Here is a 65,607-nt window from a genome sequence, read left to right on the forward strand (position 1 = left end):
TCCATGACTTTTTTAGAGCTACACAAATGCTCAGCTTCGAAAAATCCACATATATGTTTCTGCCAATCGGGGTCTGATTTATTTGAGCATGGAAATAAAATGGACGTTTGCTCTCCGGTACGACCTGAAGAAACCCGTGGCCCATGCCCCAAAATCACGCACATCTCGCCATTCGCCAACTAGTCAGCGTCTGGGTGGACGTCGCACTTGGGGACGTGGTTCCAAAGCGTCAAGGTCTAATCCTCGCCCTGTCACCGTTTCGCTTAGTAGGACAGAGAGAACGCCCGCCGGCCACAACGTGACGAGGAAATTTGTAAAGTTCGCTTTCTCGGTGTATCACCTAATGAACTGCTCCCCTCTTGTTTTTAATTTTTCTCCAAATTATCTACCAGCTGCTCCTCTCTTGTCTTGTTTTTAATTTTCTCCAAATTATCTACCAGTTAGCTGGTTCGTAATTTGACATGGGGCCGGGCGATGGTTATGTCACATGCTAATCACTACTACACTTTTATTACTACTGTATGTAGTATAGAAACAGGTTAGATAGATAGAATCAAGGATTAATCTGACACTTCAAACTCACTGCAGGAAATTGTTCATGGACGTGGTAACAAGGACACCTGTCCGGGTGATATGGTGGCTCAGGGACAAGACGTGACTGGAAACAATTTCTACCAGCAATTATTGATGGCATCTTGCACAAAATTCTTTTTCCCTTCGTAGAAATGTGCAATGCTTTGACTATATACTGGCGATCGGTCCCAATATTTTCAACGTTGGATGTTGCAAGATCTTTTTTTTGTCATGTTATAGGTGTTCTATTGGATATATTCCTGATTGTGGTATGTTATGATTTTTTATGATGACTCAGAGTTGTATGCAAAAGTTGGGAACTATATATGCACGGTGGTGGTTGAGAGAGGCGAAGCATTTTGTTCTCTCTCAATAAAAGAATGCCACTCCATTTGTTAGAAGGAATGGCTACATAAAGGACGTGATTAAAGTATCCTTTTGACACTAAACATAATAATAAAACTAAAGAAAAAACTCCAAATTACTATCTAAGTTTGGCATCTATATTTAGACAGTCCCATGAACTAATGTTTTGTTCAGTTTACCACACTCAACGATTTCAGTGCATCCAAACTATCTCTTAACAATATTTGTTTTTTTTATTTCTCTACATTCAAGTTCATTTTAATTTCAAATTTTGTGAGGTGGTAGCTGACATCGTAATTTATGTTAAAAAGTACTCATAACTTCTAATCATTATTTTGACAGGTTACACATCCAGTAATAAATTCATACTAGAAATATAAAATTATATGAAACATTATGATGGAAACATTCATAATGTAGTTTTTGAAAAAATGCTATGATGTTCGCTATCATCTTATATAAAAAACAGAAATTAAAGCTTAACATAGAAACACTTAGGCATTTTTCGCATCTCTTATAATTCGTACTTTTCGGCTTCTTTTTTTTCAGCCGAAACAGTATTTTTCTCTCACAACAAATCAGCCGGAACAGTGTTTCAGTTTATTTTTTCAGCGAAGTGAACGGGGCCTTAATATTCCAATTCATTTTGGAATCGAACTCCACATCGTTCTTTTTACACGCTACTCTAACTTTATACAGGGCATGAGAAAGATTGAGTTCGTCATATCTCAATCACGCTACTCTAACACAACGTTCTTTGGAAAATAAAAAAAACACACGGAAGAATCATTTCAATTTTTTTAATATTAAGTATAGATATAGTCATATAGGTAGAAATAGATACATATAAATATAGATATAATATATTAATATATATAGATATAGATAGAGATAGAGATAAACAGTCAAGTAGCTAGGTTTATTAGTTATATGGTCAACAAATTACTGTTGCACTATTTTAATAGTATTTTTCAACGAATTAATAGTGTTTTTTTTATAATATTTCAACATAATCATCAGCATAAGCTAAATTTTAGCGAAACCAAAGGGGCCATAAGCACCCAAAGATACAGCGTTCTAAGCTGCTTTGGTGGAGGTTCAGGCCCATTTTCGATGTCAGCTAAAATCTCTCGCAGAGTTCATACAAACCGTGTTGAATTCATATATCACCATTGAAAAATACTCCGTCCAATGGTGCATGTAACAAAGTTTATCTGATTTCCTTGATGTACTATTGTGCAGTGCAAGAAAAACAGAGAAATATTGTGAGCCACCAATAGTTTTTTCATTGATTAGGGCGCCGTGCTCGGCGGTTTCAGAATTAAAGACTCCCCAGTCTTTTCCCCACGCCCGTTTCTCAAAAAGGGAGGGCATGGCCGCCCCGGCATCGCCGCACTGTTCCCAGTAAAGACGCCCACTCCTTCCCTTCCCTCGACCTCTCCCCTCCGTCTTCCCCCCAGGAGCATCCGTGTCTTTACCTTTTGCTCCACCACGTTGATCCTTGATCCTCGTGCTCCCTTTCTTGATTCTTTCTCCGTAGGATCTCTTGCTAGGAGTAGCCTGCCCCGTGTGCACGCTCGCACGGACATGCTTCTTGCCGCGTCTTGAAAGGGGAGAAAAGTGGAGATGGGTGCTTGCGCTTCGGTTCACAAGGACCCGGAGTACCCCAAGAAGCAATTTCTTGACTCGCCCACAAAGGCGAAGGCAGCCAACGGGAAGGGCGGCGGCGGCGGCGGCGGCGTTGCTCCGGTTGGTGATGGCTTTGGTGACCTCAAGGCCAAGGTCGACGCTGAGCAGCAGCGGGCAGAGTTTAACTCCAAGAGCCCGGATTCTGGTATGCGTGATGGATGTTTGTTTGTTTGTTTGGTCTTTTTCCGAAGTGATGTTTCGATCTTTGTCTTCTTAGAATCAGTTATTACCGTAGTTTATTGAAGATCTTTGGAGGTAAAAAAGAGCAGATGAGCAGTCAGTTCTTTATGTGAAAAGGGTACTTTTGAATTTGTTTATTCATCTATTGGGCTCTTGATTTCAGGATTTGACAGCGAAGTGTGGTGTTATCATTGCATTAACTGCTTCTGGAGATCAGTTAGCTTTGTTGGGGCGGGTGATCTTGAACGGAAAACGATTACTGAAGCTGACTGATTTTGAGTACTGAGTTTTGTTCTTGAAAATCGAACATTTTATAAATGAGGATTCTGTTCTACGCAAAGTGATTGCTCTATTGACTGTAGTAGGCCTTTTACTTCGATGTTTGGTCAAGTTCCTCCGGAATTGGGATGCAGTTTTTTCCCCTGTGAGATTGCTGAATAAATTCTAAATTGAAATAACACATGATCTTTGTTGCCAAAAATCAAAAGCCTACTTCATAGCCTCTTGAATAGCTTAGCTGGAATCGGTGTGCTTTAATGTTTGTTTGTCCAAAAGTCAATTGCTACCTCTTGAATTACCAGCCTACCAAGAAATAAAGATTGTTCAGTGGTTCTTTTTTCCCCCTTCGCTTATTTGATTGATCTCTTGGCTGAAATTCATCAAACATGCATACAAAGATTATTATTTTCATGAATAACTTATGGAACTTAATTTGCAGGTAGCAAGGATGAAGTGTTCTTCGAGTCTCGAGCTTGGTTAGATTCTGACTGCGAGGATGACTTTTACAGCGTGAATGGAGGTAATCGAACCTTTACACATGTTTGTTTACTATAAATGTTTAAAGAAGTTTCAATCTAGTTTTAGAGATAGCTTCTTATATCCTGGTCCTGCATACTGAGATTACTTTGGCACCAGTTTATCGTGCCATTCCCTTTTTTAGGTTCTCCTATTATTATACCAGCAGCATGTGAAATGTGGATTGTTCCACTTGTTACGCGCAAAATGCATGTGCTCTGCTAGGTTCCTTGATGATACAGCTTTTATTTGTCTCTAGAATCTAAGGGACCTAATTTATACTTGATTGCCTATTGAACCAAAAAGTCGATGCCTTTGATTTTGTCTTTGGGCGCTATCATATTCCTCGGTGTCTAACAGTTGTGGACATGGACCCCCACCTTTAGCTTCATAACCTATCCCATGTGTGGTCCTCTATCAATCACTCTAGCTGGCTGGTTTGTATCGTTGCTGGTTCGTATTCCTTGGTTGGCTGGTTCATATCGTTGCTGGTTCGTGAAGAAGTACTGCTGGTTGGTTTGTGTGAGAGAAAAATACTGTTCCGGCTGGAAATTTACGATCGTTTACGACAAGCCACAGCCAAACGAACAGGCTGATGTCCTGGAAACATAACACATTCATTTATGGACTTTGACATTCTAAGGGGAGTTCTGATGCACCCAAGTTTAATAGTTGAACAATTAGATATCTCTATCAACACGTGATTTGCTTCAGTTGCTGCATAATCATAAGTCGTGCTCTTATGCAGATTTCACTCCATCTCGTGGCAGCACACCCATCTATCAGCCCAGAGCGCAGACGGTGATGAGCAACATCTTTCAACCAGACATGCACAGCTCCAAATCACCGGAGCCTTCTCCAACTGGACGTAGGAAGCTAGCTGAGCTCCTGCAGGAGGCAATGCAAGACGGCCCTGAAGAAAGCACTGACGAGGAGCAGCAGTTGCAATCTGTTGCTGCAGATGGGAAGCCGGTGTCTGAATCCACATCCAGCTCCGCTTGCAGCACAGTACTGGACGCCGACCGCAGTCGCCAAGAGCCGGAAGCAGAAGGCGTGGTATACCGGACGCTGTTGCCTGCCGAGCTTTGTTCATAGCCTGACCGTAGATGAGAGTGGGAGGGGGCAGAAGATGAGCTCTAGGCCATGTGCTGTTTGACAGTGGGGCTCAAGTGCCCTCCTGCCCTGAGCTGTATTTAGCGCGATATATTACCCGATTGGGACGCTGAAGCTACTGTAAAGAAGGGGAGAGTATTAAGAGTACTATATATATATCTTTAGTAATCAAGTGGATAATATAGCAGTACTCGTTAAATGCTGTGCACACCATGTTATCAAATGCGAGGGCATCGAATTGTCCTTACCTGTGCATATATCTTATCGAATCTTTATGGATATATAAATATATATAACTTTTCAGATGTCAACAGCCAGCTGAGCTAGGGCATGTGGCATGTAGGATACAATACCTTTCTACAGCTCCTACAATGTTATTGGTCTGAGATGTCCTCTTGGCACTTGCTTGATTGACGCCAGACAAATGTGTTCATTGCTCTATTCTATTCCAAGTGGACCTTTTTGTTTCCTCCTAAAAAAATTGAAATATCTTTTTTTATGTGGCAACTGTGTCATGAATCATGCAGCATGCAGGGTTCGTGGTTTTTGTAGCTGATCGAGCTTATGACAAGAACAGGCTAACTGCTAGAATGCGCTGTGATCACCATTTCAGTTCTGTCCCAACTCCCAAACAGTGTTTCAGGGACAACCACAAGGATGGCCAAGAGCCTAAATCCTTTTGTTTCTGAACATGCAAGGCTGACCCGAAGTGGTGCTCGTTAGTGGCTCGGCTCGGCTCGACTCATTTGAATTTTTTAACAAGCCAAGCTAGCTGTTTAGCTCAATTAGTTAATGAGCCGGTTCGAGCCAGCTCACGAGCTGCTCGTGAGCCAAAACAAGCCAAAGATAAATAACAAGCCAACAACTTTAATCAGCCCATATATCACTTTGCCTATGACCTAACACATGGATAATAGCATACTTATAGTTTTCTATTGTAGAATTCATATGATTTTGTTTTATTTCATTTTAAATATACATGCAATGTGTTTGTTGCTGACTTGAGGTTATAATCTCTATGTAATATGCTTGTGCTTTGGCTCGCGAGCCAAACGAATTAGTTCGAGCTCGCTAACGAGCCGAGCTGAGCTAGACATCTAGCTCGTTTGTATAACGAGCCGAGCCCTAACGGGCCGAGCTGGCTCGATATCCAGTCCTACTCACACGATGGAGGCAGAACAGTGAATCTTAGCGGTGGCCATGAGCCTTTTGTTTCTGAACATGCAAGCCTGACCGGAAGTGGTGTTAGACAGATTCACATGATGGAGGCAGAACAGTGAATCTTAGCAGTGGCCATGAACCCATCAGATCAAGCATGGCAACGCAGACAACCGAACCAACCAACAAATGCGAATTTTTTTTTTATTATAGCATCCACGGGTATCACAACACAATGACAAAGTGGAATCTGTTCACGTTGGGCCCCATTGGAGATGACCCAGTCAGAGGTTTCAGGTTTCACATGATGCACATGAGTGTTATCGTTTATATCAAGATTGCGTTTCTGTTTTCTAATTGTGAAATCAAGCATCAGTTGAGCAATTATAACACAATGCAGCATTACAAGGTGGAAGGTTCCTTAACAATACAGTATTCAAGGATTACAACTCTGTCTTGGTGCACCTGAAATCATGCCAACCGCCTGTCTGACGAGGAACATGTTGACAGCGTCATGAAGATCACACTGATTCTTTTCATGCTCACAATTTTGCCCTATGCATTGTTTTCCAGCACCCTTGGTCCCCAACAAGATCGACTTCCTAATGTTCGTACAATGGTACATGTAGCTCCAACCGTCGCGATAAATGACTACCTAAGTGTGGTAGACATAAGGAAGGACCGGATTCGTTGCAGGAGTTCTGCCTTCACCGAATCAGGCACTGAGGCTGTTTCACATGCGAAATAAGTTGAGAGCAGTGTAAGAAGGACCAGTACAAAGATGAGCAAATTTTCTCGGCCAGGAAAGTAGAAGTGTAAAACAGAGCGGGAGCTCTCTGCAGCGGGTACGCCCTTTTTTTAATGAGCATTTCATGGGGCAAAAGGAAAAAAAATGAGAAACTTTCAATCATAATATCTCATGGATTGTCTATTTGTTTAGCTCCAGGTTTAGTCATAGTACAAAAGACGAATCATGCAAAGACACATAGTGAATTATTTTTTTGGGCATAGAGTGAAATTTGTGAAAAGAATTCTAGTTGCAATCAGAAAAAGAAATCAAGGGGCAGAAAAGACCACTTACCTCTTCCTTTCGGAGTAATAACATGAATGAGGTCATCTACCGTCACATTATTTCTTCCTTTCTTCCTTGCATAGGCCCTACACAGTACACACAAGGACAAAAGAGAGATGCATCGAAAAAAGAATGATGAGCATTGGGAAAGATACATATTATCCAGTTAAAACCACACCATCTTTATTCTCATCCTATGGAGTGTGTAATGTAGCACAAATTTCAAAATGCTCTAGCGAGGCAACTTGAGGTAGCTACAGTTAAAGTGACAAACTGCAAAATGATCTCCAATGCCTAGGGTTTTGAAGACTTCAGAATTAGATCAAATTTGATTGGATGCGATGAACATTTAGCGCAGAATTTGGACAAAGCAAAAGAACCTGCTTTCAGCTGAATCCTATCAGTAAAAAAAATTTAACGTGCAAGTGCTTAGTGGGTTACTCAGAACCTGTTTTTGCAAACACAGGTTCATTCGGAAAGAATATAATTGCAGGAAAAAGAAAGAGCAAAATTTAAACAAACTGCATATGTTGCACACTTGCATCGGTTGCAATAACTGCAGTAGCCATCTAGTAAAATCATTGCAATTATTTATTTACTAGAAAATTTGAGAGAACCAGCCATAAGTAGTTTCCATGAGAAACCAACTTGAGCTGCATAAGATTTTACAAAATTCCCAATTTATCAGGAAGCAACAGAATCCCTTCAGGTTATCTTCACGAGGAATTGAGAAAACTACTTCTGCTTCAGAATTTAGCTACACATTTGAGCAAGATAGAACAATGGTTTGGGGTTTTGACAGATTAATGTGTGCCTTTCACATACATTCAATTGTAATCATCAAAGGCAGTTGAATTGAGAAGACCATTGAGAAGTTGGGCAAAAGCATCATGCGTTCTCAAGGACTGCAAACAATTCCTACGCTAAAATGCAAATATCAGAACCTTAGGAATGTGAAGCACTTGCTCAGCATCATTGGATGCAAATGTTAAGATGCATGTGTTTATTACTATGAATCAATAAACGTAATTTGTTAATAGCAAGCATACACTCAGCATGAATAATATTTGAGTTTGATACAAGAGAAGTCAAACCTGCAGAGTGCCTTCATCTCATCCTTCCAGCTGCACTCGACGAGCCGCTCGCGGAGGAGCTCCATTAGCTTCTCCTTCTCCCCACTCTCTACCAACTTCAGAAACCAAAACCCACCTCATTGTTACCGCACCCAAGGAACAACAGCGGCAGTAGCCAATAGAATTAAACCACCAATATGTTTTACTCGCTTCAACTACCTCAAAACCTCTCCCCTCGTACAGCCAAACGCCCAAACCCTAACCAAATCTAACTGAGACTACACACTTGGAGCACCAACCATAAGCTGAAGAACTCTAGCTTGTGGGCACCAAGAACTCTAACCCCGGGCCAGGAGGTGGAAAACACCTACGATCGAGGGTTTCCTCGGTCGATTTCAGCGAGATGGGGAACAGTACTGGTCATTACCTTGATGTTAATGATTTCCCTGAGAGAAGGCTCCTTGTCCCGATCCTCCTCCGCGCTCGGCGTCGGCGGCCGATTAATCGACGCCCTCCTGAAACCGTCGCCCCACAGCATCAAAGTCAGAATTCTTTTTCTCAGATAAAAAAAAGGCCACGAGCAAAATTTTGAGCAAAGCATCAACAGAGCAATTTGGGGGTCAATAACAGACACAGATTGCGCATACGAGCAGCAGCGGATGGGATTGGCTCGCTTACATGCTTCAATTCGGCTGAGATGCGCCCTCCTTCAGCTTCCTCGCTGCTTCTCCGGTTCCTGAGCGTCGTGTTCCTCGGTTTGGTGGTGGAGTGCGTCCTGTCACCTCACGGCTCATGTTGGGACTTGGGAGCCGCCGACTCGAAGACTCCGGGTTGCTGGGCCGTATCCCGCCAAATAATACCGGGCCTGGGCCCCCAATGCAGGCTCAGCCCACTGAAAAATATCTGCGCTCCAATATCCAAGAGGAGGAGGAGGGTCTGCCTGCCCCCCGTTTCCCTCTCTTCGTTCACTTCCCGCCTGCCCACCCCCACCGCCGGCGAGCCATGCCTCCCCCGTCGGGTCTGCCTCCCTGGCCGACGCCGTCCACCACGCGCCTGGCGACCCCGACCCCGACGCGGCCTCCTCCTCGCACCACCCACGTCCGCCCGCCGCCTCCACCTTACACTCGCGTCCGCCTTCCTCCGCCTCCGCCTGCTACGACGCCACCACCGCGCCTGGAGCCCGCCACGCCAAAACCAGCGGCCGTATCCACACCCCTGCCTCCTGCAACTGTCTCCGTAGCGTCTTCGTCGTCCACCTGCCTCGATTGCGTCCATTTCGGCAAGTGCGTCTCGCGCTCCGCCGACACCCGCACACAGAGAGAGTTCTCCTGCTTGCGTGTGATCGAACTAATTTTCTGTTCGCCCAATTCGTAGGTGCTCAGGGTGCACGCACGAGTTGGACCTCGACAAGCCGCCGGTGCTTCAGGAGGTGGCGAATTTCTTCAAGGGGCACGGGGTCGGAGATTTCACCTTCAGCAGAGGCAGGCTGGTACGTGTACCCTATCTAACTGTGTAGCTTATAAAAATTCCAGCTGTATCTCGTCCTAGTTCCCTTAAAGTTATATATGCTGTTTGGGCGTTTTGTTATACTCTGTCTCATTTTCGTGGTTAGGTTAGTTGTGAAGTTTGTAGTTTACTAATTACTAAATAGAACCTCTAATTTTGAAGCTAACATCCGTCCAATCTTCCATGCTAATATTTATATATTATTTGACCAACTAGCTTGCTAAATGTGACAAATGTGTTTTCAGTCCCAATGGCGGTGCCGGGCAAAGTTAGCTGTTCGTGGAACACCAGAGAACCCATTGATTGGTTTATACCAGGAAGGGACGCATGTTGTTATAGATATTCGAGAGTGCAGAGGTTAGCTGTCATAATTTATTTTATCATGAATTCAAAGTATTTATGTAAAGAAGTTGTCAAAACTCGTGTCACTTCTGGTACGCTACAATGAATCCTTGTTCCAAACAGGGCCATAGTATGGTAACTGCAATTTATAATCCTTGTTTCTTCTTTCACCTTTTTTCAGCTCACCACCCAAGCATTAATGCTGCTGTTAAGTTGCTAAGGCAAGGTATGTTACTATTGTTGCTTCATGCTTTGCTTCAATGGATGTGCAGAAGTGTTGTCTTCAGTCTGACCAGTGAGGTTTAATATATTGGATTTGCAGGTATAACGGAGCTAAGTATTCAGCCAATTGATGAAGATGCTGGAACTGGTGAACTCAGATATGTTCAGGTAATTGTTAGTTTTCTTAAAATAACACATAACCATTTGAATGGAACTTTATATTTTTCTAGGCCCAGCATGTACACCTGACAGACTCAAGTGTGAATATGAATATTCTAATAGAGAGTGCAGATGCCTATCGTGTGTAGTTCTTCCCTGCTGCAATGGAATTTATTTGTGTTGCCATGTTTTTCAGGCTGTGTTTAGTTGCAGGAATTTGGATTTTGGGGCTACTGTAGCATGTTCGTTTTTATTTGGCAAATAGTGTTCAAACATAGACTAATTAGGCTCAAAACGTTCGTCTCACAATTTCCCACCAAACTGTGCAATTAGTTTTTCTTTTCGTCTACATTTAATGCTCCATGCACAGGCCGCAAACATTCGATGTGACAGGTATTGTAGCAACTAAACAAGGGCTCAGATGGCCGTGACAACATATAACACATCTATTCCAGTTGATAAAAGATACGAGCAAGGTTAGCCTAATTCTTCAACTGCTCATGTGCCGATCCCCATGATCAAAGTGATAGAAAATATCAGTGCCGTGCAGGGAAAATTCAAGTTTCATTGGTTTGGAATTCAAGAGACGAGCGCTCCCAGAACGCAGAGAAGCTGACTTCATTGATAGAAGTAAGTTGTTGAAACTGAGGTTCTGCAACAATGGAGTACTTTTCATATTTCTATTGGAACTTTGTCCCAACACATTCCACTGCTTTGCACGCTGTATCACTAAATCATTGTGAGTATACCTTTTGTGACAGTACTTGTGGAGAAATGGTGGGCCAAAAAGTATTGTTCATCTGATCCATTCTATATGGGCCAATTTTCAGACATCAACCAGCAACGTAAGATATCCATATCATAGTTCTTGTTGATGTAAACCATGTCTATACTTATATTGTTTCTTGTAAAAAAATATACAACTCATTTGGCATTATCATTATGGCTACTGTAGTTGTGGTTTTGTGCAAAGGAACTAAGGAAGACAATAAAACATACTGTGATGCTGAGATTCTGTTTTAGAACCACTGGCATAACGATTACCAGGTTGCAGAAGCTAGGACTTAGGAGTCGATAATCCATATGGACATGTGGTAACCACTGCATGTGTCAGCAGATGAACAGATTCAGGCATTGTTGCCCCACATATAAGCAGCAATGCTGCATCTAGTACTAAATTCCGCTGGAGTAGGTTCATGTCCTTGGGTGAAGGTGCAGTGGAGTGTGGGTGGTGTTGCAGGTGTACCAAGATCACTTTTCTTTGTCATATATAGGATAACTACATTCTACTTCACATGTATGCAAACTGTACTTCCTCCAATCTGAAATACAAGTCCATCTAGGTTTGTCCTAAGAGCATCTCCAGGAGCGTTTCTAAATCTCACCTTCTAAATCACCATTTGGAGAGCCATTTGCATAAAAATCGCTTTCTATATCTTTTCACTCTCCAACAGTTTTTCTATATCTCATGCGCACTCTAGAGAGCCACTCTCATCTTCTATTTTTGGCTAGCGAAAAATCTAGAATATAAGATGGGCTATATTTGGATGACCATTTAGAGAAGTTGTTGGAGGGTAGTTTTTCACCTAAATCTCTATTTCTAACATTTAGGAAGGATATGGAGAGTCTCTTGGAGATGCTCTAAGTCAAACAGTTTTAACTTTGACTAGCAATCTCTACACAAGATGTACTGTCTTAAATGAAAAGAGTTATATATGATGAAAGTACTTTTCATAATGAATTTAGTAATGCCAAACTTGTGTTGTCAATCTATATAAAAATTTAGATATTGATGATTAAAGTTATAATATTTTGACTTTGGACAAACCTAGATGGACTTATATTTCAGATAGGAGGAAGAATGTATGTGTACGACCATGTTGTTCTTCCTTCTCATTATTACTTTTAACTGTTTGCCTTGGTCAAAGATTAGCTACCAGATCTGCTGAGCAACCAACTCCACACTATCTTGTAAGGAACATGTTTTTATTTCTTTCCTTATAACAATGTGTCATTCTGCAGATAATTTTTGGGCATAAATGGAGACATCTTAAGGGGGAGAGGGACCTGTGGGAGCGTTATGGGGGAGTTGATATTTCTCTGGATCCTTGTAGCTTTGGCCAGGCTAATACTCTGGTATGTGCACTTAAATTGTCCTTACTCATGTACAATTTCACCAAGTATACCGTGCTAAATTTCATGACAAAATCTTCTCGGCAATTCAATTGGCTGCAAGCTACTTGATACCCCCGAGAACTCCATGTGCCACCTGTTTTGTTGCGTGCTTGAGCAAGGATCTCAAATGTGTTTGAAGCTATAGTGTATTAGTGTTTGCTATCTCATGTAAATTTTCTCATAAAGTTTTCTTGCTATCACACTGTGCTTTGTTTTCTTTGCAGTCATTTAACTCTTTGTTGCATAAGCTGAACAAGTATGTACCACGTGGTTCAACAGTTGTTGATTTGTACTCTGGGGCTGGCGTTATTGGCCTATCAGTTGCTGCTTCAAGGAAATGTAGGTGAGCAGATAAATGCATGCTAAGAGGAACATATGTTATTCACATATGCTGGTGAGGACAGATACAATGGATTTGCATACTAAAAGATCTACAACCTGATGCAGTGTCTTAATGCATGCATTAATTCTAAGAGCTTTTGCTTCCATATGGTCTCTTGGTTGAAATCTTTTGACAACATTTGACATGGTGTTATATTATTAGGTGTTATGTGTATTATTAGTTGTAGACTGCAAAGTAAGCAAATACCAGTACTGATATCGTAGGCCTTGCTAAGCCTTTCCCAGACTTGATTTGCAAAAGCCTGCGATGAAAAGGGCAAAGCCCAGAGCCCAAGTCTCGGTCCTGTCCTATGTGATTTGGCCCTAAGCCACCCTATTTTTTGGTTGAGCTGTAAGCACAAAACAAACTAATTTTAGTTTTCCGAAGAAATATTTGTGGGAAAAAAATCTGGTATTTATTAAAAAAAATTATGGACTTCATGCTGATAGATAAGCCTATTGCTAAAGCACCTGTATTTTACTTTTCCTGCACTTTTACTTTCCTTGACTTAGAAGCCTAGTATTATGAATATGCTTAGCATCCACTTTAGTGGTTAGAATATGCTGTAGCAAGTGCAAGTCCCCTTTGCCTATAAAGGGCAAGGGAGTGTTATTGTAAAAAAACAGGCCATTGCATTTCTCTTCAATCCAAGCGGCCAAGGGCCAAGCTGTCCTCTGGTAGTTCCTAAATTTGAATCTGAGATCTATTTTAGACCAACAACTGGTATCGGAGCCTTCAGGTTCTTGAGCGAGCAGAGAGCCATGTCCACCGCCAACCAGATCGCCAGAGCCCGTGCTGCTGCCGGCACCAAGGCCGAAGCAGGAGCCGACGACCGCGCGACGCACCTTGCTGCCGCAGAGGCAGCGGCTGCGGCGGCGGCTAAGACGGCTAGGCAGGCAGCGACTGCGGCCCAGGCCGCGGTGGCTGCAGCCGCAGCGCTGCGTGCTGAGATGGAGCGGGAGGAGCCGGAGCCAACGGGAGGAGAGTCGCGCAGCCCGGACGGGCGCCGCCGCCAGTCGCCGTCACTAGAGCGGCGGCGTGGTCGCCGCGGGTGCTCCCCGGTGCTGCAGACGGTCTACTGCGACTCCGGAGCGGGAACGCCATGGCCGATGCTCACCAAGTCGAACTACCACGAGTGGAGCCTGCAGATGAAGGCCAAGCTGCAGGCCCGACGGCTGTGGGAGGCGGTACATGTCGGCGGCGTCAGCTACGACGACGATCGCCGAGCGCTGGAGGCCCTGTGCGCCACCATCCTCACCGAGCTCGGCGCCTCCCTCGCCAACAAGGCCACGACGAAGTTGACGTGGGAATCGATCGCCGTGATGCGCGTCGGCGGAGATCGTGTGCGCCGAGTGACGCTGTAGCGCCTCCGAAGGGAGTGGGAAGGCCTCGCCTTTCAGCCAAGTGAGCAAGTCGAGGACTTTGCCCTTCGCCTGACCAACCTGATGCAGCAGATGGCGCGCAACAGCGACATCGACCTCACGGAGGAGCGCGCGGTGAAGAAATTCCTCAGCTGCATGTCGAAGAAGTACGCGTAGATCGTCATGTCGATCGAGACGCTCCTCGACTTCGAGCAGCTCACCGTCGAAGACGTGACCGGGAGGCTCAAGGCGGTGCAGGACCACGAAGAGGGGCCTCACGCTGAGCTGGGCGCTGCCGGAGGCAACCTGCTGTACACGATGGAGCAGTGGCATGCCTTCGAGAAGAACAAGAAGGAGGAAGGATCCTGACCATCCGGTTCCTCCAAGGAGCGTCGCCGGCCATGCGGCGGCAAGGAGCAGGTCGGGCCCCGGGCTCAGCAAGCGCTGATGGTGGCGCCGCCGGCGAGCGCAAGGCGACCGGATGACACCTGCAACAATTGCGGCAGGTCGGGCCACTGGGCCAAGGACTGCCGCCTTCCTCCACGCCGTGGTGGGCAGGCTCACGTCGCGCAAGCAGGGGAGGATGCTGCTGCTCTGTTCCTGGTACACGGGTGCGTCGAGCCGTAGCAAGAAGCAGGGGAGGGGGTGAAAGGTCCAAGCTTTCCCTTTCTGCGTCGCCTGGCTCCGCACATCTCCACCTCGACGAACCGCACACCCACGCCTTCCTCGGCAAAGGCGCCGACGATGACAAGATCGACGGCTGGTACCTCAACACCGGTGCCACGCACCACATGACTGGTCGGCGCGAGTTCTTCTTCGACCTGGACTCCGGCGTGAAGGGCTCCGTCAAGTTCGGTGACGCCTTCGCCGTCGAGATCAAGGGAGTCGGCTCGATCATCTTCAAGGCCAAGATGGGGGAGCACCGTCTCCTCACCGGTGTGTACTATATCCTGGCCTTGAGGAACTCCATCATCAGTGTCGGGCAGCTGGATGAGAACGGCTCGTGGGTGGCGATCGAGGACAGCGTGCTACGCATTTGGGATAGAAGCCGCCGCCTTCTCGCCAAGGTGAACCGGGGAAGCAACCGCCTTTACGTGCTTCATGTGCAGGTGGCGCACCCCATTTGCCTTGCCGCGCGTCGGGACGATGAGGCGTGGCGCTGGCATGAGCGTTTCGGGCATCTTCACTTCGAGGCCCTGAAACAGCTCGGCAAGGAGGAGATGGTCCGCGGCATGCCCTGCGTCGACCACGTTGAGCAGCTTTGCGACACCTGTGTGGTGACCAAGCTGAAGTGCCGGTCCTTCCCGCGTCAAGCCTCCTACCGCGCCACCGAGCAGGTCGAGTTGGTGCACGGTGACCTCTGCGGTCCAGTGTCACCGGCCACTCTTGGAGGTCGGCGCTACTTCCTACTGTTCGTCGACGACGCCACCCGCTACATGTGGGCCGTGCTGCTTGATTCCAAGGCGGCAGCTGCAGACGCCATCAAGCGCCATCAGGCAGCTGCGGAGGAGTGCGGCCGCAAGCGCCGCGTGATCCGCACGGACAACGGTGGCGAGTTCACGGCGGCCGAGTCCGCGTCGTACTACGGGCGTGTTTGGGAGAGCTTTTCTGAGTCTCGCTTATAAGCTGAGCAGGCTTATCTGATAAGTCACGATCTGGAGAATCTGCTATCTGAATAAACTGGGCGTTTGGCTTTCCTGATTATTTCTGGATGATTATCTGTTCTAGATGTAAATTGACCTATCTACCCCCCCCCCCCACACAGAGACCTTGCTGGCTCCCTCGTCCTCTTCCTCTTCCTCCTCCTGCTCCTTGCCTTCCAGCACGGCGTGGGCAGGCGGCAACCATCATCTTCCCCCCGGCAAGGAACCGGCGGTGCTTCAAGGGGTGGTGCCGGCCGAGGGGGAGGAGAGGGCCGCCGGCGCCCTTCCTTCAGATCCGGCGGAGGGGAGGGGAGGGGAGGCGAGGCGAGCCAGAGAAGAGGAGGTGAGGACCGTCGCCGGAGTCGAATCCGCCGCTCCCGTGCCGGATCTGCCGCGCCGGAGTCGGATCCGCCGCTCCCGTGCTGGATCCGCTGCACCGGAGCCGGATCTGCCGGAGGAGGGGGACGGGCCCCGCGCGCCACTGCCGGAGGAGGGGGACGGGCCCCGTGCGCTGCCGGAGGAGGGGGACGGGCCCCGCGCGCCCGCCAGGAGACCCGCCTCGGTCGCGGTCGCCGGGGTGCCGCGTGCCTGCCTCGGTCCCGCCGGGGTGCCGCGTGCCCGCCTCGATCCGCCGCTCCCGTGCTGGATCCGCTGCACCGGAGCCGGATCTGCCGGAGGAGGGGGACGGGCCCCGCGCGCCACTGCCGGAGGAGGGGGACGGGCCCCGTGCGCTGCCGGAGGAGGGGGACGGGCCCCGCGCGCCCGCCAGGAGACCCGCCTCGGTCGTGGTCGCCAGGGTGCCGCGTGCCCGCCTCGGTCCCGCCGGGGGGCACGTGCTGGGGAGAGGAGGGAGGGCCTCGGGTCTGAGGGGCAGGGAGAGGAAAATCCTGCGCGATTTGGAAAAGCGGGGTGGAGCTCGCGATTTGGGAAGCGTTGCGGGCGACGGTCAGTCGCGGAAGCGCGTTCGCTGGCAGGCTCGTAACGCAAGGCGTTTGTGCGGGCTTTTTGGCTTATCTTGCTCAGAAGCTGAGCGAACGCTCTCCCAAACACGCCCTACGCCGACGAGGGGATTCAGCGCCACTACTCCACGCCCTACTCACCGCAGCAAAACGCCGTGGTCGAGCGCCGCAATTAGACGGTGGTGGCAGCGGCAAGCCCCCTTCTCAAGCAGCGCGGCATGCCGGCGATCTACTGGGGCGAGGCCGTAATGACCGTTGTACACCTGCTCAACCGCTCGCTAACCAGTGCACTCGACGTCAAGACGTCGTATGAGGCCTGTCACGGGTGCAAGCCGGCGGTCAGCTATCTGCGCGTCTTCGGCTGCCTCGCCTTTATCAAGGAGCTGAACCACGTCGGCAAGCTCGACGATCTCGGCTCGCCGGGGGTCTTCATCGGCTACGCAGAGGGGGCTAAGGCCTATCGCGTGCTCGACCCGGCGACACGGTGCATGCGCGTGGCGCGAGACGTCGTGTTCGATGAAGGACGCGGCTGGGCATAGGACAAGGCGGTGGACGACGGGTCGGCAGCCGCGCTTCGCGACTTCACCGTCGAGTACGCGTGGCTGGGCGGTGCTGAGGGAGCACAAGGTGCATCCTTGTCGACGTCTGGGTCTTCATCGCCAGCGCCGACCTCTTCATCAGCTCCGCCGCGTTCGCCATCACTAAATCCGGGGTCGGCAGCCCATCGGCGGTGGTCGGCAGTCCATCGGCAGCAGCTCCGACCTCTCTAGCACCACAGCCGACCACTCCGGCGCACTAGCTGACCCCCTCGGTGTCTTGTACCTCGCCCGCTGCGACACCAGCGCATGCAGGGCAGTCGGGGGTCGAGTACGCGACGCCACTGGAAGATGATAAAGACCGCCTGGACGCCTACTACGACGATGAGCCCCTCCAGTACCGCACGGTGGCAAACATCCTCGGAGAGCAGTCTCCACCGGACCAGTCCGAGAGGCTCTTCGCTCAGCTACATCTGACGCACGCCGGTGAGCCGACCACTTATGCTGAGGCGTAGGGTGATCCGGCATGGCGGGCGGTGATGGAGCAGGAGCTCAAGTCCGTTGAGCAGAACCGCACCTGGAAGCTGGTGCCACTGTCGGACGGCCACCGCCCCATCACCTTGAAGTGAGTGTTCTAGCTCAAGAAGGACGAGCTGGGCGCGATGATCAAGCACAAGGCGCGGTTTCGTCCAGCAGGAGGGGATCGACTACGACGGCGCCTTCGCCCCCGTGGCGTGCATGGAATTAGTCCGTGTCCTCCTCGCGCTGGCGGCTCAAGAGGGGTGGCAAGTCCACCACATGGACGTGAAGTCCGCCTTCCTCAACGACGACCTCAAGGAGGAGGTCTACGTGCGCCAGACACCTGGCTACGCCGTCGCCGGAGAAGAGGGGAAGGTGTACCGCCTGCGCACGACACTCTATGGCCTGTGTTAGGCATCGTGCGCCTGGAACGCGAAGTTCGACGCCACACTCAAGAAGATGGGCTTCAAGCAGAGCGCCCATGAGGCGGCGGTGTACCAGCGGGGCCGGACGCAACGTTACGTCGACGACCTCATCATCACCGGCGCTGAAGAGCAGAAGATGGAGGTGTTCAAGGCACAGATGAAGAAGGCGTTCGACATGAGTGACCTCGGCCTCCTCTGCTTCTACCTCGGCGTTGAAGTGCGCCAGGACACCAGCGGGATCGCCCTCCGACAAACCCACTACGCCAAGCGCATCCTCGAGCTCGGCGGCATGACCGGCTGCAATCCAACCCACACCCCGATGGAGGAGAAGCTCAAGCTGAGTCGGGAGAGCACGATGGAGGAGGTCGATCCCACCCATTACCGGTGGCTGATCGGGAGCTTGCGCTACCTGGTCCATACCCGGCCGGACATTGCGTTCGTCGTCGGGTACATGAGCCGGTTCATGGAGCGGTTGACGATGGAGCATCTGCAGGTCGTCAAGCGAATCCTGCGCTACGTGGCGGGCACCCTCGACTGCGGTCTCCACTACGGAAGGGCCCCCGACACGGCGTGGTTTGTCGGCTACTACGACAGCGACCTCGCCGGCGATGCGGATACCAGCAAGAGCACAACCAGGACGATGTTCTTCCTCCATGATTGCTTGGTCTGCTGGCAGTCCCTCAAGCAGAAGGTGGTGGCCCTCTCAAGCTGTGAAGCGGAGTACATCGCCACCACCACTGCAACAACTCAGGCACTATGGCTGTCAAGGATGCTGGCAGAGCTCCTTGGTAGGAAGGTGGATGTGGTTGAGCTGAAGGTGGACAGCAAGTCTGCTCTAGCTCTGGCCAAGAACCCTGTCTTCCATGAGAGAAGCAAGCACATCCGCATCAAGTACCATTTCATCAGAAATTGCTTGGAGGACAGGAGCATCAAGGCCAGCCACATTGCCACTATTGATCAGCTGGCTGACATTCTCACCAAGTCGCTGGAGAACTCCAAGTTTCAGGAGACGAGGGAGAGGATTGGGCCTCCAGAGCTCGGCACAAGGCTTAGGGGGAGAATTGATAGATAAACTAGTGCTAAAGCACTTATATTTTACTTTTCCTGCACTTTTACTTTTCTTGGCTTCCAAGCCTAGTGTTAGGAATATACTCAGCATCCACTTTAGTGGTTAGAATATGCTGTAGTAAGTAAGAGTCCCCTTTGCCTATAAAGGATAAGGGAGTGTCATTGTAAAAAAAAACAAGCCATTGCATTTCTCTTCAATCCAAGCGGCCAAGGGCTAAGCTATCCTCTGGTAGTTCCCAAATCTGAATCTAAGATCTATTTTGGGGCAACACATGCTGCAGCTTGGTGCTGTCCATATCCAACTGGACATGCCCACTTTCAACATATTATCTTAAGGTTGCATGCTTGTCTATACAGCTATTTTCATGAAAAAAAGTCATTCTACTTTCAGGTCTGTGAAATGTGTTGAGATTAACAAACAGTCAAAGATGTCTTTCGAGACATCAGCAAGCCGACTTCCAGCAAACCTGGGTTGCACCATCACTTGGCACCATACTGACGCTTCAGTTGTAAGCAATCAATTTTGTATTTGTACTGTGGTTATATCTTATATATTTTGGCTTTCACTGGAATATGTAATTCTGTGTCATGGCACCAGGAACCTGTTCACTGGCTTGAAGGGTCTAGTGTCGTTATTGTGGATCCTCCCAGGAAAGGATTGCACCCATCTGTTATCAGCGCTTTACAGAAAGTTGCTTTGTCTGAGCGCAAGGCATACAAGGCTAAAAGGTGTAGCTAATAGTATTATATTGTTTCTGTACTTTCTTGCTTTTATTTCCAGCAATAAGATACAACATCTGTGCTGTTTTTTCCCCTCTCTTGGATTTTGAATTCCTTCTTGTGGTAACCTTACTAATAAGAGATTCATTTTCTGAACTCAGCTCGCTTGCAAAGGTTAAGGATGAGAAGAGACCATGGATCTTACGGGCAAGGGAGGCAGCAGTTCATGTTGATAATACAACAACTGAAGAGGGCAGCGAAACGTGGCCTGAAACTCTCATATACATTAGCTGTGGATGGGAAAGTTTTAAGAAGGTACAGAGTGCTTAAGTTTCACTAAGACCCAGAACCTCATTTGTTTATGCAACTTCAAAGCAGCTGCCAATCTTTATCCTTTGGAACTCAGTCATCTGACGGTTCTGATATCTGTAATCATTTCTTGTGCAGGACTGCAAAAGCTTGATATCCAGCAAGGCCTGGCAGTTGGAGAATGCTCATGCTTTTAACTTCTTCCCTGGCACAGATAGGTAACTGTTTCTGCTCCTTGACTAGATTGTACCAAGGCATATTTGACTAGAAAGTACCAAGGCATATTTGACTGCTTCAAATATCATTATACATTTCACCAAGTTTTGGTGTTGCAAGAACAAAAGTTAGCCTTTTCAACTTCAAAAGTACTACCATGAATCCTAATTGGTAGCTGTTTTGGGTCATTACAGACTTGAATTTTCTGTAGTGAAGTCGATGATTCCTTTGTGTTGTACTCTCTGAAGTTTTTGAAAGAACTTTTCTATCGGTTCATACTGAACCTATCTAGTTTATGATGTGTATACTGTCTACTTTGGCCGCACTAAATGAAATTTGCTAACACAGCATTGAAATCCTGGCGATCTTCAAACGAGAATCAGAAGCTGGTCAAAAGAAAAAGAAGAAAGCAAAAAAGAAGAAGGCCAAGTAGATTAACAAAGGCTGAACCAGCTGTAACTGAAGGCTGGAAGTGGCACAGGTGCTCACCTAGTGGATTTTGCAGATCTTCAATGCTGATCCAGAAGAAGTACAGAATGAGTGCTCATTGCTGCTCTGAGGAATTTTACACCCACCACAAACCAATCAAGTGAACAATATATGACTAGCACATGGTAACTTGACACAAGGTAATTACAGAAACTTTCTCAGCTAGACTCAAAGTTTTGCCTGAACAGGAAATTCTATATTGGATCAGCAACTTCCATTCTGTAGTATGAAATAAAAATAAACAGAAAAGCGGCATACTTCAATAGTCAGATGACTCTTCTGATATGTTGCAACCTTTTATTCTGATGAATCTTCAACTTTCCATCTGCTATTTCCACTCACTAAAAATGTAGCCGGCCAAAAGGGCCAGCTTAGAATGAAAGGGCCTTTTTTGCATGCAGGTTATCTTGAGGGTGCCTGTCTACAAGATGCACTATGTCAGCACTCAGCACCTCCCAAGCCCCCTTGCAGACAACTCCAGGTAGAAATAGTCAGTCAGCGAGGTCGTAAATATGTTATTTCTAGGTTGGTGATAGGGCGTTTACACGAATTCTGCAGTCCCTTTGATGTAATTTGTGCTTTACGTCATGTACTCACGTTTCACTGTACATTCTTCTGAGACAACTATACAAGAGCAATGTTCTGACACATCTCTTTGATGGAGAAATCTGAGCTGCCCTGATCGGTTAGAAAGGAGTGGGGGTAATGTTTCCATGAGAAGTGAATATTTTAGATCTTATTAATATGCTTGATCAAATATTCTTGGAGAAAGTTTATGGTTGATATCTTGCTTCAGGAAAACCCAAGATACAAAATGAGAAGAAATCACTGAGTGTATTTGCTTGTATCTCACGTTCAGGCTCAATAACATACAAAAGCGAGAGGTAAAGGAAGGTGATGGGGGTGAAGAAGAGAGAGAGGGGGAAAACGTTTAGCTCTGATTTGGGATAGCCTAAGGACTTAGGGAGTGTGCTGGTGCAGTGGAGGGCACTGGAGTGATGAGGGAAGCATCATAGATTAAAGGATTTGTTGTAGTGAATGGCAAAGGTTGGCAATTTTTAGAAATTAGAATAGATCCAATGGCTATTTGTGATGATGGATAGAACTTAGAATCCGCCAGATTAAAGGCTGGAGATGTTTCTAATTATTATGAGAAATTCTAGAATTTATCTTTTTTCTTAGCGTGTCTTGTGAAAATTAACATGGAGGGAAGATCTCTAATCAGTGTATAACTATATATAAGATAGAAACCCACCGTAGAGTATTTTAGCTAGTTCACAGTTCACTACCACAATATTTTCTTAGGCTAATCTGAATAAGTACTGTCACCAAACTGACACAAGGAAAAAAAAACTTCCAGGACAGCACGCATAGTTGTTCGTACAACCAACTGCAGAGTCTAGACTATTACAATGTACACAAGTAGGAAGTAGCTTTAAATAGAATTCAAACCATTTTTTTTTTGCGTAATACAAACCATGTTTTCTGAGTCAACACCTTGCTGCATCTACATATATATACGTGCTTTTTAGCATGATGACCCTCCGCAAGCTATTACCTTCACTTGCTTGAGCTGCTTCAACACTTGTGCCATAGTCGGTCTCTCATCCACGTCTTTAGACATTGCACCGCAAGCGCGCCGATCTTGTCGAGGCATTCCTGAGCATGATGAGCCATAAGAATCTCTCGGTCGTACATTGCCCTTCCGTTCCCTTCCTCCTTGCAGCACTTGACGAAGTCTATCGGGAGGCTGTTGCTCTCATCATACTTGACCGTCTTCCTCGTGGTGAGCTCCAAGAGAACCACCCCAAAGCTGTAGACGTCGCTCTTCTCTGTGAAGCGGCCAGTCTATATGTACGTGGGATCGATCGATGTACGTAGTTCATGTCCCCTGACACACACCACTTGGCATACCCATTGACGATGGACACGAGCTTGGCCGATCCGAAGTCAGAGACCTTGGGCGTGAGGTCGTTGTCGAGGAGAATGTTTGCGGACTTGACGTCCCCGTGGACGTAGTTGTGGTGACCGTGAGAGTGCATGTAGGAGAGAGCTTCGGCAGCGCCAATGGCGATGCGCAGACGCGCCGGCAGCGGGAGCTCCTGACGACGCCTCGCGCCATGGAGCAGGTCACAGAGGCTCCCGTTGGGGACGAACTCGAAGACAAGCTTGGGGACGTTCGTCTCGAGGCAGCACCCAATGAGGCGGACCACGTTTGCGTGGTCAATCTTAAACTGGAAGGTGATCCCGTTCCGGAACTATCATGGCGAATGTCGATGTTTTGGACCACCGATGAGTAAATTTATATTTACACGTCTGGCTTGGATGGTGTGCTCGGAGAACACAAGGGTTTATACTGGTTCGAGCGGAACGTCCCTACGTCCAGTTCGCTGCTGCTCGTGTTACCGGCACTTGGTTTACAGTAGGGGTTACAAACAAGTGAGAGAGTAAGATGATCTCAAGTTTCTGGTGGAAGGAGTGAACGGGTGTTGAGAGCTCGCTTGCCGCTCAGCCGTATGCTCGTGTCGTGCTCTCGTGTCAAGCTCTCCTGTGTCAAGCTCTCGTGTCAAGCTCCCTTTGTCATCGGGTCCCCTGCTTCCCCTTTTATAGACGAAGGGAAAGCATGGGTTACAGAGGAGAAAAATAAGAAGAACGAGAGAGAAGAAGGCTTTTATGGTTGTCGGGTCCTTCTTCTCCTTCATTCGGGTTCCGCCGATCCTATAGATGTCAACATGGACGGTTTCTTGTCGCGGCCCTGTTCATCACTGGGGCCATGCGCAGGCGTCATCTGCTGGTCATGGCGTTTCACTCCGTCCCGACGGACGTCATGGTGAACTGACGCGTCTGTCAGCGTCCGTACGAGGATTAGGCAGAACAGCAATGGCACGTCCGACCTTGTTCTTGATGTGAATCCCCAGGTATGGCCCATCATGGCCACATGTTACATCGAGGCATGCCAGCCTCTTCCCTGGCGTCAGAGTTTTGACCCAGGCCCATACACTTGGACCTAGAGTGGTTGGCGACGGTATGAGTCTCCGTCAGACGAGACGGAACCTATGTCCTCGAGGTCGGGCAAGACGAAGCCAGCGACCTTGGGCGAGGCGAAAACCGCGTCCTTGAGGTTGGGTGAGACGGAGCCTACGGCCTTAGGGTCGGGCGAGACTTTTTAATACGTCTCGAGCCACCCGGGGAAGTTAGTGTGGGCGCTAACTTCATTGCTTTGGGTATCCCTAATATCGATACATGATAGTAGCCTCCGAGCCAGCGGAGGAGTAGAATACTCCTTTGGAGGCTTTTCTAGACGGGAGGACTCTGAGGGCCGTGGCCTTCTTTTTATAGCCCCCGGCGTGTCCTGGTAGGACGGTGATTTCCTTTTGTCGCGATCGATCTTCTTGGGGCATATAACCGTAGGATTCGGGAGGTCGAAAAGATTTTTCTTGATTTCGGTCACCTAGGATCCGATTGGTCTGTCGTCGTACTATAACCGCGCGTTCGGTCTCCTTGCGAGTCCAACTTTCCTCGAGCCCCCGCGTGTAGCAGGGGTCGGGTCAAGGGTCGGCTCGTCTTTGTAATCGTCATCCCTCGAGCGTTTTTTTCGATAAAATGAAGGGGCTGAGCCATGCCACGTTGTTTCTCGATGGACGAAACATGGTGCTCGGTGAGCTGTTAACAGGCTAGTCCGAGTGGGGCCCCGGCTTCTCGTTAGCGGGGGTCTGGCATGGGTCAGCTAGTGACCGACTCCAGACTCTTGGCGGCCAATCCATATAGTTCTTGGGTCCGTTCGGCCGGTCCCAAGAGCTCGTTGCCTTTCTTCGAGGAAAACCATGGACTAGGAACCGACCAAGACTTGAACATGGGACGGGATGCCCACGGTGCTTGTGCGCCCAGGTACTGGCCGCTAGTGGGCCATCCCTTTCCACCCCTCGCTCTAAGGTTGCCCCGGAGCAGCTGTGAACCTGTTGGAGGGCTAGCCTTCGAACTCCTGGTCCTAAATGGGCCGTAGGAGCGTTTTTAGCTTCGTATCCCTCCTTACTTGTGATGGTTCTCGTGCCTGTTGTTGAGGACCAATACTAGGGTACCCGAAGAGGAGGGGCTAATGGTCATAATATTAATTCATCCGAACGGTCAAGAGCGCGACTACGGCTCCAACCGACCCCCAGGTGCGCGGGCTCTACCTCGACCGACCTCTAGGGAGCCTCTAGGGAAGGACTCTGCCTCGCCCAACCCCGAGGCCACGGGATCCGCCTTGCCTGACCCTTGGGTTTACGCTTCGCCTTGCCCGACCCTTGGGTTTGCGCTCTGCCTCGCTCGGCCTCTGGGGGAGGGCTTCGCCTCGTTCGACCCCAAGGTCGCGGGCTTCGCCTTGCCTGACCCTTGGGTTGACGCTCTGCCTCGCCCGACCCTTGGGTTTGCGTTCCACCTCACCCGGCCTCTGGGGGAGGGCTCTGCCTCATCCGACCCCAAGGCCGCGGGCTCCGTCTCGCCCAACCCTTGGGTTTGCGCTTCGCCTCGTTCGACCCTTGGGTTTGCACTCTGCCTCACCCGACCTCTGGGAGAGGGCTCCGCCTCGCCCGACCCCGAGGCCGCGGACTCCGTCTCGCCCGACGAAGACCCATGCCGCCGCCATCCACTCCAGGTCCAAGTGTATGGGCCTAGGTCAAAGCTTTGACACCAGAGAGGAGACCGGCACGCCCTGATGTAACCCACGGTTACGACGAGCCATACCCGATGATTCACATTAGGAACAACGTCGGGCGTAACGGTGTTGTTCTGTCTAACCCTCGTACGAACACTGACAGGCGTGTCAGTTCACCACGATGTCCGCCAGGACGGAGTGGAGCGCCATGACCGGCAGAGAACGCCTGTGCATGGCGCCAGTGACGGACAGGGCCACGACGTGGAGCCATTCCTATTGACATCTACAGGGTCAGTGGGACCCACATGAAGGATGAGAAGGACCTGGCGAACCTAAAGGCCTTCAGATCTCTCTCATTTTTCTCTTTCCCTCTGCTATAATCTGTGCTTTCCCTTGGTCTATAAAAAGGAAAGCAGGGCATCCCATGAAGGGGGGCATCCGATCGAATTATCCTGATCCGATTCAAGCCAGATAAACACACAAGAATACAACACAAGCAAATAGCTAAGCAGCAACCGAGCTCATGGCACCCATTCACTCTTTCCACCAGAGACTTGGGACCTGTCCCTCTCTCGCCCGTTTATAACCCCTACTATAAACTTTTGGTGCTAGTAACATGAGCAGCAGCGATGAAATGGACGTAGGGACACTCTGCCTGAACCAGTATAAACCTCGTATCCTCTAAGCACACCATCCGAGCCAGACACGCAATACTAGAAATTTACTCATTGGTGGTAACTCGAAACACTGACAGTTGGCGCTCCAAGTAGGGGCCTTTTGCGCGTCTCGACATCCACGCTAGGCTTTGGATGGCTAGTCACAACGTCGGTTGGGTCCCAGGCGCGCACGTGCGCTTTGGGGACCTGGCCTTCGTCGTCACGATGAAGGGAGACTTAGCGCAGGCTCCCGCCATCGTCCAACCTCTCCGCTCTGTCGACCACGACGTGATCGCTGAGGTGCTTGAGGAGTTGTAGCTACACGCACCAGAGGTCCGTGCCCCTAGGAGCGACCAGCTCCTCGGCTTCGACTATGGAAGGTTAGAGCGCCAGCTCGGCGCCTTCCTGGGACCCTGACCGTCCCGGGAGGACCTATGCCACCTCACCTTCTCGTTCGCCAACGTCATGGCACAGCTTGCCGGAGGAGAGCCGCTCTCTCTAGAATACCTCATCCGGAATGCCGCAGAGACCGTTGGCCACCTTGTGGCGCAATGCACTCCTCCATTCCCTGCGAACGACGAGTTCGTGGGGATGACCGAATATGTCACAGAGTCTTTCCATGACTTCCTCGGAGAAGAATCAGAGTCGCCCTCTAGCTCTAACTCCAGCAGGGGGAGCCACCACCCCTCTTGTGAATGTTTCATGGTAGGTGCCCCCAAGGGACAAGTCGAAAGCATCCACGAGGAAGAGGCTACCCCAACGAACGACCTCGACGATGAGGCCGAGGGGGATGCAGGGGCCCCACCTTGCCTACAGGTGGAGCAGCTGAAGGCCCGACACCAAGAGCTCGAGGAAGCGCGACTCCAGCTCGAGTAGGAACGCGCGGAGCTCGATCGAGAGATCGAGCACCACAAAGACGGTGGGCGTGCACGCGCCATGGCCCGCGACATAAACCGGAGGATCATCGAGGACGATGAAGCACTCCCACACTTCGCTCGGGCAAGCCAGAACATCGCTGCTGCGGCGGCCTTGCTCCGGGGGCTTCCGGGGCCCACGATACCCGAGGATCGTCTGGCCCATCGTGAGATTCGCATGCTACTCGAGCGTGCGGCGGCGCAACAGGCCGAGAGCTCGTTGTCTTGATGATGCGAGCTCGACGCCAGCCAGCGCACGCCCTTAGAGCGACCCGACAAGGATGCGTCAGTCCACCAGGCGTCGCAAGGCGGCAGGCCACGCACCGCAGTCCCGGTGCATGAGCGTCTCAGCCACCACTGTGACGCGTGCAACACCCTCGGCGCCCGCAAATGTGCCCGCGGCGATGCGAGGGAGGGGGCTTGCCACGGCTACCACCCTCGACGTGGTGGACGCTATGACAGCGGCGAGGACCGAAGCCCGAGCCTCGGCTTGCCAGGACCTAAGGCCTTCGGCCGATACATCCTCAACACCATCTTCCCACCACGGTACCGACCACCGACTAATATCCCGAAATACTCTGGGGAAACGAATCCCGGACTATGGCTGGAGGATTATCGGCTTGCTTGCCAAGCCGGTGGAGCGGATAATGACGATTTCATTATCCGCAACCTTCGTGCTGGTGCACATGGGTTAATTGTCCCTATACATGTCCGATGTTGGTGGTGTGGACACGTAATAGTCTGGAACCAGCTTGTGCATGCGCTGCTGGCCTGTGTGTGTGAACTTTCAGTGGCACTAGAGGAACAAGGAAATTTAACATGACATTCAAACATAAGGGCATTCTAGATTTTTTTAGCGTGGTTTGACACCGCTAGGGACAAAAGTGAACGGAATGGCGTAGAGGTCAGAAAAGTTCCGACCGATGGTACCTGTGACCGCTCAAACTTTTTAATGGCTTATGTGTAATTATAATCTTTTATAATGGCACCAAGGTAAAACCCTCAAAGCCCTAACCCGATTTTTGTTCCCTAGGGTGTTCATGTGCACAAGCTAGTTATTATTATGTCTTGTTATATTATTGAATTACTAGATCACACCATAGAATTGGCTTACATTGTTTTCTGAAACCACTACACAATTACAAGTAGCTTAATCATAGTTGCCGCTCAAACAAATGCTGGAAACAAATTTTGCAAGCATTTAGAGATCATCTTTGCATTGATATAAACTAGACATTAGTACCTCGATTCAGATTGAAGTATACTCATTACTCCACTGTCATCTAGGATGCTCTTGCACTAGTCATGCGATCAAAACAGGATAGCTATTGCAGTACTGCAATAAAAATGCAAAGAGAAAAATGGAAAACAAAATAATCACAGGTTCATAATGCTGATTTACATTGCACAATTATTAAGAAAAGCCTATCAAATCATAACAATCAAGAAAACGAAACCAATTTCATGCCACAGATTTTTGCCACCACCATACCAGCCATGTCTATTTTGCATGGCAAATCCGTGGTAACAAAGTCACTCGGACGCTGGGCACTATTACACCTAGCAGATTTTTTTCATTGCTTTCCCGGGGTCCGAACAAAACTATACCCATCACTTGATACCATTTCAAGACGAATGACTGGGCAAAGATATATACTGTACAAAAGGCGAAATGACAAAACTCGCACCATGTCAGGCTTCATCGGCGCAGCGCTACAAAGAATTTAACTAGAAATAGCATATATCTATGGGTGCCAACAAACTTGAAGCAGAATAAGGTGTGCTTGCTGCACATTTGGTTGGTTCCATAACCAATCTGGGTGGCCGTCGTGTAGGGTGGCATCAAAAACCATTGCCACTCATAGTGGGGTTGAAAGGGGGCTGCTCGCCAGAATGGTTTGACCTCCTTGACCTTGACTGCTTCGGGGTTGAATATGGTGAGCTTCCGTCATTGAATCCGTGGAGGGATGAAGAAAGCCCATGGGCCCTTGGTAGACCAATCGCATCAGAATCGAGGGAGGAGTATCCACCCCTCTCTACTGCCTCTGCGTCAAGTGGTATCTCGTCCAAAGTCTGCATGGTGCAGAAGAAACGTGAGGTGAAAAGCTAATGTTGGTGAGATCAAGAGGTGCCAAGACTTAAGAATGGAGGAATTAAAGTACTGCGAAAACATACTTTATAAGCTTGTTGAAGGACTTTAAGATTTTCACGTATCTGCTTCCTCTTTATGGTTATCTCATCAGGTTCTTTGAGCAAGTCTTCCAAAAGATCATCTCTGGATTGGGCAATATATTTAAGAGTTTGGAGCAAAGTTATAAAACAATAGTGCATAAATTATCTTTTGCTTACATGGAATAGGGTGTGTTCTAAACAAGAGTAAATAAGTATTCTCACCTATAAAGTTTTGTTATAAGGTAATTATGCAGCGCCCTTTTTGTGTGATTAACCTGCAACAGAATCAATGTCACAGATAAGTGGAATGAAAAAACGTAGATTTACAAGACAGTCTGCTCAGCTAACCCGCTGCAGACATATAAAGCTGAGTCAATAAAAGAGACGAGTGGTTGAGGCCAAAAGAATGCTAAATCCAATGTTCATTAGTAGTTTAGCACTGACATCTAAGCCTACCATGCCATTAAAAATAGCACAACGATTGCATACAGAAATCGAACCCGCACAGAAAGGACAATTGGATAAGAATCACATACCAGGAAATGCATAATTGCTTTTGGTATGAAGTCCTCCACATTTTTCCTGACAATATTGTAATATGACTTCAATAGTAACTTTGTGATCGCTATTTCAAGTGCCTCCTGCTCAGACTGGTGTTCTGAAGGCTTCAGGACAACTGGTGGCTGTTCAACATGGGTCTCCGTCAAACACTCACTGCATCTAAATCACATTAATGAGAAAATCGATAAGATACCTCACCTCTCTTAACTGTATCGTGGAGAGTGAATGTTCCAGATTTGGTGCAGGCACAGCATAAGATTTGTTTGCTGTGCTATCTCTTGCAGGAGCATGTGTTTTGTCCTCATTGGAAGTAAATATTTGATTCCAGAAAGATGTGCTTCCACTACCTAAAAATATCAGTTTATTGGACTGAGATGCATGGTTTCAGAAACACTAGGCCAAAAAAGACACAGGACAATTGGACTGAGATACATTGTTTGATAAATACTAAGCCGATAAAAGACACACCCTCCATTTTTAAGTTTGGGCAAGCTAATGAGTTTTGAACTTATTACCTTGTCCTAAACGTTGTATATTTAAAAACAGTAGTATCAGGTAATTGGACTTACACATGGTTTCAAAAACATCAGATGGGTAAAAATGCACAGGGATCATAAAAAAAAAAACTCAACGATGGAAAAAATCTTATAAATGAAATTCTCTAATGTTTAAGTATATACTGTTGCACTTGCATTTGCAGTAAAATTCCTTACCAGAAGATCCTGGTCTCTCTGCCTCAGCAGCAGGCCGTACCCCCTGGTAAACAATGTATGACAAAAAAGCAGAGGAAGGGTAAAGTCATGATAGAGTGCCCAAAAATTCCACCAAATGGGCATCCAATCACTAAAAGATGGTGATGAGAAAAACCTGGATGTGGTCAGTAACTACTCCATTTACACCACTTCTACCCAATATCGCGCGTGATTTTTGAGTTTTCTCAGAAGCCTGTGCATCCACTCCATCCTGCGATTCAATATAATATACTTCATACTTGTGTAAGATGTGGACTGAATTAACTTGTAAACTATGTGAGAAGAACTATTCTGCCCGCAAAATAAAATGCCAAACTTGTGAAATAAGTAATAGCAGACTAAGAGGATAAAAATGTTCATACAAGTAATACAACTTGCTGGAAGCATTCCAAAGATAAACAGAGGCCTACCCATTAAACAAGAAACTGCAAGTAGTCATAGTTCCAATTCCTCCTACTGTTCTAGCATCACAAGTTCTAGCATGGCCCTACTAATAGAGTTTGCTTAGCCATTGCCCAAACAAATCCCAAAGGTTAAAATCATAGACATCATTATATATATGTCCATTATGATTTCAAGCACAAGAGACTATCCTTGTCCTCATTTGCATGAACCATTCCAAAAATGTTTAAAAGAAAAGTCATAGACGCCAAAATGTGAGGTAAATAAATTCCAGCCAGGACGCATTCTACCATCAGGTCACATTCATTGCCATAAGAAATATTTGTTACAACAGTAGACATAACCATGCATACCTTTCTTACCACTGCTGCCGACATTTTGGCAGACCTAACTTGCTGCTGTGCTTGCTCAACAGCCTTGCTGCCACCAACAAAATTTGGGTGTGATGTATTTATGTAATCTTCCTGCACAATTAACATTGTTGCTAGTGAATGAATAAGGAAAACAAGAAAGGTCAATGCACGCAAACAATCATACAGATGACTCAATAAACTTATAGTCGATTTGAAAAGGAGGTTACAAAACTAAACTAAATCCCAAAAGTTCCCACACCCATCCCTCTCATTCAAACAGGACATTAGAATAGTTGAAATCACACAGATTTGCCCCTATTCTTAAATTAGTCACAAAATTTGATGTGTTCACGATTAGCTCGGTAGTGGAACTTCGGATCAGGGATCGGTAAGCAAGTTCAGATGTCAAACAGCTACCAGGAAAATAATAAGTTAAGAACCACAAAGAAAGAGTGGGTGTACCTCCATCTCAATAATGTGTGCTATCATACTTTCTGCTGGCTTAAGTCCATCCCGCAAAAACTTCCCAATGACTTCATCCATGCTTCTGCGGAGTATAGGAAACTGCTGCAACTCCGTTGCAAGGCAGCGATGGCTCATCTGCACAGCAAAAGAGTGAAGTCATGAGAAATAGCAATAGAAATAGTATGGCAATAAGTTAGATAATGTTGTAGATAAAGTGATCAAACAAGCACAGATTTCAGTTCCCAACAATTTACAGCTGGCATGGCCCATTATTGGGAATTTTCACACCATCTAGATACATTAAGTTAAGAAATGATAGTGTGCAGGTTCTGTACTCCAAGACAGACTGCTCGAGAAAGGCAAAAAATAATGGAGAGAGTATATACCATTACAAGTTCATCATATATGAACTGTGCACACTGAAGACTTGGATCAAGCAATCTGCTGATCTGCCTACGTACAAGGACTTCAAATGGAACCTTTAAGCGATTGTTAGCAAAGAACTGTCAGCTAAATGTTCCAACGATAATTGCTATGTGCCTCAATAATGCACGCAATAAGAGGCAGGCGCATCTTACTTCTGGTACAAACAGAGCACTTCTAGGACCAGTTGCATTTTGAATAGCCATGCGGATATCTTCATCTGTAACATCCTCGCAAGGATCAACCTCCTGTAAAGACATATATTTTATAGACTCATGATAACACTTATCAACATATAATGAAAACCACTGTGCAGTTACGCACCTCTAAACTTTTGACAAAGATAGACTGGAAAATGTAATGGATCCTCGCTCCACCAGAAAGTTCAATTGTCGATATATCTTCATTTTTTCCTTCCACCATTGAGGAGAAAGCTACAGTATACATAGGTTATTTAATTTAAAAATACAAAGGCACAACACAGGAAAGTAATAGGCAATTCTAGCTATTATAGGGGCATACATATAGTTTCCTTAGCCAAAGTGCCATGGTTCAGTATTTACCTTCACAGTATTTAGCTAGTATGTTCAAAAGCTTAGCACCTTGACCAGCCTGCAACCATGAAACATAGACCATCAGAAGGAAACAAAAAGAATTAGAATAATGATGAACCAGACTGGCTTTAACATGCATCAAACAGAAAGAGTCAGGTTATAAAGTTTATCGCTTTATTATCCAAAAGAAAACTAATGCAAGACAGACCTTTGAATCAACAGGATCACCATACACAGCAAGCTCCTTAGCAACAGCAGTCAATTGACTGCTTATGCGTGACTTAAGCCCTGGCAGAACTGTTTTAATATGTTGGACCAGAATCTGAAACCATATAAACGGATTAGTTTCAAATTATAACATCTATAACCTGAATTACAATGGACATCTCAGTCACAACCATACCTGGTTTAGCTTCTTTGCTAACTGTGGTATCCCACAGTACTGAGCAAGACCATGATATGCCTAAGCGGAGAAAAGAAATTCCATTATTGTGGAAAAGGAATACGGAAAAAAAAAAGAAACAAAAGTTTAGATCTACATACCGGCTGAGTACGGAAGAATTTTTCTTCACGAGCCAGAGCATCCTTGATACTGAGGTCGGAGTTGATATCCTGCATTATTAAAAAGGTATAGATTAGGTTAAATAAAAACCTTCTGCAAACCAAAGAAATGCACGTATTTTATTATTAAAGCAGGATTTGGATAATGATTGTTCATCTGATTTCACCAAATATACGGAGTTCTCTGATAGTTTAATAAAGCTATCACTAGTTTGCTCTACATCAGCAGACAAGAGGCAGCAATGCTACAAACTGTCACCTGAATGTTACAACTATACAAGTTATGAACCACTTGAACAATAAATTTATATGTTATACCACAAATGAATTATCTCAACAAGATGGAAACACTATAATTGTTAATGACAAACTTGTGCGAACCAATAACCTTAACCAAGATGTAGAGAAAAAAGTACCTGCTGGCTGCGGTTAACGACACCAACATAGCCAAGTTTTAAGGGGATCACATTTCCCAGCAGAAAGTTCCGGGCATCAGTGCCCCTGTCCATTATGTCCAACTGGAAGAAACAGAACATCAGACAAGACTGCAATGAGTGGCACAGGAGAGATAGGATGGCCAGAATGTAGCTTTGAAATTAAGGCATAGGAACAAACCTTTGTGATAACACCAATCGTTCGAGAACCTACAAGAATAATAAATCATCGTGATAAGATAACAATTCTGAACTGAAATGTTCTTGTGGACAGGACGTAGATTATGCAGGGCACACATACCATCAGGATCAGCAACCCGAGCCACCTGAAGAGCATCAGAGTTTGCTAAATCTGCATTTGCTGGCGAAACAGCTAAGATGATACATGTCTTGTGCCTGATGTATGACATTATCATAGTCCTTATTCTGGCTTCAATATCAGTTGGCTGGTCACCAACTGGCACCTTAGTGATTCCAGGCAAATCGACCAAAGTAATGTTAAGAACATTTGGAGAAAAAATCTTCAATCGTATCTGCCTATCCGATACACCTTTGTTACCACCTGCCTCTCGGTCTGTTTCTGCCTGCATAGATGCAGAGAATCGTTTAACAATGGTCTGTGGAGCACTAATCGCAACTCAAGCCCACACTAACTAAACAAAACATCATAATTGAAGTGAAACAAAATACCAAACACTGACACATAATATTGTTGTTCTCTCAAATACTGGGACACTGGGTAACTTATGTACACCTAACTTTTCCACTTCAAAATTCCGGTTCATAAATATCATCTTCCACAAATCGTCCTGACAACCACTAATAGCAACCAAATTGTTTTTTTTTAATGTATTGGGATAGCATCGAAACCACTGTATTCACAGGAAACTTCGTGATAGCCCATATAGAATTTCAACATCCAAGCAACCTGTTAACTCATCTAGCCAACAATAAACCTGCAAGAGCGAACCTGAAGACAACCAAGTAGTAGCCAAGCAGCACAAAATAACGTCAACACTAGCACTGAACACCAGAAACGACACCACCTGACCCAGCATTCACCATCGTTGCAATCTCAGAGCCCAACCTCACAATCCAAAAGCATATCATGAACTGAGATAGTTACAAACTGTGTTGAGTGTTAACCACCACGAAGAATGGCTCCTCAAAACCAACAGGAGTATTCCTAAACAGTCATCTCTAACACTAGCGAGCAGCCACAGCACCATATTACTACCAACACTAAAGTCCTAGCCAATAATAACTATCCATTGAATGTATTTGAACAGCCAAACCAACTGTTATTCCGGCCCAATCATCGCACGAGGGAATGAGGCAAAGGGATGGGGACCTGGATCTCGCGTCGAATTTCGCGGAAGTCGTAGAAGCGACGCCCCGAGAGGTGGAGGAACTCGCCCCACTCATCGGCCTCGGCGTCGGCGGGCCGGCGTGGCTGGTGCACGAGCTGGAGCACGAGGGGGCGGCGCGTGCAGATGTCGGAGCCCCGCGGGAGGAAGTCGCGGCCAACGAGCGCCTCGAGGACGCTGGACTTGCCGCTGCTCTGGCTCCCGACCACGGCCACCTGCGGCAGGTCGATCGTGGAGCTGCTCCCCAGCTGCGCGAAGATGTCCTGCAGCTTGTTGACGATCGGGATCACCGAGGACCCGACCGCCGCCGCGGCCGCGGCCGCCGCGGTCGCCGCCGCCGACGGGGCGGACGGCGCGGAGGAGAAGTGGTCTTCGGCCATGGTCCGGGGGGCGGGGGCGCGCGGGCTCCGCCGCTAGGCTGGCCTAGGGTTTTGCACGAGGAGGAGGAGGGGAACGAGAAGCGGGAAGGGGATCCCTAGATCGAGAGCTCTTCCTCTTTTTTTTCCTCTAATTTTTTTCCCCGATTTTGAGGTGGGGATTTCAAATCAAGAGGCCTCGAGGGGGGTTTCCGAACGCCCGGGAAGGAGATGCGCGGGCAAATTACCTTTATAGCCCCCACCTTCTTGGCTTAGGGAACAAGAAGAACGAGCTCCGCTTTGTAGGCATGGAGAGTGGATTCCGGTACAAAGACGCCCTGTCGTGTTTTAGGAGTACTGTTTAACTTGAGCAGGGGTGGCCGTGTTTCTTGGTGAAGAAGAATTATGCAATCTACCGTGCTTTACCAGGAGGAGTACAGAATCAAGATTCTTGAAGGGTAAAACGGGTAAGATAGCACTGGCGCACTGCAGCAGGGCGACATCGTGGACCTCCAGCTGAGAGAAAGGCGACGAGATGGGCCGGGCGGCGCTTGACTTGGGAGCAGGACCGCGACTCCCGCGGCGCGCACGACTACACGACGGCACGAGGCGGCACCGGCACCCGCTGCGCGTGGCCCTCCACGGCAGCGCAGCTCAACCGAAAGGGCCTTGCTGATGTGGACGGCCTGTGGGGCCCTTCTGCATTGAGACAGAGTCATCATTGGGGGAGAACTAGTGGTCAGTGGCACGGGGCGCCCGGATGATCTTGCACCACTTATTTCGATTTTGTCGCTTTTACCAGCTGTCCTAACGATATCAATTCTTGTCACAAAAAAAAAAAAACGATATCAATCCTTCTCCTTCCTTCTCGAGTGAATGTCCTTCATGGCTCACAATCTGACAATCATCCAATGAAGATCCTATAGAAGTGTTTTCAAATACAGGCCCCGTTCACTTTGCTGAAAAAACAAGCCGAAACACTGTTCCGGTGAATTTGTTGCGAGAGAAAAATACTATTTTAAGCTGAAAAGTATAGATTATAAGATAAAGCGAACAGGGTCACAGTGCTCAATCCAATTCCGAAACGAATCATAATATGAAGGGTTTTCATGGTCCACCCCTCTGCTATATCCGTACAGTTAAGTGTTGATGCATGATATAGAGACTCTATATCCCAAAACGAATTGAAACCATGAGATAATCATTGATAAATCTTTAAATCTTTCGTACCATACGAATTAGAGCACCATGTGTCTAGACGAAATACAGGACTACGGACTTTAAATCCCAGACGAATTAAAATGTATGACATGGTCGCATAAATAAATCTCCAAGCCATGGATAGTCTACATAACCACACAACAAAATGAATGAGTATATTCTTTTTTTTGTTATTAACAATAAATAAAAATAAAAAAGTAACTAGTGCCGCATGTGAAAGTTAAGGATTCACTGCTCTTCAGTTCTGCACGTAAGCAAGCAAAGTAAGCTTCTTGGTCAGTTATATAAAACCTATTAGGAATTGGAAAAGTCAAGCTTCACAAATTCGATCGAGGGTCTGTTTTTCTCTTGCTGCTCGTTGTGTCTTTGGAACCGCCTGTTGTAATCCTAGAATTACTTGCGAGTCCTTTGTATCTTTTTAAACTCTACTTGCTCTTAATGAAAAACGTGCCTCAGACCCTCAATGTACGGTCGCAAAAAAAAACAAAGTTTTTAGGACAGATGAAGTACATTATATTCTACAAATGATAAATAAACAGAACATAAGAGTGATAAGAAGAATATGGACCAACCAATTTCTCAAACTAAACACCCGGTTTGAAGCACATGTTTGCAGTAGTGGGCCGCGTGGTCCAGTTTAGGGGTGACAACAAAAGTAATCGCCCTCGGCCCTCGCACTTGTCATTCACCCGGCCGAAATCCTGGCCTTAGCACCCCTTCGTGGGCCGGGCCTTAGTTGGCTAGTAGATTTCAGTCAGGTTCAGGAAGGAGCCCGGTTCATCGGCAAAATCCCCCTCCCGACGGTCTTCGTTTTTTCACGAAATCAGAAGTTCAGAACCACTGAACCGAGGCGATGCCAGGTAAAATCGAGGCAAACCAAACCATACTGCCTTTTCACCCGTCGGGATCCGGGAGCAGTCAATCAAGACTTTGTCCCGCTACTTTCCATGTTCAGTGATCCGCGAGGCGGAAAAAAGAGATCGCCATCGCCCTCGAAGGTTAGTATAGTTCACCAACATTTCGGTCAACACACGGCGCCATCTCAGTTTGACAGAATCAAGCAATAATTTATACTCCTATTGACACAACGACACAGGGAAGAAGGAAGTAGCTCGATCGCCCCCGGTATATGCAGACTCCTATTTTGAGATATAGATAACAGGGCTTCGCTCAGCATGGGATGTGCCACGTGAAATCTGTACGACCAAGGAGTTGTTAGCGAACGCCACTGAAAATACTAGTAATGAATCACCAGCGGATCGATATCGACATCATACACACGCATGGTGCCGTGAAGCGTTGAACAAGATTGCATTAGAGGAGGCAATAGTTTAGTCATGGCCACAGAGCGTTTATTAGTACAGGCAACTGAGGTGTCAAACGGCCACAAGGAGATCTAATCTGCACTATTATTACTCTACCATTCCAGAAAATGTGCAGTAGTACACACTACAGCTGCAGCATGCTGAGCACAGGACGTCATACAATCACCCAGTACGAAGTTTCTGATGCACATGGACCAACAGTTCCCAGGCTCAGATTAGATTACTGAATATTAGATTACTGAAGAGCACAGAACGTTTCCATGATTGTCGAGACACGTTTGACTCTCCACATGAGCGTTGGAAATGCACATGTATAGACAGTGAAACATAACAACACATCGATCGATGTCCTGATTCCTAGTACATTTCACCGCGTGTAGTGTAGGTGTAGCACACCAGAACCGGTCTCGTCGTCGTCGGCTAATGTCACCTCCTTTGACAGGATCAACACCCTAGTAGTAAACACCAAACTGTCAAGTTTCTCTTACACTGGATTTTTAAAAGGGGAACGAAAACGAGCTAAAGAGTTAAGTCTAGACCAGGCAGGCAGAGTTCCCCTCTACGACACTCCTCCTCGATCGCCTCGTCTCTGTTCTTGGCTTCTGGCCCTGCAGGCTGCAGCTTCAGGCGACCTGGCGTTGTTGGCAGCAGCGGTGTTCCGAGATGGGCAGCCAGCAGAACACGCTTCACCAGCTCGTGTCCTTCATCCTCGGGGCGTCCGCCGCCGCCGTCCTGCTCTTCTTCCTGACGACCGCGACGAGCGGAGGCCGGTTCACGGGAATATCGACCTGGGCCAATGGAACCACGGGCTTCGACGATGCTCCCGTCCAGGAGGCTCCTGCTACCTTGGCAAGAGTACCTGCTGCTCCTGCTTCACGCCGACTCAAAGGTTAATTTTTAAACATCATATCCCAGCCGGTTCCAAAATTCCGATCGCCAAGCTGCAGTCTTTGCTCGATTTCAGTTTCCTGACACCGTCTGTTGTTCTTCCTGTCCGGCTCGATCATGGGTGCAGCAGGGCACGGCGGCGGCGGCGGAGCAGGAGGACGAGCTAGAACGGCTGCTGCGCGCGGTGGCGGACGAGGACCGGACCGGTGATCATGACGTCGGTGAACGAGGCGTGGGCGGCGCAGGACTCGCTGCTGGACCTGTTCCTGGAGAGCTTCCGCAGCGGCGAGCGGATCGCGCACTTCGTGGACCACCTCCTGGTGGTGGCCCTCGACGGCGGCGCGCTGGAGCACTGCCGCGCCGTGCACCCGCACTGCTACCTCCTCCCCGCGGCCGCCGCGCGCAACCTCTCCGGCGAGAAGGTGTTCATGAGCAAGGACTACATCGACCTGGTCTGGAGCAAGGTCCGGCTGCAGCAGAGGATCCTCGAGCTCGGCTACAACTTCCTCTTCACGGTACGTACGCACGCGCGAAGCAGTTTGACTTGGAATAGTTCCATCCAGGAACAACAGACCAGAGAAAGCGAAACTGAACTGTTAGTAGGCATGTTTTACAAAACCACCCTTCTGATATTACCATTTGTCACGATGCATGCAGGACGTGGACATTCTGTGGTTCCGGAACCCGTTCGAGCGGATGTCGGTGGCGGCGCACATGGTGACCTCGTCGGACTTCTACTTCGGCGACCCGTACAGCCCGATGAACCTGCCCAACACGGGGTTCCTGTACGCCAAGTCGAGCCGGCGCACGGTGGGCGCGTTCGAGGCGTGGCACGGCGCGCGGGAGGCGTTCCCGGGGAAGCACGAGCAGCAGGTGCTGAACGAGATCAAGGTGGAGCTGGTGGCCACGCGCGGCCTGCGCATCCAGTTCCTGGACACGGAACACAACGCCGGCTTCTGCAACAACACCCGCGACTTCAACACGCTCTACACCATGCACGCCAACTGCTGCGTCGGCCTGGGAGCCAAGCTGCACGACCTCGGCAACCTGCTGCAGGAGTGGCGGGCGTACCGGCAGATGGACGAGGAGGACCGCGCACGGGGGCCCGTGCGCTGGAAGGTGCCCGGCATATGCATCCACTGATTGTGATTGCTGTGATCGAGGCCACCCCGCGGTGTGTGTGCGCATAAGTTTATTGTATTTTCTACTTGTACAAATCCTAGGAGTGTAACAACTACACTGTTCACTTGTTCTTTGCCGGATATACGTGTTCAGTAAAAGAGATTATGATCTCTAGGGTGTTTTACTGCTACATCAGCGACTCTATTTTTTTTTTCTCGTTTGTAGCCATCCTTAGATGGGGTGGCTAACTAACCACACCTAGAAACAAGTTGCTCAAAACTTTCAAGCAAATATCGTATATACAGCCCACTTATCCCTTCAATCCCCACTATCATCCAAATGCATAATATCTCTTTTACCCCGCATGGTCGCACCTTTCTCCCACACTTATCTCCTCCATCCTGGCTTCACCTAGCCAGTGCTACTTACGTGCGTGAGCCCGGTGTGGGCTTCATGGCACCGCCCCCTCTCCACTGCTCAAGCATTGGCGAAGCTAGGATCTAGATTTAGGGGGGTTAATGTCAATAGGGTGGGTCATTTATCCTTTAATTATATTGTAATTTAGCTAGTTCATTAAGAAAAGTACCAAAGTCATGGGGATCGCCCTCCAACCCCCTGTCTTCGCCACTGCTCAGACGAGACCTGCCCCGGCGGGGTGCGCATGGCATTGGGCAGGCACGAGAGCAGCGCGGCGTGACAATGCGTGCAGCAACCAGCGCATGTGCCCACCTCATGGCTCGCGAGCGCAGCTAGGGCGTTTTTTTCGTTTTCTAATCAATTTGTAGGGACACTGACCGCGCTATTGGGTAGCTGCCCCTATAATCCTCATTTCTACAAAAGCATGATTAGAGATGGACGTTGTGTCCACTGCCGAAAAGCAGATTTGGTGTCATAGGAAATTGTTTTGTGTGGTAGTGTTGTTTCATTAAGAGACTAATAACTGTATATGTAGTGGGACTTCTACGTATTGTATCTCAACTCTGAGTGTCTATCAACTCTAAATGACACTTGGAACTAGTTTGCTCTTAATTTTCATGCATATAATTCACACCAATACAACAAAAAACAATATAGGTTATAATTCACACCAACACAAGAAAAATCAATATAGGTTTCAAGAGTGTTGACAAAGCTTGTCATCGTGAACCAACTTAAGAATATTATTACAAAATATATATTAGTTACAAATGATCATGTTGACATTAATCTCCAAAACCAAAAGAGGGGCCTATATGCTTTCAAGAGTTCCATGTTCGGAGGAGACCATTGGGGTTAGATTCTTGGTTACCAGTAGGAGAAAAAGAGGCCACCAGGGATGGAAGGATGATGACCACCTAAGGTAATGGCACACAACTCTAGTGACCTATAGTGGGCAGGAGGCGAGACGATGAGGGTGTTATCTGATAGGTGGTGGGAGGGTGCCGGCAACGGGGAGGCATGGAGCAAAGAAAATAGAAGAAAACATTTTTGCAAATTAGAACAAAGGGGCAAATTAACATTATGGAGAGGAAACAACTCTCGGATAGTGGTTTCTTTCATTTTAGGATCATGCATCAACTAGCAACGTGACAATGCCCATGCATTGCACACGTAGTGTAATTCGGTTATGAGCATCTCCTCCATCAGATTGAGTAAACCAATCCTCTTTCTCTATAACGAATAATAAAGGGGACCGAAACAAAAAAAATGCTCCAACAAATTTTCTTTCCAAACCCCTTGAAAGGATCAAGATGTCCAAGAGGGGGTGAATTAGGCTAATTCTAAATTTTCTTGCAATAAATAAATCCTACGGTTAGCCCAATTAACCCCTTGTGCCTAGAAAAGTGTTTCTATTAATCTAACGCACAAAGGACTTGCAACCTATGTTCCAAACTTACTCTAGCATGACAATTCTATGAATGTAAAAACAAGTATTGAATTGCTCAAAGTAAATGCTCAAAGTAAATAGAGAGAGAGGAACGCAGGCGATGTTTTGCCGAGGTATCGGAGAGTCGCCACTCCCCACTAGTCCTCGTTGGAGCACCTCGCGCAAGGGTGTAGCTCCCCCTTGATCCGCGCAAGGATCAAGTGCTCTCTACGGGTTGATTCTTCGACACTCCGTCGCTGGTGAATCACCCAAAACCGCTCACAACTTGAGTTGGGTCACCCACAAGCTCCGCCGGGTGATCACCAAGCTCCCAATCACCACCAAGCCGTCTAGGTGATGGCGATCACCAAGAGTAACAAGCACGAACTCTCACTTGACCACGCGAAGCCTAATGAGAACGGTGGATGCACACTTTGCTACTCTTGATTCACTAATGAGGCTACTCTCTTGGATTCTCAAATCTCAATCACCTCACTAGGACCTTGCTCTTCTTGGCACTCACAAACGTGTTTCTCAGCTGTTGGAATGAGCAAAAGTGACTCCACACACGAAGTGGAGCTTCTATTTATAAGGCAGCCTGAAAAACAACCGTTATGTGCTTCTGCGGGGTGACCGGACGCTCCGGTCATGTTGACTGGACGCTCCGGTCAGTTCAACCCGCACACCAGTGATTAAGTGTTGACCGGACGCTGGCAGGGTCTGATCACCATCTGACCGATACGCTGTCCAGGTCAGCATTAAACCCTCACTGGACCCTTTACTGTACTCGATCCGGACGCTGAACCCCTAGGGTCCGGATCAGTACTGGACGGTCACGTGTCCGGTCGTAGATTCTCTCTTCTCGGAACCTTACCTGGAGTCGACCGGATGCTGGATCTTAGCGTCCATGGTCACTCGACCACTCAGAGTCCGGGTCGCAACCGAACGGCAATCATGCCTTGATTAAATGAACTGACCAGGACCCTTGGGCCAGCGTAACAGGTCGCATCAGAGCCAGCGTATCGGTCAGCATTTGACCCTCCATTCAGCTTCCAAACTCTTCGATCATATGGTGAATGAAGTATTGCATCCATAAGATCATTAGGGCATAGTGTAGGGAGCTACCTAGTGCTTGACATTTAACAAGTGTGCACTACACCTAACTCACTGACTCATCTAGGTCAAAGCCTACCCGTCCATACTCCCCTTAATAGTACGGCCAAAGGAAAAACAAAGTCCTAAACTACTCTAAGGTCTCTTCCAACTCCAATCGACACTTAGAACTAGTCATCCTTAACCTTGTCGTCCATCCTTTGAAAACCGAAACTGATTTCCATCGTAGGGGCATGACCACCTTGATTGCCCAATTGATCTCCATTACCATGACCTAACTTAATTGCCTCTGCAAAACACACGTTAGTCATAGTAATCTTGTATTGTCATTAATCACCGAAACCCAACAAGGGGCCTAGATGCTTTCAATCTCCCCCTTTTTGGTGATTGATGACAATACCACCTCGAGTATGTGAAAGAGTGAGGTTTTTGACATGCTTGGTTCATATAAGCTTTTGTCAATAAGAACAAAGTAGTTAGGCAAGCTTATATGACCCAAGCCAACACGATGTACTCAAAAGATATGAAATAAGCATGAGTACAAGTAATAAAGCTCATTTGCATCGGAGTAAAGCGCGGAAGCAAAAGCAAATGAGCATAACACAAGTGATATGACATATAAATGAATTCAAAGTAGAGAGCACACATGTCATATATCACAATCACGTAGATATCACTATCACATAGATATAATAGTATGCATGAAAGTAAACACACGAATGCATAAAGTAATAGTGTATCACACAAATAAAACTCCAAATGTATATAATAGACTAATAGCTAACTAGGCTCCCCCTAAAAGTCACTCCCCCTGAGTCTACATACTCGAACCCTCTCCCCCTTTGGCGTCAAACACCAAAACCTAAGGGTCGGTCGGTGGGGCTGCAGCGGACTGAGCCGGGCGCTGAGGTACGAGGAGCAAGCTAGAACTGGGCGCCATCATCATCTGACCCTGAGCTCTGTACTGACTGACCCTCTGTGGCTGGAAGCGTCGCTGAAGTGGTCTAGGGTCTGAGCTGAGGGCAGGTGCTGCCTGTGATGCTGCTGGTATATCTATCGTAGGATCTGAAGATGCGATAGAAGAAGGGAGCCTCTGAGTAGTCACGGCGACTAGGAGCTGCTGTAGAAGGACCTGGGGCATACATATGTGGCGGTGTAGGCATCCCTGTCAACTCGCTAAAAGATGCTCCAAGACTCCTAGAGACTGACGTGTAGGCACAAATAGCGAGGGTGACTGATCCGGTGTGAAGCCCGTCTGAAGTGGTGTGAAACTCGGGGCTACCACTGGCGAGGATAACCACTAGGACACCTGTACTGTGGGAGAAGCAAACTGAGCTAGAGGCTATCCCTGACTCTGAAGCCCACTGGGCTAGTACTGCTGGAGTCGATCATAGTGGTAGTATGCTGACCAATCTGGGCGAAAGCTATGGCTGTGGGGCCCCAATGGCTGTCACTACATGCTGCATGAATCCCAAAAGCTGCTGCTGCATGAGTAACTGACTGCTGATGCATCTGCTGCTGCTGCTGCTGGAAGGACCTGCTGCTGTCCTAGAAACTCATCCTGATGAGCCTGAAACTGTGCAAAGTTGACAGCGGTCTCCTGAGCCTGTCTAGCCTGATCCTGCTGCATCTGCTCAAGGATAGCAATCAAAGCGGGGTCCATCTGCGGGGGCAGGTGGAGCTGAGCTGGAACTACCGGCCTCTGCATCATGTCTGCGTGGAGGCATCTGAGGAATAGGCAGGTAGTCAGTCATCGAACTATCACTAGACTCGCTCCTCTCCTCCTGAGCCTCAAGCTGCTCCTCCTCAGTAGCGGCTATGCCTCTGATAATCTCGTCCTGCTGAGCTGTAGACTCTAGGTACATCTGAGACGATGGCGAGGCTGAGTGGGTGCCTAGTGGTGTGCTATGCCTGATCCTCTGTGCCATGTTATAAGCTGGAAACTCTGTGGTGGCACCTCTATACTCTGCAACCATCTCTGGTGTCCTAACTTGCACAGCCTTGAGAATAAGGAATGTGATCCAATGTGCATATGGAAGCTGCCTGCGACCCTTGAAGCCCTCAGCTATAGTATCCTCCATCTCTGATAGAAGGAGGTCCCAAATATCAAACACTGTCTGCTGCATCAGGGCAGTTGAGGAGCCAAAGCTGGAGGCGAGTCAAGCCCTCTCTGTATCCCATCCTAGGAAGTAGTGTCCTCCTATGATAGCCTCTAGCACTCTAGCTAGTAGGAGTAAGGTCACTGGGGTTCCTCCTCGACCCCTCACCAAAGGGCTCCTTGAAGCAATGGCGCACAAGATCTGTAGGGGGCACCATACCACCATGAGGGCGCCTGGGAGGCTCTTGCTGTCCATAACATACCTCATGTAACCTGATAGGCTGCTCCTATAACCTCAGTATCTCCCTGGCCCTCTGACTCATCATCCTGTAGTCTCTGCCTCTGAATGCAAAGTGTATAAAGTTATGATGCGGGTCAATGTAGAGCGAAGCATAGAACTGCCGAACCCAAGATGGTACATACAATCCTAGTCCGGCCAATCAGATCTGTCAAGCCCCGGTAGATATGCAAGGTAGGGGCGAATTGCTCTCCAGCTGCTGCGACTATAGCCTCTATGCTGCAGAACTCTCTAGAGATCTGAAGACTGCTCCACTGTTCAGATAGGCATTATAGAAGTCTCCTACAGTGACGTGTAGAAACCTCTGCTGCTCTCCTCCATCCCTCCTAGGTGGAACCACACATCAAACTCCATGAAGCGAAGCTGCTGAACCTGCTTGGCTGTGGCGGCCCTCAATTAAGGTGGGTCACTGGAGGCGGACCTGTGGTCTGGGCGGTGGACGTGATCCCCTCTGCTGTGTACGTGGCCTCGGTGAGACTAGAACACATGAACGACTAGAGCAGCGTAGCTGGGGCTGGGGTGCCTACTCGGTCTCCTCGGCCTCCTCGGCCTGCTGGCCCTCCTAGTCTGCTCTATCGCTCTACTGGTGGGGGCTACTGCTGTGACTCCTGCTGTGAGTGCCCTCTGAGGCTGAGGATCCACAATGGGAAGGCGTCGTCCTGCCATCATGACAGTCCCAGGTGGACTATCATGAAGACGCTCATATGCTCAGGTCTGCCCTGTGCGTCTAGTGACAGATGATCTGGCAATGACAACTCCACTATGGGCACCTCCTCTCTTCGGCACGCTCTAGCGGCCTCTAGCACTACTGCTGCTGCTCTCTGCTGTCTCGACATCAGGGTACTTACGCTTCTTTGATGCAACCTTCTTCGTATCGCCTTGCCTTTAGGACCTGTAGGCAAGCGAGGTGGAGGCCTCCGATCATCATCTCCTGGACCACCACCAACATTCTTGGTGCGAGCCATCTGATCTGACTAGAACCACTGCCGCTAAGAAGATCAACTGTCCACTGACACTTTTGAGGCTTGGCCTCGATCCGTACTCGCGAGCTTGGCTCCAAGTTGAGCTGTCAACTGCAACTAACACCTCAACGACACCAACTCCCTGCATGATGGAATAGAAGGATATACAAGTAATACGATATATCTATAGATGCAAAACCCTATGAGAGCAAGCCAATGTAGGTACGAAATTGAATCGACTGGCTTGCTACCTGATGAAACCGACGATCCGAAGAAAAGAGAGAAGCGTCATGCGGGGGATCACCCGGACCACTAGGGTTAGGGTTCCGATGAATCGATGGCCCTAGTTGCAATTGAGGTCAAAGCTTTGAAACCAATCTAGATCAAAGAGAAGTGGATGCTAGGGCATGGACTTACCAGTGCTGGACGCAGAAGGTCGGCTGTGGACCACGGTGGCGCAAGCCACGGCAAAGGAGAAGCACAGCGTAGGCACGGGTGGAGATTGCCTGGTGGCTCGGTGGAACACGGGAAAGGTGTGGCGCTAGGGCAGGCGCAGTGGAGATTGTGCTGGCATGCACATGGGCTGGTGGCGGCACTCTAGCAACGTGCGGATCTGGCGTGATGAAGGCATTGCGGTTGGTGGTGGCGCGGCGGCATGGGTGGAGAGAGCGCGGGCAGCTCTTCGATGGCTAGGGCGGCGGCGGCTTGGAACGAGGGAGGCACGGCTGATGTCGGCGACCTGGTGGTTAGGGCAGGGAGACAGGATAGGTACGGCTGGATTAGTTAAAAGGGTCCCCCACGTGAGTAGCAAAGGAAACAGATGAGAAGTCCAGAAAACACACGATTTCTATGACTAGAATGTAACCTGGTGGTAGAGACCGGACACTACCACCCAGCATCCGATCGATTCAGAGAGGTCCAATTCTCTGGAATCGCGACCGGACAGTGTCCGGTGGACACTGACCGGACACAGCCAGAGTCCAGTCAACTTAGCCTTCGTTCTTCACACGACCGGAACTGAGACGTCTTCGGACCGGACGCTGAAGACAGAGTATGTCTCACCTCGCAGCGAGGTCACCTCCTGTGAATGACAGACGCTGGACTGCAGAGTCCGGATTGCAGCGTCCGGTCACTCTGTTACACACAAAAGTCTTAAAGGTCCATATGCGCTGTGTCTGTTCCCAATCAAGTCCCAACTCCAAAAGATCCAAATAAACACCAATTGTGACTGAGGTGAGTGGACGTCTCTCAAACCCTCATATTTTTCAAAATATTTTGCCTTAGGCTATATCTTTTTAAGAAAATAGGCAATAAGAGGGCAAATGGAACAAAACGACAAAACAACATTCATGCATATGCAATACTTGTAAGTAAATCTAGTTGCTTGTCAAGTTTGATCCAAGGTTAAGCTTCTTCACACGCTTTTCGGCGGTTATCTTAACCATGTTAGACAAGCCCTATATGCATTATAAAGCGTTAAACATGTTGTATATTACAATGCAATGCAAGGGACAACACAAGCTCAATTTTTAGTGAAGTTGCTAAAATCAAGCACATTGAGCTCATTCCGCAATCTACAAAATGTAGCCTCATCTAGCGGTTTAGTGAAGATATCCGCTAATTGATCTTCAGTTCTTACACCTTCTAGTGATATATCATTTTTAGCAACATGATCTCTTAGAAAGTGATGGCGGATATCTATGTGCTTGGTGCGAGAGTGTTGAACCGGATTATTTGCAAGTTTTACCGCACTTTTCATTGTCGCACAAAAGAGGTACCTTTTCTAGAACTACACCATAGTCTAGCAAAGTTTGTTTCATGTATAGTATTTGTGCACAACAAGCACCCAGCGGCAATGTATTCTGCTTCGGCGGTGGACAAAGCCACACTATTTTGTTTCTTGGAGGACCAAGACACAAGTGATCTACCAAGCAAATGGCACCCTCCGGATGTGCTTTTTCTATCAACTTTGCAACCGGCATAATCCGAATCGGAATAGCCAACTAATTCAAATATAGCTCCTTTGGGATACCATAGGCCAATGCTTGGTGTGTGCTTAAGATACCTAAGGATTCTTTTTACGGCAATTAAATGTGTTTCCTTAGGATTAGCTTGAAATCTAGCACACATACACACACTAAACATGATGTCGGGCCTAGATGCGGTTAAATATAACAAGCTACCAATCATGGAACGGTAGAGAGTTTGATCAACCGGGTTACCTCCCTCATCTAGGTCGAGATGTCCATTGGTAGGCATTGGTGTCTTGATTGGCTTACATTCATCCATCTTGAATCTCTTGAGAAGATCTTTTGTGTATTTCTCTTGAGAGATGAAGATGCCTTCTTTCATTTGCTTGACTTGAAAACCAAGAAAGAATGTAAGCTCACCAATCATTGACATCTCGAACTCCTTTGACATCAATTCACCAAATTCTTTGCATGAGTCTTCATTTGATGATCCAAAGATGATATCATCAACATATACTTGACAAATGAAGATATGCCCATCAAGCTTCTTGGTGAATAGTGTGGTGTCGACCTTCCCAATGGTGAAGCCCTTCTCAATGAGGAAGTCCCGAAGGTGCTCATACCAAGCTCTTGGGGCTTGCTTAAGCCCATATAGTGCCTTGGACAACCTATAAACATGATTAGGATATCTAGGGTCTTCAAACCCAGGGAGGTTGATCAACATAGACTAGTTCATTAATAAAGCCATTTAAAAATGCACTTTTCACATCCATTTGATATAGTTTCATTTCATGATGTGATGCATATGCAAGTAGGATACGGATGGCTTCTAATCTTGCAACCGGTGCAAAGGTCTCTCCAAATCCAAACCTTCAACTTGGGAGAACCCCTTTGCAACTAGTCTTGCCTTGTTCCTCACAATAACACCTTGATCATCTTGCTTGTTGCTGGAACACCCACTTTGTTCCAATGACTCTTGCACCTTTTGGTCGCTCTTCAAGAGTCCAAACTTCATTGCGAGTGAAGTTGTTCAACTCTTCATGCATGGCATTGATCCAATCCAGATCTTTAAGAGCTTCTTCTATCTTGGTAGGCTCATAGCAAGAGACAAAAGAGTGATGAGCAATAAATGAAGTAAGTTTTTGAGATCGAGTCATTACACCCTTTGATGGACTCCCTATGATGAGATCTTGTGGATGATCTTATAGGAGAGGTGTATTTCTTCTATTGACCACTTGAGGAGGAGGTTGTGGAGCATCAACATCTTGTGCTTGTACCACCATTTGCTCATGGGAGATATGAGTATCTTCATTTTCTACTCTCCCATCTTTTTCACCATCTTGTGGCACACTTGATGAAGAAGGTTGATCAATGACTTGTACATCATCTTCATCATCTTTTGGCTTGATGTCTCCCACCGGAATATTCTTCATAGCCTCCCTCAATGGTTCATCACCTACATCATCAAGATTCTCATGTGCTCCTTGGGAGCCGTTAGATTCATCAATTCCACATCATATGTTTCTTCAACTCAAGCCGTGGCATGATTAAATACTCTATATGCTTTGGACTTTGATGAGTAACCAACAGAAAACCAATATCACAACGTCTTTGGAACTTCTCTAGGTGTTGCGCTTCTTGTAGATGTAGCATTTGCAACCAAACACCCTAAAGAAGGAGACGTCCTGGCTTCTTCCCATTGAGCAACTCATAAGGTGTCTTGCCAAGGAACTTTTGAAGGAATAGGCGGTTGGATGCATAGCATGCGGTGTTGATTGCTTCCACCCATAGAGCTTCGGAGGGTGTTGTACTCATCAAGCATTGTTCTTGCAAGAGTGATCAATGTCCTGGTTCTTCCTCTCAACTACACCATTTTGTTGAGGAGTATAAGTTGCGGAGACTTCATGTTTGATTCCAACTTCATCACAATAGGCTTCAATGTTTGTGTTGTCAAACTCTTTGCCATTATCACTTCTAATCTTCTTGAGCTTCACTTCAAATTCATTTTGTGCTCTCTTGGCAAACTTCTTGAAGCAAGATGCAACTTAGGATTTGTCATGAAGAAAGAATACCCATGTATACCTTGAATAGTCATCAACAATCACAAGACAATAAAGATTTCCTCCCAAACTCTTGTATGTTGTTGGTCCAAATAAATCCATGTGAAGGAGTTCTAGCACTCTTGTGGTTGACATGAAAGCTTTGGTTGGATGAGTATTTGCAACTTGCTTGCCGGCTTGACATGCACTACAAAGCTTGTCCTTCTCAAACTTCACATCCTTCAACCCTCTCACCAAATCATTCTTCATTAAGCTTCTTGAGTGAGCTCATCCCAACATGAGCAAGTCTTCTATGCCATAGCCACCCAAGTGTTGTTTTGGTGAATAGGCAAGTCTTCAAATTTGCATCTTCGGAGGTGAAGTCCACTAGATATAAGTTGTTGTATCTAAATCCATTGAATATCACTTGATTATCATCTACCTTGGATACAACAACCTCCTTCTCGGTAAACAAGCATTGGAAGCCAAGATCACACAATTGTCCAACGGATAGCAAGTTGAAGCTCAATGAAGCAACATAAAGCACATTGGAGATGGAATGATCATTTGATATTGCCACTTTGCCCAATCCTTTAACCTTGCCCTTTGAGTTATCTCCAAATGTTATTCTCTCTTGTCCATCTACCTCTTCATCTAGTGAGGTGAACATACGAGGATCACCGGTCATATGTTGAGTGCAACCACTATCAATAACCCAATGACTTCCACCGGTCTTGTAGTTCACCTACACACAAGAGATTTCAAGCTTTAGGAACCCAAACTTGTTGAGGGCCCTTCACCTTCTCAACAAGTGACTTAGCCACCCAAATCTTCTTAGGCCTATTCTTGTTAGGGGGTCCTAAGAACATGACTTTCATCTTTCCACTAGAATCCTTTCTAAGCATGTAGTGAGCATTGAAGGCAAAGGGTCTAGCATGCTTGGGCAAGGGTTGTGGCGGTGGAGTTTGGCACTCATGAGCAAAGTGGCCTTCTTGTCCACACTCAAAACATCTCTTTGGCTTTGGCTTTGGCTTGATTGTTGTTGTTGAACTTGAGCCTTCTTCTTCTCTACACTTGCCACATATCCAATGCCACTTCTATCCATCTTCATGATGGTGTTCATGAGTAGCTCACTTTGGAGATGCTTGCCTCTTGCAAACTTGCTCAATCCCATCTTGAGATGCTCTTTCTCCATCTTGAGCTTCTTGTTCTCTTCCTTGAGAATATCATTGTTCTTCTCTTCCTTGAGCTTCTTGTTCTCTTCTTTGAGCTTCTCATTCTCAAGGATCAACTCTTCATCATGCTCAAGAGTTTCTAGCACAATGGTGTTGTGGCTTTTCATCTCTTCAAGATCTTTCATGAGCTTTTCATTTGTATTCTTGAGCTTGACATATTCATCATAGTCATTGCACTCAACCACTTTCTTGCCTTTGCCACTAGATCCTTGCTCAATGCTCTCATCAATCAAATCATCACATGATGTAGCTATATCAATCTTAACAACATGGTTAGTAGCATCATGTGGCTCATTTGGTAAAAATTCTTGAGCAATAACAAGAGTATCATAATTGATCTTTAGAGTTGTATGTTCATCTTTTAGCTTGTTGTGGCTAGTGATGAGCTCATTGTGCACCCACTCAAGTTTATCATGTTTATCTTTAAGCTCTTTCTTAGAAGATTTGAGCTCCTTGAGTTTGGATGATATAGCATCATTTGTCTCTTTAAGCTCAACATTAGCCTTTTCCAATGTATCGCATTTTGCTAAGAGTGAATCATTTTTAGCATCAAGCTTTTCATTTTTAGCTCTACTCTTTCTAATGATCTTAGTGTATTGTCTTAGTATTTTGACAAGATCATCATATGAAGGTGAATCATCATCATCGCTATCGCTATCATCATCACTAGCTTGCTCATCATCACTACTATCATCATTATTAGTTACCTTGCGTTCACCCTTGGCCATAAGGCATAGGTGTGTAGAGGATGATGGCGATGGTGGCGGTGAAGATGAAAGATCAATAGCAATGGCGGCCACCTTCTCATCTTCACTATCATCATCGGATGATCCACTAGATGAATCAATGTCCGTGAGCCAATCACCGACGATGTAGGCCTTTCCACTCTTCTTCTTCTTGTGGAAGTCCCTCTTTTTGCCATCTCTCTTCTTGTATGGCTTGTTCTTCTTCTTCTCATCTTCATCTTCGTTACTTGAGTCATCTTTCTTGCCCTTGTTCTTGTTCTTGAACTTGTCTTTCTTGGGCTTGGTGCATTGATGTGCTAGATGACCAAGTTCACCACAATTGAAGCAATCCATTTCGGAGATTGGCTTTCTTCTAGAGCTTGTGAAGAACTTCTTCTTCTTGCCATCGAACTTGATGCCACTCTTGTTTAGCTTCTTTAGCATTTTGGCGGCTTTCTTCACCATGAGAGCAAGATCTTCATCTTCATCTTCTTCATCACTTGAGCTCTCATACTCAAGTCTTGCTTTGCCCTTATCTTGGCTAGCTTTGAATGCTAAGTCCTTCTCTTTCTTCTTGGTAGAGGATGAGCCATCTTGTGGCGTGATGTGCATGTACATCTCATGAGCATTGATCTTTCCCAAGATTTGTGTCGGTGTAGCGGTGGAAAGATCACCTTGGTGTAGCACGGTCACAATATGCCCATATTTGTCAATGGGGAGGACACTCAAGATCTTTCTCACAACTGTCGGATGGTGACATTTGAGTAAGTCCAAGCCCATTGACTTCCTCTACAAGAACATTCAAACGTGAATACATCTCATTAGCACATTCTTTGGGAAGCATCTCAAATGAATTTAGCTTTTTAATCACAAGATGATAGCGTTCCTCACGCTCACTCTTGGTTCCCTCATGGAGCGCACAAACGTCCGACCATAGTGCATGGGCGTCTTTGTGGTTCCTTACGCGGTTGAACACATCTTTGCAAAGACCTCTAAAGATGGTGTTTCGAGCCTTTGCATTCCACTTTTCATAATTAACCTCATCGCCTTGTAAGTGTGTAGCATCCCGAGGTTTTGGGAAGCCTTGTGTGGCGGCTCTAAGTATACCAACGTCTAGAGCTTCTAAGTACGCCTCCATGCGGATTTTCCAATATGGAAAGTCATCTCCCTCAAAGATAGGAGGAGGTCCATCCCTGTGAGACATCTTGCTCTAAGCGATTAAGCTTAAAAACATGAGCACGAGGCTCTGATACCAATTGAAAGGATCAAGATGCCCAAGAGGGGGGTGAATTGGGCTAATTCTAAATTTTACTTGCAATAATTAAATCCTACGGTTAGCCCAATTAACCCCTTGTGCCTAGAAAAGTGTTTCTATTAATCTAACGCACAAAGGACTTGCAACCTATGTTCCAAACTTACTCTAGCATGGCAATTCTATGAATGTAAAAACAAGTATTGAATTGCTTAAGTAAATGCTCAAAGTAAATGCTCAAAGTAAATAGGAGAGAGAGGAACGCGGCGATGTTTTGCCTGAGGTATCGGAGAGTCGCCACTCCCCACTAGTCCTCGTTGGAGCACCCGCGCAAGGGTGTAGCTCCCCCTTGATCCGCGCAAGGATCAAGTGCTCTCTACTGGGTTGATTCTTCGACACTCCTGTCGCGGTGAATCACCCAAAACCGCTCACAACTTGAGTTGGGTCACCCACAAGCTCCGCCGGGTGATCACCAAGCTCCCAATCACCACCAAGCCGTCTAGGTGATGGCGATCACCAAGAGTAACAAGCATGAACTCTCACTTGACCACTCGAAGCCTAATGAGAACGGTGGATGCACACTTTGCTACTCTTGATTCACTAATGAGGCTACTCTCTTGGATTCACGAATCTCAATCACCTCACTAGGACCTTGCTCTTCTTGGCACTCACAAACATGTTTCTCAGCTGTTGGAATGAGCAAAAGTGACTCCACACACGAGTGGAGCTTCTATTTATAAGGACAGCCTAAAAACGAACCGTTATGTGCCTCTGCGGAGTGACCGGACGCTCCGGTCATGTTGACCGGACGCTCCGGTCAGTTCAACCCGCACACCAGTGTTTAAGTGTTGACCGGACGCTGGTAGGATCCGATCACCACTGACCGGAACGCATCTGGTCGCATTAAATCCTCACTGGAACCTTACTGTACTCGACCAGACGCTGGATCCTCAGGGTCCGAGTCAGTATTGACCGGACGCGTCCGGTCGCAGATTCACTCTTCTGGAACCTTACTGGAGTCGACCGGACGCTGCCTCTCAGCGTCCGGTCACTTGACCACTCAGCGTCCGGTCGCACCGAACGCAATCTCCTTGATCAAATGAACTGACCGGACCCTGCGGCCAGCGTCCGGTCGCACCGGAGCCAGCGTCCGGTCAGTATTTGACCCTCCATTCACTTCCAACTCTCGATCATATGTGAAAGAAGTTTGCTCCATAGGATCATAGGGCTGTTGTGGAGCTACCTAGTGCTAGTTTCTAACAAGTGTGCACCACACCTAACTCACTAGACTCATCTAGGTCAAGCTACCCGTCCATACCCCCCTTAATAGTATGGCCAAAGGAAAAACAAAGTCCTAAACTACTCTAAGTGTCTCTCCAACTCCAATCGACACTTAGAACTAGTCATCCTTAACCTTGTCGTCCATCCTTTGAAAACTGAAACGATTTCCATCGTAGGGGCATGACCACCTTGATTGCCCAATTGATCTCCATTACCATGACCTAACTTAATTGCCTCTGCAAAACACACGTTAGTCATAGTAATCTTGTATTGTCATTAATCACCGAAACCCAACAAGGGGCCTAGATGCTTTCACCCCTTTCTCTATTTTTTCTCAAACCCTCAAGGCCCACCTCAATCCCTTAAATAAAGGAGAGCAACCTTTTTTTTCTCAACCCCTTCCTCTTCCTTTCACCGACATCGTGGGTCCACATGACTAAGCACGCTAGCAAGCACATGGGTTGCTGCGCACCGTGGCGAGCACATGGGCAAGCGCACGGGTCACCACGTTGCCGCGCCCGTGCACCAAGAGAGGAGGAGGGAGAGGAAAGAGAGAAGAGAAAAGGAGAGGTTTGCCATTGACATATAGATCTCACGTAAATAGAGGGGATGGATTTTTCTCAATCTGCTACAGAAACCCTTTCCTATATCCTTCAATTTTGTTATCTCAATCTCCTATAGGAGATTTAATGGAAAAGGGAGTTGGTGGATATGCTCTTATGATAGCTTCGATTAATTAATATATTTGTATCTCAAAACAATTTTCAATTGGTTTGTAGTTTTATGTGACCCTAGTAGCTCTACCTTTTTAGTTCACCAATGCTCTCTTAAATCCCTAAGGCCTTGTTCGGTTGTTCAGGATTGAATCATAGAACATATTCGTTCTTGAGGGGAACGAGTGGATCCAGTTGTGTCATTCGATCGGGCGGGGTGGGGGGGGGGGGTCGTTCTGCAGGTCAAAACATGGAGATTGATTTCGGGTCGCTAAGAGGCTGGAATAGCTACAACGGGTTGGAATAGAACCAGGGCCGGCTCTATTCTAATCCGAACCGAACGTTTATTTTGTGTTAGGCCAGATTTTAAATCAGATCAAATCAATCAGTACAGAATTGGGTCGTTCCGAGAGAACCGAACGAGGCCTAAGGATTCGTTTAGTCAACCCCTTCCCATCGGGGATAGAGAGAGATCAAAATGAATTAATCATTCCCTTGTCCCTACTCTTACTCAATCTCCTCTAAGGCTCTGTTCGCTGGTCTAAAACTTGGCTGAAACTGGCTAAAAACACTGTTCCGACTGAATTGTTGTGAGAGAAAAACACTGTTCCGGCTGAAAAAAGAAGCCGAACAAGTAGAATATGGGGTAAGCCGAACATGGCCTAAATCGAACAAACTCTAAAGGTTGTTATTTGTAGATCGAAGATGATCTTAATAGCAGGTATTTTCTCGTGGAAGAAATATTAATAGCTTTTCAATTAAGGGCTTGTTCGGTTAGCCTGGAATGAGCCTAGAAACCATTCTGGCTTATCAAATTTATACAAATTAGCTAACTATTTTGGCTCGGAATCTTCACATAGAATGGTTCCCAGACATGCTCAAACTTATTGGATTTATTTTGTATATTTCTTTACTGTGTAAAGAGTTGAGCGGCTATGTCTACTACAGTATTTATCAAGACATTAGTTTTCAGTCGCTGTATAGATCATCTGCATTGAAAAATATTACTCCCTCTCGCCACAAGAACATATCGTTTAGGACAAGATTTGGTCGAATATAAAAAACCTACAAACATCAATAGCTTTTCAATTTTATAGTTTGGAGACATGCATGATATATTTGCAGATTTGTAGTGAAAAGCGCTTGCAGAATCTCATAAATTTAGAGGGTTTCAAAAAATACATTCTAGAATATGCTATCGATCAAAAGATATACATTAAAGACGTCAAATGTGTATCTACTGGACTACTACATACTTTTATGACTGGAGGTAGTAGTATCTATCTAGAAGATAGATGCATGCTGCCACCTTAATAGGGCGAAACTATCATTTGTATATTACAACGGATATTATACATAAGAATCCTCTTATAAATATACCCTCAAATTCAGTCTCATATCCCTCGTTCATTTCAAAACTCATTTCACCTTTCCCACTTCCTCTCTCAGACAAGGCCATGGAGCCCCAGAAGGGTTATCTGCGTCGTATTGCGTTCTTTGTCTTTGAGATGTGGTTTGCAACCGTCTTTGCTCTGCTCATCTTATTTGCGCTCGCGAGCATCGGCAGGTCCTTGGACATGCTAGAGAAGAGCTACTTCACCGAGATTGGAGCTGCTTCTCCGGGAGATAGTATCATATCTCAAGATTCTGCTGAGGTGAAATTTGTGTGTTGACATTTTTTTTACTTCCCATCATATGGCCAGTATATTTTTCTTTCATTCTTCTGATGACTGTAAGAAGGAAGGAATATGGCACTTGTATTTCTCAGATGGTTAAATCCAAACAACTAACTTTGCTAATGCTTAGATCTATATATCTTAAACCGTCAGTAATATATTGTTCTCAAATATATCTTTAACTATCTTTAGTAGTAGGGATGCAAATATATCAGATACAGACGAATATTGCTGATATTATATTTGTTTTTATATTTTTATTCGGATTCGAATACGGATGGTATCAGATATGTCGGATAGGGTACGAATAGATATCAACATCATAAATATAGAATTTGAATATTCGGATACAAATATAGATACGGTATCAGATGTTGAATATCCGGACTCGGATACGGACATATTTGAACTCCTATAAATGGATTCGGTCCTGGATACGGCCAGAAAATATCTGTACCATTTGCACCCTAATTAGTAGGAAAATTGTGAAATAAATACTAAATCGGAGGTTTTATTCTACATCCAGTGTAGAACGTGGCAAACTGTATTTCACATGTAGATGTCTGTTACACCATGAGTTCTATCATACACATTGACTATAGGTGTTACATATGATTTTTTTGCTGGTGTTCCAAAACATTTAATAAAAAGAGAAGAAATCAAAGTTGTATCTTATGTACAATACAACTTTGGCATAACATCTAATGTCTTATGTCCACTCTCATAACACAACATCACAACAATCGTCTTGTATACCTGCTTGTCGTGAAACATTTGAAATTCTAGATGTACAAGTACTTTGTTCAGGTACATAGCAAATCCTTCTACATTTCAGGCGAGATGTAACATCAAGCATTCTGGAGAGTGTTTCTTTCTAATAACCGTATAGTACTTCCATCGTATGTGACATCTTTGGATGTTGGAGTATGATACTGTACATTGCAAATAATAGCCTTATCCGTTTCTTATTGGAAGAACAGATGCACATTATATAATTCTAGTTAGCATTGTTCTCATTTTGTGGAAAATTGAAAATACAACTAGCAATATGCTTACTCCTACATACTCCCCCTGTTACATAATTTTGTAATTCTAGGATAAAAAATTTTATTAAATTATCATTACTCTTATGTTCCAAATCATTATACTTCTTAGTCCCTGCCCTTCATCAATGTACATACGACACCCAATCAAATCGGCAACCACACCACGTCTAGTGACAAATGTAAGTCATGCAAGAACACAGGGTGTTCGGCTGCTCCACTCCCGGCTTGTTTCAGCTTGTTTTAGCTTGTTCTTTCTCACAGAACACTATTGAATCAGCCAAAATTAGCCGAAATCAGCTGCAACTGGATCAGCTGCCCAAGAAAGAATGTAGTTTTAGACTTCGAAATTTGTCCCCAAGGGAGTGCAATGGTAGAAGTTTTAGACTTCGAAATTTGTCCCCAAGAGAGTGCAATGGTAGATATAGACAAGTTTGGGACCCACTCAAAAAGAAAATCCATGGTGTCGGCCCTGCCTCCCCTATATGTAGATCATTCTCGTCTGCTCACACCTCCCGTAAAAGCACAATATCTTGGACGCCGTGAAACTCCTAAGCTAAGCACGCGAGTAAGAGAAAGAAAAGCAAGGGCATGTGCATAATTTTACATGCTCAGTGATCTGTCCTTGAAAAGCTAGAGCTGCTACTTAAGAAATATTTTTTGCTCTTTAATGCTCCTTGTTTTGTGTAAGATTAAAACAGCATGACAAATACGTATATATTACGAAACAGAGGGAGAAGACTTTAACTTTAACCATTGCTGCAAAACTGGGTCGTGCACCCAATTTTTGAAAGCTGAATGATTTTTGTTTCGCGTGAAATCTGAATGCCAGAATGGCGAAACTGATGAACTGCATCCTTCCTCAGACTCAATTTGCAGATTTGGCCCAGCTGCTGCCCAAGGTGGCCACCGACGACAGGACGGTGATCATCACGTCGGTGAACGAAGCGTTCGCGCGTCCAAAACTCGCTGCTCGGCCTCTTCCGCGAGAGCTTCCAGGTCGGTGAAGGGATCGACCACCTCCTGAACAATGTCCTCGTCGTCGCCGTCGACGCCAAGGCGTTCAGCTACTGCAAGGCCGTGCACCCACACTGCTACCTCCTGGAGGTGAAGACCATGGACCTCAGCTCCGCCAACAACTACATGACCGAGGCCTACGTTGAGCTCGTCTGGACCAAGCTCTCTCTGCAGCAGCGCGTCCTCGAGCTCGGCTACAACTTCCTCTTCACGGTACGCGTCGGCACCAATCATCATTGAATAATCCGAAGTTTCCTCCTGATCTGGGCTGACGACGGCGGCGATTGTCCAAGATGTGCCGTGCAGGACGTGGACATCGTGTGGTTCCGCAACCCGTTCCGGCACATCAGCGCGTTCGCGGACATGACGACGTCGAGCGACGTGTTCTCCGGCGACGCTGACAGCCTGGACAACTGGCCCAACACGGGGTTCTTCTACGTGAAGGCGACGAAACCGGACGGTGGAGATGCTGCGGCGGTGGCGCGCGGCGCGGGCGCGGTTCCCGCCGAACCACGAGCAGGCCATCTTCAACGAGATCAAGCACGAGCTCGCCCGCGACCTGGGCGTGCGCGTCCGGTTCCTCGACACGGCGCGCTTCGGCGGCTTCTGCCGGATCTTCCACATCGACATGGGCGCGGCGTGCACCATGCACGCCAACTGCTGCTCCGGGCTCGCTAACAAGCTGCACGACCTAAGGGACGTGCTCGGCCAGTGGAAGAACTACACGGGCATGACGCCGCAGGAGAAGAAGAGCCAGAAGTTCACATGGAAGGATCCGGCCAAGTGTGGGACTCCGGACAAAAGGGACACATGAATCCGAGAAATGCACTGCAACAGTATCAATTGTACAAGCAGGGACCAGCTGGTTAGGTTTTTAATGTTGGGACGTGTCCACTAAAGTTTTTTTTTAGAAAAGAGAATATATTTAATATTTTAGCTTCTGCATCGACCAATGCATATAGCTATTCCTTATTACAAACATGAGCCATGGAATCTCAAATACAAAGTTTTGAGCCATAGTGAATAAAAATATCATTTCCAAATTCCACATCTATAAAGCAATTTTATTGCTGAATCTCTAACCGTGTCTTGCAAACACCTCCATCTCGGTTGTCTCAATATTTCTACATCCCATCTTCATCGTCTGGCGATCCTCTTCCTTCTATAACAGGGACCAAGACCTAGTCCAGTAGGTCCCCTCCGAAGATAGCCTGCAAGTAAGATGGTGTTAGGATCTTGTCAAACACTATATCATTCCGAATTAGCCATAGCGCCCAACAAATTACATTTGCACCCACAAGAATCTAAGATTTTAGTTTCCTATTTATCCCTTCCAACCAACATGTAAACAAATTATGTATGCTAGTTGGAGGTATTAAATTAAAGGAAACATGAACAATTCTCCACATGAATTTAGCAAAATGACAGTTAAAGAGTAAATGTTGTATAGACTCATCTGAAGAACAAAACAAAACTTTCTATCTCCTTGCCACTACGGCCGTGCTAAATTATCCTTTGCTAAGACTACTCCCTTGTATAAATACCACGTAAAGACTTTGATTTTGAGAGGTAGTTTCAGTCTCTAGATTAATGTGTAATATGGTATAGCTTCTACTACTAATAAGGCTCTGTACATAGATTTGACCGAAAACAACCCATTTTGATGTACCTTCCACACAAAGCGGTCCCTCTGGCCACTCAAGTTTAAGTTCTCAACTTGACATAAGTGCTCATACTTTTTAAAAAAAATTAGAGTTCATCAGCGTTATTCTTGTGTTTTTTTAATGTATTTGATTCCCTACGAACGCCACTACGTGAAAACGCTTTGTAGGGGCGGCGTAGATCGTTTGTAGAGGCAGCTCAGCCACCCGCCTCTACCATACCGTCTCTACAAATCATATATTTATAGGGACGGTTCCCAGACCGCCCCTACAAATCGATTTGTAGGGGCGGTTGGTACTGTAGCCGTCCCTACAAATCGATTTGTAGGGGTGGCTGATAACACCAGCCGCCTCTGCCAAATCGATTTATAGGGGCGGCTACAGTACCAACCGCCTCTACAGTACATTTTTCCGCTAAAAAAAATTCAAATTTACAATTTAAATTTGACCAGAAATATATATAATTTAAATCTGACCAGAACCTATATAATTCAAATCAGGCATACTGACAATCTACAAGTGCCGTCACAGCTTGTTATATAATTCAATCAGGTATACTATAATAATAACCTCAAAAAGCGTGTGAGTATTTTTATTTTTCCAAGTGAAATTGAGTTCTAACGCTGTAACTGAAGGCCTGATGACACCAGCCGGCAACCGTCGATGCCATGTCTGATGTCTTGTACTCCTAGCGTCTACCAACTGAACCATGGCAGCATCCTCCGGCCGCTACAGAGTGCCGAGGCAGCGCCAGTGATCCTCCGTGAAGGCCGTGATTTTTGTCCCCCAGCTTCTGGCTCCTCTTACATTGTGCCTGCACAAAGTATATAATAACCAAAAAAAAGGAAAAAAAACATTCAAAATACAGAACGTTCAGGTGATGTTGATGTCCGGGATCAGGCAGGGCATCGAAGCCAGCCTGCTGTGCATACAAACGGGGTTTTACATGCGAACAAAACAACCTCGGTTACCTCATCATAGGACTGATTTCTTGTTAGTTTCAGATTTACACCGTTGGCCGTGCTGTGGACCTTGTGCTGTCGCTGGCGTCGTTGTCTTGAGCCTCTTTGATCCCTGAGACGGCTGCCATCACCGGTCACCGTCTCCCCCGCTGCCGTCCATTTCATCGAGTAGTGCTGACAGAAACAGGGCATGTCCAAGACACAAAGCTTAATACTAGAACCATTAGCATGATACTAGAAGGTTTCAACTTGAACAATGTGAAGAGAATCACAAGTGCATACTGACAATCTACAAGTGCCGTCACAACTTGTTATTTCTCGTGAGGGTGTGGTCCAAGTAATCAGGCATCCCAGAAGACATTCAAACACGAATAGTTGCATTGCAAGGTAAAAAATAGGCCTGCAAAAGCTAGAAAAGTACATATAAACCAATCTCAACAAAGAAGATCCTAAATTTGATCACTATATATATATAGGCATAGAAGACAATGAGGACAAATTGAAAATACAGAAGCAATATGTCAGTATCTCAAATGAGAGAAACATAGAATTGGCAAGAGATTGTGCCCATTTCATATAATAGAGAAGAGTTTGTTACAGGAACAAACTCATATATACATATGTTAGATGCTACTGATGATCTTCCAATCTAAGTTACTTATATCAAATACAACAATTCTAGTTTAGCATCTATGCAACTGGGATTTGTCCAGGCTCAAAACTAAGGACCTATGATGCATATGAAGCCATTAGCCATTATGTTCAAATGCAAAACAAACAGGGACTTGGAAAAATGGGAAAAATCAATATGGGCAAGATCTTAATTGAGTTTCAAAATATTCGAATTTATGTAGAGACAGTGGTATATCCTTAAAACTCTGATGTTACTTTACGCAGGCTTTTTATGCAAGTATATATGTATTTTTAAGAAAGTATATTAGCCATTTTATCAGAGCTCCTGCGAAAAAAAAATCATACATGGTGCTAACCTGCTAAACAGAGGAAATAGAGCTGTCCCTTGAAGCAGCCGATGGATCTCTGGAATGGAACTAACTAATCAATAAGATAAATCCCAGAAAATACACAGTTAGCTGAGACATAGTAAAGCAAGCAAAAAGTTCAACTCTAAACTAAATGCCATAGCTACAACCTCTATCATTATGTGTACCCTGCCCCTATCATATTCGATCTCCCAACTGGAATGTAATGTACAGGGGGAGAGAGGCCGCCGGCGTACTTGTGCAGGGCCCGTCGCGGCCGGAAACACTAGATCAAGTGTGCGAAAAGCGCCCAGGCCATCGCCTCGGGATAGCCGCAGCTGGGGCTTGGCAGGCTGCCACGCGGGAGGGGGAGCGCCTGTGGTAGGGCTGCCATGTCGGGCACCCGTGGCGCGAGGGCCGGCGGGCTAGCCGTGACCAAGGGGGTGCGTCGGGTTCGGCCGTGCGGGGGGCGCCGCCGCCGGAGGGGAGCCCGTGGGGGGGCCCTGAAGCGAAGCCGGGGTGGTGGGGGTGCGGCCGTGGGGAACGGCCGGCGGCGGGGAGGCGAAACCCTAGGCTCCCCGTTCGCTTCGGGAGGTCGCATCGAGAGGGAGAGGAGGCGAAGAGGAGAGAAAGAGGAGGGCGACGGGCGAGGCAAACAGGCTTATATATTAGAATTTATTGTCGGTTATTTGTAGGGGCGGCCGGTGATTCAGCCGCCCCTACAAATGGACACAGCAGGGGCGGCTGGTATTACCAGCCGCCTCTATAAATCCGACCTATTTGTAGGGGCGGCTCGTAACACCAGCCGCCCCTGCTATTCTATTTGTAGGGGCGGCTGGTCTCTGGGCTCCCGAGCACGTCAGTGTAGGGGCGTCTTCATCACCTGCTATCCCTACAAAAAAATTTGTCTCGTTGCTACAAAGCGTTTTTCACATAGTGCACCTTGACTAGGCTTCGTGCGTGTAGCTGCTGAATGTTTGGATGCCTGAGTGAAGAAGGTCTGAGCTTGTTTCTCGGCGTGCAAAAGCAGCCAGCGAGCCTGCTCCTAGAAAATGAGAATAAAATGATATTAGCAATAATTAGCACATTTTATGGTATCTTAGTATATTGCAAAAGTAAATTGAGGCTTAGACATGACGAAAATAAGTATTATAAAGTCTAAACAAAATATATTTTAGTTCATGTCTTTTCGTTTTAATTTCCTATATCAAATATCTTAGTGCATCCAATCAAATACACTCAAATTCAGCAAACACGAACAACTATTTCATATTTCAGTCTAGATGTGGCTATGCGAGGCAGGCTCTCTTGGGCCTTGGAGGCTTTGGTAGCCTATATTCAAATTTCTGCCGGTGGGCCAAAATTGAAGCCGCCAGACGCCAGATACTCAAATTCGTAGCCCGCGAAGACACAAAGGAATCCTCGGTCTGCATACGTTCCCCATTCTTCGGTGGAAAAAGTCTACTTTTGCTCCCTCATCTTTTGCGCTAGTTCGCTTTTGCTCCCTCATCTCTAAAACCAGGCACAAGACCTCCTTCATCTCTCCAAACCACGCACCTGACCTCCCTCGGTGGTTTGGCCTCCGGTATTCGCTGAGTCAGGCTAAAAAAGAAGCGCGAGCGCCCGCTGGTCACGCTCCTCTTTTTCCCCGAGTCCATGCGCGCCGCCGCACTCCATGCGCGCCGCCGCCACCGTCTTGCCACGCCGCCATTAGGTTCGTCGTCATTGCTAGCCTGAAATCCTCCATGGCCCCTGGCACATCTCGTCGTCCTCCTGCCGCATCCGTCCACAGAAGCGCCGCCGCTAGGAGGGAGCGGGCTGCCGCTAATCTGGTGCCCATACTGCGGGAAGGGGCGGATTTTGGAGCTGATGTCGAATACAGATGAGCACCCAATGGAAAGGTTCTTCAAATGCCCGAGGAAGTATAGACAGGTTAGATTTTTGAAATTTTGTGGTGTTAATTGAAAGCTAGGGTTTGTACAGTGCAAACTGATTTTCCTTTTTTTTAGTTTCCTCCGCTGTGATTTCTACATGTTCGAAGAAGAATATGCCAACTTTCTTGTTCATTATGGGATGCTTCAAGAATCCGAGATGTGCCATTACCGTCCACTGGAGACGACAGATTGTGTGGAAGCTGAGGTGTATGAACAGGCGCTACCACTGATGAAGAAAGAACCTGTTGGGGGTGTATGATCCTCGGAGGACTGTGGCTTCGGCCAAGAAGGGAGGCACGAAGAAGCAAAAACATTGGAATTGGATGATGTGTGTTGGCGTTGCTATCCTAGTGTTGTTAGGTTTCAATTCGGCCATTCTCCTTGTGTTGGTTGTCATGCAAATGTATAAATGACAACTGTTTATGTTTAATTTTCCATTGTAAAATGGTTCCAGTGACTTGTTCCTCAGTTATCAATGCATATGACTATGGAGCTCTTTGCTAGAGAATGACCTATGGTCCAGCACATGATATTGCATCTACTAGCCAAAATGACTAGTGAAACTAATTTTTAGCATATTCATCAGGACA

General features: G+C 46.9%; 4 protein-coding genes and 3 pseudogenes across 7 annotated transcripts; 4 read left to right on the forward strand and 3 right to left on the reverse strand.

Annotated features, from left to right (window-relative positions):
• The first annotated feature begins 2,277 nt into the window (after positions 1-2,277).
• Positions 2,278-5,027, forward strand: LOC136453921 (uncharacterized protein At3g27210-like; annotated as a pseudogene).
• A 1,167-nt stretch (positions 5,028-6,194) lies between these two features.
• LOC136451021 (transcription and mRNA export factor ENY2-like) lies at positions 6,195-8,850 on the reverse strand. Its single transcript, XM_066451749.1, has 5 exons — positions 8,698-8,850; positions 8,447-8,534; positions 8,041-8,135; positions 6,956-7,032; positions 6,195-6,602 (listed from the first exon to the last, which is right to left on the reverse strand). Coding segments are annotated over exons 1-5 (339 nt in total). The 5' UTR covers positions 8,700-8,850; the 3' UTR covers positions 6,195-6,525.
• A 128-nt stretch (positions 8,851-8,978) lies between these two features.
• Positions 8,979-21,762, forward strand: LOC136451022 (uncharacterized). 2 transcript variants are annotated; one of them, XR_010758508.1, is made up of 16 exons: positions 8,979-9,302; positions 9,394-9,508; positions 9,771-9,882; positions 10,049-10,093; positions 10,190-10,257; positions 10,670-10,724; positions 10,799-10,878; positions 11,010-11,093; positions 12,271-12,384; positions 12,648-12,766; positions 19,708-19,825; positions 19,915-20,045; positions 20,198-20,351; positions 20,484-20,563; positions 20,910-21,190; positions 21,452-21,762. XR_010758508.1 is itself a non-coding variant. In XM_066451750.1 (15 exons), the coding sequence occupies exons 1-15, from the start codon at positions 9,022-9,024 to the stop codon at positions 20,992-20,994; spliced, it is 1,641 nt and encodes a 546-aa protein (XP_066307847.1). In that variant the 5' UTR covers positions 8,979-9,021; the 3' UTR covers positions 20,995-21,762. The 2 variants fall into 2 exon arrangements, 1 of the variants encoding a protein (XP_066307847.1); XM_066451750.1 differs by having other exon boundaries at positions 20,910-21,762.
• A 594-nt stretch (positions 21,763-22,356) lies between these two features.
• Positions 22,357-25,896, reverse strand: LOC136455517 (wall-associated receptor kinase-like 2). The gene is made up of 4 exons (XM_066455513.1): positions 25,864-25,896; positions 23,009-23,308; positions 22,680-22,898; positions 22,357-22,383 (listed from the first exon to the last, which is right to left on the reverse strand). Exons 1-4 carry the CDS (start codon positions 25,894-25,896, stop codon positions 22,357-22,359), a joined length of 579 nt encoding a protein of 192 aa, XP_066311610.1.
• Positions 25,897-28,892: 2,996 nt separating this feature from the next.
• Positions 28,893-35,872, reverse strand: LOC136451023 (dynamin-related protein 3A-like). 3 transcript variants are annotated; one of them, XM_066451752.1, is made up of 20 exons: positions 35,285-35,863; positions 34,235-34,517; positions 34,115-34,143; positions 33,916-34,017; positions 33,482-33,550; positions 33,342-33,401; positions 33,147-33,260; positions 32,948-32,996; positions 32,709-32,818; positions 32,540-32,632; positions 32,348-32,440; positions 31,959-32,096; positions 31,506-31,607; positions 30,857-30,952; positions 30,703-30,745; positions 30,188-30,336; positions 29,965-30,111; positions 29,651-29,703; positions 29,432-29,531; positions 28,893-29,329 (listed from the first exon to the last, which is right to left on the reverse strand). In XM_066451752.1, exons 1-20 carry the CDS (start codon positions 35,678-35,680, stop codon positions 29,099-29,101), a joined length of 2,457 nt encoding a protein of 818 aa, XP_066307849.1. In that variant the 5' UTR covers positions 35,681-35,863; the 3' UTR covers positions 28,893-29,098. The 3 variants fall into 3 exon arrangements, with proteins under 3 accessions (XP_066307849.1, XP_066307848.1, XP_066307850.1); XM_066451751.1 differs by having other exon boundaries at positions 31,497-31,607; positions 35,285-35,862; XM_066451753.1 differs by lacking the exons at positions 28,893-29,329; positions 29,432-29,531; positions 29,651-29,703; positions 29,965-30,111 and having other exon boundaries at positions 30,221-30,358; positions 31,497-31,607; positions 35,285-35,872.
• A 2,970-nt stretch (positions 35,873-38,842) lies between these two features.
• LOC136453922 (uncharacterized protein At1g28695-like) lies at positions 38,843-40,401 on the forward strand (annotated as a pseudogene).
• Positions 40,402-59,296: 18,895 nt separating this feature from the next.
• Positions 59,297-60,294, forward strand: LOC136455519 (uncharacterized protein At4g15970-like; annotated as a pseudogene).
• The last annotated feature ends 5,313 nt before the right edge of the window (positions 60,295-65,607 follow it).

Source organism: Miscanthus floridulus, chromosome 5, assembly GCF_019320115.1.
Source record: "Miscanthus floridulus cultivar M001 chromosome 5, ASM1932011v1, whole genome shotgun sequence".
Taxonomy (NCBI): Eukaryota; Viridiplantae; Streptophyta; class Magnoliopsida; order Poales; family Poaceae; genus Miscanthus; species Miscanthus floridulus.

Excerpts from the sequence above, each read along its gene's own strand:
- LOC136451021 (XM_066451749.1), bottom strand. Across the intron at positions 7,033-8,040 it reads GAGATGAAGGCACTCTGCAG|GGCCTATGCAAGGAAGAAAG; the intron begins GTTTGACTTCTC and ends TGTACTGTGTAG. Across the intron at positions 6,603-6,955 it reads TATTACTCCGAAAGGAAGAG|CCTCAGTGCCTGATTCGGTG; the intron begins GTAAGTGGTCTT and ends CATGTGAAACAG.
- LOC136451022 (XM_066451750.1), top strand. The coding sequence starts at position 9,022 with ATGCCTCCCCCGTCGGGTCTGCCTCCCTGGCCGACGCCGTCCACCACG. Across the intron at positions 19,826-19,914 it reads ACCATACTGACGCTTCAGTT|GAACCTGTTCACTGGCTTGA; the intron begins GTAAGCAATCAA and ends TCATGGCACCAG. Across the intron at positions 20,046-20,197 it reads AAGGCATACAAGGCTAAAAG|CTCGCTTGCAAAGGTTAAGG; the intron begins GTGTAGCTAATA and ends TTCTGAACTCAG.
- LOC136455517 (XM_066455513.1), bottom strand. The coding sequence starts at position 25,896 with ATGGCGCTCCACTCCGTCCTGGCGGACATCGTG. Across the intron at positions 23,309-25,863 it reads CCGTCCTGGCGGACATCGTG|TTCCGGAACGGGATCACCTT; the intron begins GTGAACTGACAC and ends TCGCCATGATAG. Across the intron at positions 22,384-22,679 it reads ACAAGATCGGCGCGCTTGCG|TTTGGTGACAGTACTTATTC; the intron begins GTGCAATGTCTA and ends TCCTTGTGTCAG.
- LOC136451023 (XM_066451751.1), bottom strand. The coding sequence starts at position 35,680 with ATGGCCGAAGACCACTTCTCCTCCGCGCCGTCCGCCCCGTCGGCGGCG. Across the intron at positions 34,144-34,234 it reads TCGGGTTGCTGATCCTGATG|GTTCTCGAACGATTGGTGTT; the intron begins GTATGTGTGCCC and ends TTATTCTTGTAG. Across the intron at positions 29,704-29,964 it reads AAGCAATTATGCATTTCCTG|GTTAATCACACAAAAAGGGC; the intron begins GTATGTGATTCT and ends ATTCTGTTGCAG.